We start from the raw sequence: 70,346 nt of genomic DNA, 5'->3' as shown, positions 1-70,346 counted from the left end.
GTAAAAATCTGTTTTCCTAGAGAACCATGACTAATACAAACATTTGGACCATGGTCTCTCATGAATCCTTTTCAAAACACCTGCAAATCAAAAGCAAAACAATTTTAAAAGGATAATACATCATGACCCAGAAAGTTTTATTTGTGATGGAAGTCGGGATGAATATATGAGAATTGATCTAATTTATCGTTTTAACAGAATAAAGGAGAATAACCATAGGATCATCTCCATGCAGAAAAAGCATTTAAAAATTCACCATCCTTTGATAATAATATTTTTCAGTAAACAAGGAATAGAAGGCAACTTCTTCAAGATGAGAAAGGGCACCTATGAAAATTCTACAGCTATGGTCATATTTTATGGTGAAAGACCAAATACTTTCTACCTAAGATCAACAATAAGGCAAGGATGTGGATTCTTGCATTTCTGTTACACAATGTACTGCCAAATAAACACAATAAAAGGTATGCAGATTGCAAAAGAGAAGTGAAAGTGTCTCATTTTGCAGGTGACATGAGCATGTGCGTAGAAAATCCTAAGGCAAAAAAAGTTCCTGGACTCTTAAGTGAATATAGCAAGATTGCAGGATACAAGGACAATATACAAAGTCAATGTCATTTCTACATACAACGTAAAATTAGGAAAATTAAAATTAAAAATTCAATTTACAATGGCATGAATATGACAAAATAATTAGGTATCAATTTAAAGAAAGTGTGCAAGATCGTCACACCAAAATCTACAAAGCACTGCTGAGAGTAAGTAATGACAATCTGTGCAAATGTCGAGAAACACCATGTCAAGGATTAGAATATTCATTGTTAAGGTATCAATTCTCCCAAAATTGGCTTATAGTTTAAATGTGATTCCAATCAAAATCATGGCAGGCTTTTAAAAACAAATTGACAAGCTGATTGTACAATGTATACACAAAGAATCTGAATAGCCAAAATGGTTTTAAGAAAATATTTGGAGGATCCGCAGAATCAGATTCCAAAACTTAAACAGCAAAGCTCCAGTAACCAACCTAAGGATAGTCATAGATCAATGGAATATAATGAAGAGTACATAAATAGAACCATATACATACAGACAGATAAATAGACAGACAGATATGGTTATATATATGCTCATGAAAATGGCCTCAATATAATTCAATGTGGGAAAACAGTCTTTTGAACAAATGGTTGAAAGTTTCCACAAACGGTTTTGAAACAAAGGCATGGCCTAGGAGGGTCTAGACAGCTTAGGTCCATGAAGAAAAGGCACAGGGTGCCGGGCTCCTGCACTCCCAGGCCTGCTGGGGAAGGTCCACCCTTGGTGTCCAGGGGGCTGATGGCCGCATGCCTGGGTCCCAGAGGTCTGGGGATGCAGAGAGGGGCAGCCCTCGGGCTCAGGAGGTACGTTAGACAGAAGCCTGGGCCAGTCTTATCACTTATCTCCCTGTCTGCCACTGTGGTCTCCAGCCTCCGTGCCCCATCCTGCCCTCTGCCCTCCAGAACCGCTGTCTCCAGGGAAGCCAGCAGCATGGCCAGCTCCCAGAACTGAGCCCCAGAGCTGCTCTTCTTGGCACAGCGGCCCAGATGTCTTAGGAGATGGAGAAGTGCCCTCTAGGTAGCCAAGGACTCTGACCTCAGGCTCAGGACAGGACTTGAAAGAAGCTGCAAGAGAATAAGACACTGAGAATCCCAGAAGGAGGGACCAGCTGGCCATCCAGGAGCTGCACAGGCCTTGCTCTCCCCTCCTCTCAGGTCATTGATGTCCCAGCCACCCAGTCTTAGCAAAGGCTGCTCTGGGTGAAGGGAAACCACATTAATCACTTCCATCCCTCATCCTCTTTCTCCCTTTTTTTCCTGTGTGTGTGTGTGTGCATATGTATGTTTGCATTATACCATACCTCTAAATACAGAAAAATATTTAACATTTAACATTTAATAGCTATACATCAAGTAAAGGACTAAGACCTGTGTAATTATCTTCCAGGCGAAAATAGAGACCTCTACCATCACCCTAACTAGAAGCTCCCTAAGCCCCTCACTAAAAAGGCCCCATCCCTCTCCTCACTGGTCCACTAAGTCATCCCCTCTTCCCCTCTGGCTCCTTCCCACCCACTTCTTCTCACCTCCATCCACCAAGTGTCCCTATTTTCCTCCCTTTGTTCACTTCACTGGGCACCTTCCCTTGGTCCTAGCCCAATGCCATGGGGGTCTCTCCTCCCCCTTCCCCCTGAAATCCTAGAGTTGGAGAATCATCACTGGTTGGTTCCTGAATGGTGCCTTCATCCCTGGAAGCAGCAGCAGGAATAAGTGTCAGGGACTTGGGAGTCCAGAGAGCTTCACAGGAGACTGAGGAATTGTTACTGGGGTACCTGGTACACTTGTGAGGTCCACCCTGGACCCGGGAACCAGATGGTGTGGTTTGCAGATCTTGCTCTGCCCAGAAGCCAAAGTCCATGGTGACTCCATAGGACGAAACATCTATATCAGCATAGACGCACCTGAACGTGCCCTGGAATAGGGGCATCCCTTTCTGTGCAGACACTTGTCCGGATGCTGGGAGCCCAGGGAGGCCTCGGGAAAGTCTTCACTGAGGAAAAAGGGACACTCGGGTTTTCTGAACTCCGCCCTGCGGCCACACCGGGGCGCAGCCGCTCCGCTTTCAGATTCTGACCTGACTCAGCTGCCTGGGAGGAGCCCGGGCTTGAGCGGGGCAGAGTTGGCTGACCTGGGGGTTGGGCATTAAGGGGGCGGGGTGGCTGGGAGGGGATGGCGGTGAGGGGAGAAGTTGCCTTCTGAGCATCCCTGGAATCCACCTGAGTCAGACTCCAGGTGGTGCAGGGAGTGGAGAGGAGAGAGCTCAGAAGCCCTTGTGCCATCGATGAGGTTTCCGTCTCTTCTCAGCACAGCCCCATCCCAGCTGTTTGATGGCAACACTGAGAACACTGAAAGATAGATAATATTTTTCATCTACTCTCTATTCCTTTGCAGAGTGCTGTGTGTGTGTGTGTGTGAATGTAAATGAATATTTATTTAAATTTGGAGCATTTATCAGAAATTATTTACTCAGACATCTTAACTTTGGCATGGATTTGAACATGGAGCAAGGAACATTATATGAAGTATTAATCTTTCCGTTACTCAAATGTTAATCAAAAGAAAGTTTTCATTTTGCATATTATTAATATTAAGCAAGGTAGATAAAGGAAAATTGTCTTAATACATTTGTGACTCATTCCTAAAAATTAAATATCAATGATAAGTATTTTGCCTATACTCTAAGATTGTCTCTTTTATAAGTTCAATTTTATTGAGATATATTCACATTCACATCATCCGTGGTGTACAATCAACTGTTCACAGTACCACCATACAGTTGTGCATTCATCACCCCAATCTATTTTTTGAACATTTTCCTTGTACCAGAAAAAGTAAAAATAAGAATAAAAAGTAAAACTAAAAAAGAACACCCAAATCATCCCCCACTCCCACCCTATTTTTCATTTAGTTTTTGTCCCCATTTTTCTATTCACTCATCCATACACTGGATAAAGGGAGTGTGATCCACGAGGCTTTCACAATCACACTGTCACCCTTGTAAGCTACATTGTTATACAATCGTCAAGAGTCAAGGCTACTGGGTTGCAGTTTGGTAGTTTCAAGTTTTACTTCTAGCTATTCCAATTGCACAGTGCTGTTTTTAAAAATAAAAAAATAAACTTTTAATCTCAGAGTAGTTTTAAATTACCAAAAAAATAAGGTGAAGGTATTCAGAGACTCACAGATAACCCGTTTCCCCTATTGTCACATCATACATTACTCTGGCCTATTTGCAACAGTTAATGAAGCAAAACTGATGCATTATTAGTAACTAATCTCTGAAATCAGGATTTCATTACTTTTACCCCCTGTCCTTTCCATTCCCAGGGTCCCATCCAGGACACCACATTCATTGGTCCCACCGGGTCTCCTTATGCTCCTCTGGCTGTGACAGTTTCTCAGACTTTCCTTGTTTTTGGTGACCTTGACAGTTGTGAGGAATCTTAGTCAGATCTGTAGAAGTCTCTCAATTTGAGTTTGGTTGATGTTTTTCTCATGATAAAAGGGGGCTGTGGGTTTTGGGGAAAAAGCCAGAGACACCATATATCCACAGCATAACGAGGACATGATGTGAACCTGATGCTTCACTGGAGACATTAGCCGCAACCTGGCTAAGGTGGAGTTTCCCAGGACTCTCCACGTGAAGCTACTGTTCACACCCTCCTTCCATACTGTTCTCTTAGGAAGTAAGTCACCTGCGCAGCCCCTTTCAAGAGTGGGGATTAGGGTCACTCATTGAGGTGGATTATCAATACGGATTATGGGGAATTCTTCTGTATGGGAAATTTGTCTTCTCCCCTGTTTAATTATTTGTCATTTATGGACTCATGGATATTGATTTATGCTTTGGGGAAATCCAATACTGTGTTATTTATTTTTGTTTTCAAATTATACCAGTTTTGCTTCTGGGAATTCTTCCAGTTGGCTCCTGAGTCATTTTGACATTTCCCCATGGTTTTATGTTTTATGAAATACTCACATTCTCGCACTACCAGATGCTCTGGACTCGTCTTGTATATTTCCTACCCCGGCCCTATATCACCCTTTTCTCCAAGGATCCTTATTCAATTTTTTGATAAAGGTATTAGAAACTGAGATCTCCACACTGGGTTTGCTCATTGCTATGGGGGTGTCATTGCTTCTAGGCCCTCTCAGTAGAGAGAACTAGGAAGTATGTGTGTATACTTATGCATGCACAAACACAACACACACATACACACATACATCAATACTTATATTAACTATATTAACTAAACATGAGTTAATGCTGATGTCTCAAACTCTAATCAGTATCACATATTTTATTCTGGCCTTCCCCTTGCTTCTTTGTAACCTCTCACATATACAGTGAGAAATTTGGTCTCACCACCCATCATATTTTTACTTATTGTTCAGTCCTCATACACATGGACAACGATTTCAGAATTATTACCCCCTACCTCCATGAGAAAGAACTTTACCACCTACAGGACAGTGCTTATGTATAGTTCTTTTGTCTTTACACTTACAGTTTCCAGCCATTTCCAAAGTTACTAGTCAGCAGCTCTTTCTCACTTCCTTCAGTGAGTTATCATGCACCTGTAATACAACTAGATCCTTTTGTTCCAGTCTGTGTACCATCCTGGGATTCCTCGCCTGCCTGGATGATTTTTTAAAATTTGCACACATCAGGGTTCGCTCTTTGTGCTATAAGGTTTATGGGTTTTGATAAATGGATAGTGTCATGTATCCACCCTACAGTACCATACACTGTAGTGTCAGGGCCCTAAATCCCTTGTGTTTCATGTAGACAACCTTCCCCCTCCCCAACCACATGACAACCATGGATCTGCTTTCAGTATCTGTGGTCTTGCCTGTCCAGGATTTCATGTAAATGGAACTATATAATACATATCCTTCTCAGACTGGCTTCCTTCACTGGCAATATGCATTTAAGATTCATCCATGTTGTTGCATGGATTAATAGCTTATTCCTTTTGAGCTGAGTAGTATTCTATACTATGGATAAATGTTACCACCATTTGTCTTCCCATTCACTATGGAAGGACAACTTGGTTGCTTCAAGTTTTTGATGATTATTAATTAAGCTACTAAATATTTGCAGAAAGTTTTTGCATAAATATCAATTTTTAAATTAGTTGTGTACAAACCTCAGAGAGAATTGCTGGATTGTATGTCAAACCCATGTTTAGCTTTTTAAGAATCCACCAAAAGCCTCCCATAGTGGCTGCACCCTTTGTCCTTCCTACCAGCAGTGAATAAGGGTTCTGTGGCTCCACGCCTTGCTGGTGTTGGTGTTATCAGTAGTGACAGACTGAAAAATGTCCCCACCCCAGCCAAATGTATCTCTGTTCTAATCCCTCGAACCTGTGAATATTATGTTATATGGCAAAAAGGGCCTTTGCGTATGTAATTAAGGATCTAATATGGGGACATTAGTAAAGATTATCCCCTGGTCCTTATAATAGGGAAGTAGGGGGAGATTTTTCTATACACAGAGAAGAAGGTGATATGCTGGTAGAGCAGAGAGAGATTTGACAATGTTGACCTTGAAGATTAGAGGATGCAGCCACAAGCCAAGGAAACCTGGCTCCACCAGAAACTGGAAGTATAAGGAACAGATCTCTTTCTGCTATAGCCTCTAGAGTGAGAGAGGTGGACAACACCTTGATTTCAACCTAGGGTTATTGATTTTGGATTTCTGTTCTCCAGAATCATGAGAAAATAAATGTCTGTTGTTTAAGCCACTGCATGTGTGACAACTGTTCACTGGCTATAGGAAACTAATGCACCATTTTTTGTCTTTGTTTTTAATTTAGCCACTCTTTAGGTTTGTACACTGGCTTCTCATTGTGGTTTTCATTTGCACTACCCTAATGACAAATGATGCTGGGAATGTTTTTATGTGCTTATTTTCCACATAAAACAGTAGGATTTCAGACTGCAACTCACCTTTAAGAAACTCCCACTTGTGTATTTTAGCACAGTTATCAAAACGAATGTCAACACTCACCTGAAAAGGCTTTAAAAATACTCCTCTCTTTTCCAATAACATATTTGTGCAAGGCAGACATTTTTGTTCAAACCAAAATAACAGATTGAATGTGATGTCAAAGTCCAAGTGTGCTCTATTGAGGCAGATAAGAAAGACTTGCAAAAATGTAAAACGATCCACTCTTCTCCTACATTGTTTTCTTTTAAAAATAGTTTCAATGTGTAATGGGTTTTAGTGTTAATATTATGCTAGGAATATTTTTAATTTTATTTTAATTTCTAATATGGTAAATATCAATAGAGGAGGACCAGGATTCACTGAGAGAATGAGACATAGAATGCTCGGTGCAGGGGGAGAGGGTCAGGGCCAGTCCCAGGACCCGGGTCTCGGCTCTCAGGGTCCCGGCCCCGAGGTTGGTGTGTGGGGTGGGGAGGCCGAGCGCTGGGGAGTCCCCGTCTCCCCGAGTTTCACTTCTCCCTCTCACAACCTGTGTCAGGTCCTTCTGCCCGGACACTCATGACGCGGCCCAGGGCTCACTCCCATTGCGGCTCCGGTTTCTGGAGAAGCCAATCAGCGTCCCCGCGGCTCCCGGTTCTAAAGTCCCCACGGAGCCGCCCGAACTCGGATTCTCCCCAGACCCGGGGATCCCGGCCATGGCGCCGCGAACCCTCCTCCTGCTGCTCTCGGGGGCCCTGGCCCTGACCCAGACCCGGGCGGGTGAGTGCGGGGCCGGGGGGGAAACTGTCCCCGCGGAGGGGGAGCGAGGGGAGCGCCCGGCGGGGAAGGACCCCGGGAAGCCGCGTCCCCGACCCCGACCCCGGACCTGGTCTCACCCCCTTCCCCGCCCCCAGGCTCCCACTCCCTGAGGTATATCCTCACCGCCGTGTCCCGGCCCGACCGCGGGGATTCCCGCTTCCTCGCCGTCGGCTACGTGGACGACACGCAGTTCGTGCGCTTCGACAGCGACGCCCCGAGTCCGAGGATGGAGCCGCGGGCGCCGTGGGTGGAGCAGGAGGGGCCGGAGTATTGGGGAGGAGACGCGGAACTCCAAGGGCAGCGCACAGATACCGAGGGACCTGCGGACCCTGCGCGGCTACTACAACCAGAGCGAGGCCGGTGAGCGGCGCGGGCCCGGGGCAAAGGTCATGATTCCCGGGGTTCCTCACGGACGAGCCTGGGTCGCCCCGAGTTTCGGGTCCGAGGTTCACCCCGAGGCCACACGACCCGCCAGACCCCACCCACCCGGGAAGAGCAGAGGGATTTTTACTCTTCCATTTTCAGTTTAGATAAAAACCAGCTCGGAGTAAATCACCGCGGGGGGGGGGGGGGCTAAGTGGGCGGGGCTGACCTTGGGGGCGGGGCCAGGGTCTCACACCTTCCAGATCATGTACGGCTGCGACGTGGGGCCGCACGGGCGCCTCCTCCGCGGGTACCGTCAGTACGCCTACGACGGCGCCGATTACATCGCCCTGAACGAGGACCTGCGCTCCTGGACGGCGGCGGACACGGCGGCTCAGATCACCCGGCGCAAGTGGGAGGCGGCCAGGTGGGCGGAGCAAGTCAGGGCCTACCTGGAGGGCAGGTGTGTGGAGTGGCTCCGACGGTACCTGGAGCACGGGAAGGAGACGCTGCAGCGCACAGGTACCAGGGCCGGGGGGCGTCTCCCGATTCCCTCGGGCTGGGCTGCTCCCCGATCTGGGGTCCCACAGGGAGGAGGAAATAGGATCGATGCCAGAGAGCTCTCCTGCCTTGGGTCCAGAGGGGGAGGAGCCGCCTGGGTTTCCAGACCCTGAACCAGAGAGGGATTCACCCAGAGGGTCCCAACTCTGTCAGGGACAATGAAGGGATCCAGCCTCTCCCGGATGGAGGGAGAAGGTCCCTGAAGTGACTGGTCAGCAGTTCCCTTGACCCTGTCAGCCTTGGGAACTGCCTGGACGTTCTCAGGCCGTGTTTCCTGCCCTACACCCACTGTCTTGGGAGGTCTGACTCCAGCTTTTCTGAGTCACTCGGCCTCCACTCAGGTCTGGTCTACAAGTCCCTGATGTCCCCTCAGATACCTGGAGCCTCCTACCCTCGGCTGCCTCACCCTAATCCTAGAATTACCAAGCAGTAGGATTTATCCCAATCCCTGAGTCAAGGCTGGTGTCTAGGGTTTGCACTGCCTCCCCCACTAAAACTGTTATTTTTTCAGATGGTTACATGAGCACTGTTCGAATGGCCCATGAGAGTTAATGGAAAGTTCTTGAAGCTTCTGACCTTCCCACAGATCCCCCAAAGACACACATGACCTACCACCCCGTCTCTGACCGTGAGGTCACGCTGAGGTGCTGGGCCCTGGGCTTCTACCCGGCGGAGATCACGCTGACCTGGCAGCGGGACGGGGAGGACCAGACCCAGGACACAGAGTTTGTGGAGACCAGGCCTGGGGAATGGAAAATTCCAGAAGTGGGCAGCCGTGGTGGTTCCCTCTGGAGAGGAGCAGAGATACATGCCATGTGCAGCACGAGGGGCTGTCTGAGCCCCTCACCCTGAGATGGGGTAAGGAGGGGGGTGAGGGTGGGGCCTCTTCTCAGGGAGAGCAGGAGCCATTCTGAGCTCCTCCAGCAGGGTCAGGGCCGAGGTCTGTGGTCAGGGCCCCTGACCTTCCCTTCCCTTCTCAGAGCCGCCTTCCCAGCCCAGCATCCCCATCGTGGGAATCGTGGCTGGTCTAATTCTCCTTGGAGCTGTCGTGCCTGTGGTTGCTGGAGTTCTGATCTGGAGGAAGAAGCGCTCAGGTAGGGAAGGGAGCAGGGTCTCAGGTTTCTTGTCCCACTGGGAGATTTCTGGCCCCGGGTATCATGTGCCTGTCCCCTTCCCTGATCTTGTGAAGCCCCTCCTCACACATGTGCTTATCCAGTCTGGGGCCTCTTAGCTAACACTTACTTTTATAAAACCTATGAGAGAATGAAGGATAATATTCCCACAGTGATGATTTTGAGGCACCTGTTCCAGTAGTCAGAGGGCAGACCCCCAGGAGAACAGATAGTCCAGTCCCCACACATCTTCTTTCCTCATGATTCCTGATCCTACCCTGGTTCTGCAGTCACAGTTCTGGAAACTTCCTTGGGGTCCAGGACTAGTTCTCTAGGACCTCAAGTCCTGCCTCTCACTAGTGTTTTCTCCCCACAGGTGGAAAAGGAGGGAGCTACACTCAGGCTACTCGTAAGTGGTGGGACAGAGTGGGAGGTGGTGTGGAGGGTGTGAATCTGATCCCTGAGACTTTGGGGAGTGTAGATGGCAGCCCATGGGGCAGCTCACCCACCCCATAATTCCCCCTTCACTCACATTTCCCCTGTGGGCTCTGACCAGATCCTGTTTTTGTTCCTCCCCAGGCAGTGACAGTGCCCAGGGCTCAGATGTGTCTCTCACGGCTTCTAAAGGTGAGACCCTGGAGGGGCTGAAATGGGAGAGGGGTTGGGGCAGAGAGAACACACCTGGGTCATAGGGATTCCTTAGATTCAGACATTTGTTTTTGTGGAGGGCTGTTCATCACTTACAGTGACAGACATGACTTTTTCTTGATTGTTTTCTTCTATAGCATGAGAAAGCTGCCTTGTGGGACTGAGTGATATAAATGTTGTTCACTCCCTGACTTGTGACTTCAAGAACCCCAGCCTTTGGGATATGAAGACTTTTGTTTCTGTGCTAGAATCTAAATGTGTCTGCATTCCCATTAGTATGATGTGAAGATGTGGGGAGATGGCTCACCCCTTCCCTCCACAACTTCCTCCCCACACTGACTTGCGTTCCCTGCCCTGATTGACTTTCCTTTTCCAGCAGAGTTGGCTATCAACATCTCCATCTCTGTGTTAATTTCATGTAGCCCTGAGCTGCCCCTTCTTACATCCCTTGAAAATGAAAATCTGGGTATGATTTTGTTTTTACAAATTCTTGCTATTAGGTGGGATTGATGAATCAATTGAGGGAAAGGAAGATTCTTAAAATTTGAGAGAGGAAATAAATTGACCTGAGAACCTTCCAGAATCTGGGTGTTTGCTTTGCTGAGTGTTACAGGTGGGGGCAGGAGACAGCTGTGGGGAGCCGAGGGTGGATGGGGCTTGTGTCCAGTCAGTGATGAGGACCTCGTGAGCTTTGTCTCAGTCACTTCTCAGCTGGGCCACGTTCTCTGTGTCCTTGTTCCTTCTGTGGCCGTTGTCCCACCAGAAACTGTGGTCACAGGGTCTCAGCTATCGTCCAGCCTCATCCTGTCTGCAGAACCATCGGCAGTGAGGGCTCCACATGGCCAGGTCAGCCGGAGCTCAGTACTGGTCTGGCCTTTGGTCCCCCTTCTTTGTGTGTTTATTTGATGATTCTGTGATTTCATAGAGGATTATGGTTTTCCTTGTTCTTGTGGACAGATTCTGGTCCCCTCCTCCTCTGGTGTCCCGGCTCTGCCCCAGCAGGAGGCTGTTGACCATCACTGTCCCCCCAGGCCCAGGGCGGCTCCTGCACGTGTGAGTCTCTGGTTCCAAGAGAATAATTTTCCAACTTGTCCAGCTCTTACCCTCCTTCTGGGCTGTTTCCTGGATTGTTCTTTCCTTCCTTTCCCCAGTCTTTTCTAAGGAATCAGATCCTGGAATTAGAGAGGAGGGATCTGATAGTTCCACTTTAATTCCTGGTGGTTTGTCCTTCTCTGCCCTCCTGCCTCCCTCTCTGCCCTTACCCAGCTCTAGTGACCCCAATGCCGGCTGCAGCCCCAGCCCATGGGTGTGTAGAGCAGCCCCTAGTTAGCTTCACAGGTGGGAAACAGGGCATAATACAGACAAGCCTGGATTGTTCTTGTCAGAAGAGGGAAATAAAATTGTGTGCTGTGGTCACAGGAGCGGGGATGGAGGGAAGGTGAGAGCAGCTCTTGTGAGGGGGTTTCAATGTCAAGGTGAGTGGAGGTTGTGGCGTAGCTGCTAGAATACACTTACTGATTTGCAGCTGCATTGGAAAAGGCACATAAAAGAGGGAGGTGGTCCTCACTGACTGTTCCTGTACCTGGTGTGTGTTGAGCAGTGGCTGTAGGACACACATTTTTGCTTTTGGGACACTTTCGTCAACTAAAAGCAGGCTGAAATACCTGCCCTTCTGGAGTATATGTTCTAGCAGTGAGAGACGGGGTGTATTCCATGACACAGTAACTAAGAAACTGTTAGTGGTAGAAGGAAGCAGGTGCTGTGGGGAAGGTGACCCAGAGTGTGGGTGTGGATGGGGGTTGTGGAAGGGAAGATGCTGTTTGAACTTGGGTGGTATGTGCAGGCCCCATAGAGGCTGTGGTCTTTGAGGAACGTCGTGAAGGACATGAAGGGGTTGTCCTCAGGGATGGCTGGGGAAGGTCTTCCCAGGCAGGGAACCGTGCGGCGCATTGTAGTGGGCAGGGCGGGTCTGTGGGTTCTGGGAAGAGCCAGGAGGCCGGTGTGGCTGCAGCAGGGAGTCACTGAGACAAAGTCAGAGGGACGGACAGAGCTTGTGGGCCTGGTGGATATTGGAAGACTTAATTTCTCTGAGTTAGATGGAACTTGACAAGACAGTTTTGAACAGGAGAGACATGTTCGGATTTCTCTTAAAAGACCACTCTAACTGCTATGCCGAGAACAGGAATGAGAAGTGAGGGGTGAGCAAGGGAGTAGATAAAACAATATAAATGTAATGCAGTGTTCCAACTAGAGATGTCAGTTGCTCAACTAGGATATGAGCAGTGAAAAAAGTAGGAAATAAAAGCCTATATTTTGAAATTTATAGGATTTTCTAAGGGATTAAATATGGGGTATGAGACAAAAAGGAATCAAGGAAGACATCAAAAATTTCCTCTGGCAAGGAAAGAAGAGTTGCAAATAGAAAGCTGGAGTTGTCATCAGTGAAGGTGGGAAAGACTCTGAAAGGAGGATATTTAAAAGGTTGTTATGGACATGCATTTTAGAAAAAGTTGAATCTGAGATGTTTATCAGAAAAGTAAGTGAATTTGTCCATTTGATTTATGAATCTGGAGTGTATGAGGAGTTTCTGGGCTGGAAAAATAGAGTTGGGAGGTGATGCCAGGAAAGTGATATTTCAAGCCTTGAAAATAGATGAGATCACCAAGGGTGTGATTAGCTACAGAAAGGAGAGGGAACAAGGACCAAACCCAGGACCATCCCAGAGCTCAGTGATCCATCAGACCACACACAAGACACTGCCCAGTTCTGGCACCGTGTCTGGAAAGCACATAGACCTGGGAGCCCCAAACTTTAGAGGAGTCACTTGGACATCCCCTGTGGATGCAGTAGGTCTGGGATACAGCATGAGGTTCTGTATTATAACAAGGGTGGCGCTGATGCTCCTGGTTTTCAGATCCCATTTTTAGTAGCAAGAACCCAGACCAGGTATCCCACATGTGTGTGCATCAGCCTCCCCTGTGGGGTTGGTGAATATGAGCCTTCTGGGCTCCGTGCCCATTATCCTGAGATGTGGGGTCTGGGGAGAAGCCTGAGCATTTCATAACAAGCCCCACAAGCAGTCCTGTGCTCAGCCAGGTTAGTGAAGAAAGTAGTGCCCAGAGTGGTGAGGGTCTTATAACCACATAAAGTTTCTTTAGGAAAAGAAAGGGGAAGACATATGTGCCGGTTTGGATAAAGTATGTCCTCCGAAGCCATGTTCTTTAATGCAATCATGTGAAGGCAGACATTGATCTTTTGATTCCTTGGAGAAGTGACTCAATCAACTGTGGGCTAGACCTTTGATTAAATTATTTCCATGGAGATATGGATCCTACCCATTCAGGGAAGGTCTTAATTAAATCACTGGAGTTCTATAAGAGAACTCACAGACAGAAGGAGAGCAGAGCAGCTAAGAGAGGACAAAGCATCCCAAGAGAAGCTGAGAGAGACTTTGGAGAGAACTTGGCTGCTGACACTGTTAGATGCTTGGAGACATTTGGAGATGCTAGCCCAGAGTTTGCTCCAAAGAAGCTGAGAGGACCCCTGATGCTTAGATGCACAGGAGCTGAAGAAACTAGGAGAGACAAGCCCAGAGAAATTTTGGAGAAAGCCATTTTGAAATGCAACCTGGAAGCAAGCAGACGCCAGCCACGTGCCTTCCCTGCTAAGAGAGGTTTTCCAGATGCCATTGGCCATCCTCCAGTGAAGGTACCCAATTGTCTGTGTGTTACCTTGGACACTTCATGACCTTAAGACTGTAACTGTGTAACCAAATAAACCCCCTTTTATAAAAGCCAATCCATTTCTGGTATTTTGCATAATGGGCAGCATTAGCAAACTGGAACACCATTGTTTAAGCTGACCCATTGTGTGATATTTGCTTACACAGCAAAGGAAACTAAAACACCTGCTATGAAATTCTATGCTTAACTTTCTGAGGAACCAGCAAACAGTTTTCCACAGTGGCTGAACCATTTTACACTCCCACCAATTATGAACAAATATCCCTATTTCTCCACTTCTGCTCCAGCACTTATCTTCCATTTTAAAAATAACAGCCATTCTAGTGGGTGTGAAGAGGTATTTCATTGTCATTTTGATTTGCATTTCCCTAATGGCTAATGAAATGGATGGAGCAACTTTTCATGTGCTGTTTGGCCATTTGTATATTTTCTTTGGAGAAATGTCTATTCAAGTCTTATGCCAATTTTATAATTGGGTAGTATTTTTATTGTTGTTGAGGTGTAAGATTTCTTTATATATTCTGGGTATTAAATTCTTATCAGATATGTGGTTTCAATTATTTCATCCCATTGAGGAGATTGTCCATTTCCTTTCATGATGAATCCCTTTGATCACAAAAGTTTTTAATTTGATGAATTCCCATTTTCAGTTTTTTTTTTATTGCTGGTGCTTTGGGTGTAAAGGCTTGGAAATCATTGCCTAACACAAGGTCCTGAAGAGGTTTCCCTATGTTTTTTAAAAAAAAATTCTATTTTATTGAGGCATGTTCACATACCATAAAATCATCCAAAGTGTACAATCGATTGTTCACAGTACAATCATATAGTTGTGCATTCATCACCCTAATCTATTTTTGAACATTTTCCTTGTACCAAGGAAAAGTAAAAATAAAAATAATAAATAAAAGTAAAAAAGAACACCCAAATCATCCCCCAACCCGATTTTTCATTTAGTTTCTTATCCCCATTTTTCTACTCATCCATCCATACAGTGGATAAAGGGAGTGTGATCCACGGGGCTTTCACAATCACACTGTCACCCCTTGTAAGCTACATCGCTATACAATCATCTTCAAGAGTTAAGGCTACTGGGTTGGAGTTTGATAGTTTCAGGTATTTACTTCTAGCTATTCTAATGCATTAAAACCTAAAAAGGGTTATCTATACAGTGCATAAGAATGCCCACCAGAGTGACCTCTTGACTCCATTTGGAATCTCTCAGCCACTGAAACTTTATTTCATTTTGCATCCCCCTTTTGGTCAAGAAGATGTTCTCAATCCCATGATGTCAGGTCCACAGTCATCCCTGGGAGTCATATCCTCCATTGTCTGGGAGATCTACACCCCTGGGATTCAGATCCTATGTAGGAAGGAGGGCAGTGAGTGCACCTGCCGAGTTGGCTTATCTAGAGAGAGAGGGCCTCATCTGAGCAACAAAGAGGTACTCGGGGGAGACGCTTAGACACAATTATAAGCAGGGTTAGCCTCTCCTTTGCAGGAATGAGCTTGATAAGAGCAAGTCCTGTGATAGAGGGCTCAGCACATCAAACTGCCAGTCCTCAGTCTGTGAGAACATCAGCAACAATCCAGGTGAGGAAGTCCAACACCTCTGCATTTTCCCCCAGCTCCTCAGGGGGGCTCTGCATATTTATTTTTATTCTCTGTCTAAATTACTTTGGGATGTGTCGCTATTTTGCACTAACATATGCAAACCTACCAGGTCTCACTTCCTATTAAAAGTTCCATGTAATTATGGTATTTGAACAAACTGTACAAGTTCAATTGTTTGGGAAATATAGATCTTGCACCAACTAAATATCTCTTCCCTTGGTCTCACATGGAATTTGAAGTTTTAAAATGCAGTCATTATTGTTCTTTTTGCTTTGGCCCAATTTGCCCTAGTCCTAACCACATCTGCTTCATTCATATCCCTAGTTGAAGTGTGGACTCTTTTTCAGCTTTTTAAACAGTTGCTATATGTGCTAATACTGGCATTCATATCTGCAGAGTTCTAGCTCTGAGTTTCAGGTGTCACACAGATACCCAAAGTCCCAGGGATTGATCAAGTTATACACAAGGGGATCAGCATCTCAGAATCTGGAGATAGCCATTACAGTTCAGGAATAGACGTGACTTCTCTAAGAGCTTACAATCTAGGGACCGTTACAATATGCATTCCCCTGATAAACTGTGCTCTAAGGTTCAATTCTGAGTTTACATATTGTAGTTAGTCCATATTGGTGAGGCATTATAGTGTTTGCCTTTGTTTCTGGCATAGTTCACTCAAAATGCTATCTACAAAATCCATTCACCTGGTTGGATTGTGTGTCTCACAGCTTCACTCCTTCTCGCAGTTGCTCAATATTCCATTGTATGCACACACAACAGTTCATCATTCTGTTCCTCAGTCGATGTACCCTTAGGCCACCTCCACCCATTGCAAATCATGCATACTGTCTCCATAAACACCAATGTGCAAATGTCCATTCATGTCCCTGCTCTCAGATCCTCCAATTAATTTTATCTAGGAATTTTAGTGTTCTGGTCTTTATTATTTAGGTCTTTGATAAATTTTGAGGTTTTTTTATTTGGTTTTAGGTAGAGGTTCACGTTTGTCTTTTGTATATGGAGATCCAGTTTTCCCAGCACAATTTGTTAGAGACAATTCTTTCTTGATTGGACTTGGAACATGTGCCAGTTTGTATATATTATGTCCCCCAGAAAAAGCCATATTCTTTGTTGCAGTCTTGTGGGGGCAGATATATTAGTGTTGATTAGGTTGGAACCTATTGGTTCAGTGTTTCCACAGAGATGTGACTCAATCAACTGTGGGCGAGAACTTTCATTGTATTATTTCCGTGGAGGTGTTGCCCCATCCATTCAGAGTGGGTCTTTATTGGATCACTGGAGTACTTTAAAAAGAGCCATACAGGCCCAGATGCAGAGCAGCCAAGCTAAAAGGGGACAAAATGCCCCAAGAGCAACACTTTGGAGAACACCATTTTGAAGCACAACCTGGGAGCAAGCAGACACCAGTCACGTGCTTTCCCAGCTAACAGAGGTTTTTCAGATGCCAATGGCCTTTCTCCAGTGAAGGTACCCTTTGTTGATGCCTTACCTTGGACACTTTATGGCCTTAAGACTATAACTTTGTAACCATATAAACCCGCTTTATAGAAGCCAATCCATTTCTGGTATTTTGCATTCTGGCAGCATTAGCAAACTGGAACAGAACCTTTGTGAAAAATCAATTGGCCGTAAATGTGAGGGTTTATTTCTGAAGTTGCAATTTGATTCCATTGGTCTGTATGTCTGTCCTTTGTCAGAACCATGGTGTTTTGATTATTTCAGTATTGTAATGAGTTGCAATATCAGATATGTGAGACTTCCTCCTTCATTTTTCTTTAACATGGCTTTGGCTATTTGGGGTTCCTTACCTTCTAAATAAATTTGATGTTTGACATGTCCATTTCTGCAAAGAAAGCTGTTGGAATTCTGTTTGGAATTGTGTTGAATCTGTAAATCTTTTTGGGTAGCATTGGCAACTTAACAATATTTAGTCTTCCACTCTATGAACACAAAATGTCCTTCCATTTATTTAGGTCTTCCCTGATTTCTTTTAGTAAAGTTTTATAATTTTCCATGTACAAATCATTTGCACCCCATAAGGTATGCAAAGGAAAAAAGTAATTCCTAAATAGTTTATTCTGTTAACTGCTACTGTAAATGCAATCTTTTTTTGTGATTTCCTTTTCTAATTGTTTATTACCAGTGTATAGAAACACTACTGATTTTTGTGCATTGATTTTATCCCCTGCCACTTTGCTAAGTTCACTTCTTAACTGAAGTAGCTTTGTTGTAGATATTTCAGTATTTTTTATATTGGGTTTCATGTCATCTGCAAATAGGGAAGTGTTAGTACTCCCTTTCCAATTTGTTTGCATTTTATTTCTTCTTCTGACCTAATCACCATATTGAGAACTTCCAGTACAATGTTGAATAACAGTGACAAAAGTGAACATCTTTGTGTTGTTCCAGATCTTAGAAGGAAAGCTTTCAGTCTTTCACCATTGAGTATGAAGTGAGCTATGGGTTCTTCAAATATGCCTTTTTATTATATTGAGGAAGTTTACTTCTCTTCCTAGTATTCTAAGTGTTTTTATCAAGAAGGAATGCTGGATTTTGTCAAATGTCTTTTCTATGTCAACTGAGATGACTGTTAGGTTTAGGCCCTGGGTCCTCAACCCTACTCCCATCCTTAGGAATTCTGCAAGTCTGCGATGAAGCCAACACCACCACCCCCGCCCTAGAAACCCTGCAAGTCCGCAATAAGCCACTGCCACTGCCCTCAGGAATCCTGCAAGTTTGCAATAAAGTTTAAAATTTTTAATTTTACCACTCCCCAAACCCCTACTCTCAAACAAGCTAATGAAAACCTGCCACCTACCCCCTTTCCCAAAAGTAGACATTGAAAGATTGCAAACCTAAACCTCCCAGCCTCCCTGTCCCTGGACAAAGAACTTCCTGCCAACCATCCTTTATAAGCGCTACTATTCCCTTGGCTTGGGGCTGTTGCCATTTTCTTAGGCTTCAGCCCACCTGTGCACTGCCAGACAGTAAAACTCCTTTTGATCGCGTTTTTGTCTCTTCTCTATTCAATTGAAAAACCTAACATTTCTGTGCCTATGCCAGTTTGTATATATTATGTCCCCCAGAAAAAGCCATATTCTTTACTGCATTCTTGTGGGGGCAGACGTATTAGTGTGGATTGGGTTGGAACCTATTGGTTCAGTGTCCGTGGAGATGTGACCCACCCAACTGCAGGTGATAACTCTGGATAATTTCCATGGATGTGTGGCCCTGCCCATTCAGCGTGGGCCTTGTTTAGTTTACAAGAGCACTATATAAGCTCAGACAGAAGGAGCTCACAGCTAGCTGTAGCTGACACAGACATTTTGAAGATGGCCATTGGAAGCTGATGAAGACATTTTGGAGAAAGCCATTTGGAAATGCAACCTGAGAGCAAGCAGAGACCAGCCATGTGCCTTCCCAGCTAACAGAGGTTTTACAGATGCCATTGGCCATCCTCCAGTGAGGGTACTCGATTATCAATGCATTACCTTGGACACTTTATAGCCTTAAGATGGTAACTGTGTAACCAAATAAACACCTTTATAAAAGCCAATCCATTTCTGGTGTTTTGCATTCTGGCAGCATTAGCAAACCAGAATAGTGCCAAAACCCAGGAATCAAGAAAAGAGATGAAATCTCCATCAGACAGGTCAGATCCCACTTGCCTGACTCCAACACCCACCACCAGCAAATCACCTCAGGTTAAGGAGAAAGTGCCTTTTCTCTCTCTGGCACTTTCTTTCTGTGTTGTCTGGGACAACATTCACAGGAATCCTAGTGCTAGGTGGGGGCTGCCACAACTGAGTCTGGGACCCTAAGGTTGAGTAGGACAGTGGGACACTACTATCCACTCCTCCATCACTGCACTGGAATTTGGGAACTCTCAAGGGGGGACACAATCTTGATTGTTCCCAAGCTTGAGAGCTGGAATTGCTCCTTACCCTATCCACCCTCATTCTAATCATGGGCCGCATAGCCACAATACAAATTAGATAATGGATACCCTTGATCCCCAAATTCTTTTTAACCTTGGCAATTATTGTCAGCATCTCAGCAAGTGGAGTGAAGTCCCATATGTCCAGGCCTTCTTCAACCTGAGGAGGTACCCCTCTTCTCTTCCCCTCTCTCTGCCAAACTTGTTCCACCCATCAAATCCTTCTCTTCCTCCTCCTTATGCAGCCCCTCCTGGCCAAGCTGAAACCACTGTTAAACCATGGCCAGTAAAACAACTCTCCCTCCATCTCCAGATTCCACTTCAGGGTCTCAACCCTCCTTTCCTTCCCTGCAAAAGACCCACTCCCCTTGACCTCAGCCTATCCTATCCTTGCAAGAAGTGTCTGGACCAGAGGAGCCCATCTATACCCATGTTCCCTTCTCTCTTTCTAAACTTTCCCAAATTGAACAGCACCTAGGCTCATACTTTAAAAACCTAACTTTCAAGGTGTTTAATAATAGAAACCTGGAGCGTGCTCAGTAGGAGGAGAAAACAAAAGCCAAGGCTAACTCTAAAAAAGCAGGCATGTCAATTACTAGCAAAAGCCTTAAAGAAAAAAAAATCCCTCAAGCCCTGTCTGCTGTGAAAACAGCGAAGCCACTGAAAGTCTGGCTGCTCTCAGGCCTCCCCAAGCCAGAGAACATCAAATTCCCAGAGCCAATCTGATCCACAGCTCAAGCTCCCCAATCTCCTGGGGCTTGCTATGGGCAATTGAAAATGCCTGGGTACTGAAAAGGCTCCAGTCACCACTATCACGCTGGTGGAAGCACAGTAACGGTCTCAGTCACAGGTAAAAACATTTCATTCCTTTTAAACATGGAAACCACTTACTCTGCTATGCCTACATTCTCCAGGCCACTGACCCACTTCTCAGTCTCTATTATGGGAATAGACAGAATAATCTCTAGGCCCCTGCAAGTCCCTCCACTGCCTTGTGACCCCCCTCCCCCACATAGTATACCTTTTTCTCATTCCTTCTTCATGATCCCAAAATGTCCCACTCCTATTCTGGGAATTCTTGTTAAAAAAAATTATGTATCTCTGTTTCAAAAATACATTAACTAAAGTGTTTTAAATATTTAGCATTATTCTAACAAGTTAAATTTTAATGGTAATAGTATGTTATGAAATGCTTGCTTAAGAGTAGTTTTATTGAAAAAAAATAAAGGAAAGTAGTTTTGTCCTTAATGACTGGTTATTTAAAAAAAAAAATGTGGAACAAAACCTAAAATGGATAAAAAAAAAAGTTGCAAAAAGTTTGCAGAAAGGGAAATTTATTTCTGTGGTAAAAGTTAGATAATGGTAAAAACTAGTGATATCACTGCTTAATAATTCCTGGCCATTCTTAAAAGCTGCATGTCATCACAGCCCAGAACACTCTTGTGCTCCTGTGTGTTTGGGCCACTGGACTGTGAGCTCAGTTAGGGCAAGGCAAGGACTGAGTCTGTCTGTTCACCCCAGTGCCCCCAGGGCCCAGAACACTGTCCAAAGCAGGGCCCCTAAACAAAACAAAACAAACAAAAAAAAAGCTGTGCGTGCAGCTACAGAGAAAGCCTTAATGGCTGGTGCAGCAGTCTACTGCTTAGAAGAAGAATGGAAGTTTAAAAGGGATATGCAATTAACCCAAGCAGAATTAAACACAATCTGGATAAAAATTTACAAATACACTGGAGTAAAAAGGCATAAGCTGCCCAAATATATCCTAGCTTCCCCTAACTGGGACCCTAAAATGTGAACCCTGTCTAACTAAAAAATTAAAACTGAAGAAAGCATGTTCAACCTCTGGTCCAAAAAAAGGGTTAAAACAGGAAATTCAACACCCTAATCCCCCAGGGAGGGAAGAGGGCAGAGCAGTTGCCACTGCCCTAGCAGTAGCTCCTAATCAAAAGCGCCTTCCCCCAAATATACTATAGAAATATATCGGAATAAACCACCAAGGCCATTTAATAGCCCTGTCTGGCCAATAAGAAAACCTAATGGTACCTCGCAAATTACTTAATTATAGCAAACTTAATATAGTAACTCCCCCTTTACCTAAAGCTGTGCCAAATATATTTACCTTGTTGCAGGATATGAGTACTCAATTAACAGCTTTTCTTGATTTATTAGGTTATTGGAAACTGTTTATAAGTTTTTCCACAGCACACTGTGAGCTGCATCCTTCATTGTAACAATGCTTAGCCCCAATACAAATTGAAAAAGAAGGAAAATAGTCTGAAATTCCATATGTCCAACTTTTTATAATCCTCTATCAGGACAGGACCATGAGGGGAGCTTATAAAGTATGTTATCTTAAAGGCAAAATAAGAAATAAATCTTTTTATCTCAGGAAAAAAAGGAAGCATATATTTTAAATAACCCATTGTTAGTCCGTCCTCCACAACCTGAGACAGCAAAAAGTCTCAGGAATAAAATCCCCTAAACCTAGCCTCCGAGCCCACCATACCTATAGCAAATGGAAACGTGGGAACTAAAAGGATCCATGTCCCTTTTTCTATGACAGGTTAAACAGTTGGAGAAATTTTCTGAGAATACCTCTGAATTTATGGAGGAGTTAAAAAATCTAGTCTTAACTTATGCGTTTACTTAGGGGGACATTCAAGTTATTCTTTCCTCCTGCTGCATTTCTGAAAAAAAAGTGGAGGATATGGGCAAAAGCCTAAGGACATGCAAATAAACTGCAAGGGAAACAGCCTACACAGTATAGGGCTGGGACTGAAGCTGTACCTAGCACAGACCCTGTCTAAAACTATCCAAGGGAACAATAAAATCTGGAGGCAAGGGACCATATGATTACTTGCCTAATAGAAGGTAAAAACAAGTCATATTAAAAACCTACTTTATAGGACAGTCAGCTTCAGACATAAGGAGAAACTGCAAAAATATCCTCAGGACCTCAAACACCTATAAATAAACTCATGAATACTGCCTTTTCTGTCTTTAATAATGAGGACCAGACTGCATAGGAGAAGAGAGCAAGGAGGGACCAGAATAAGGCAAGGCTCATAGCTTTAGCTGTAAACAGTAATCAGCCACCTCATGGTCACTCGAGGGCAGAAGCCACCAGTAACCTGTCATCAATGCAGAGAGAAAGGGAACTGGAAACGAGAGTGCCCCCAAGGATGAAAGGAGCCCTGATGATGGAGAGAGCCTCCAGGGTTCTGTCCACGGTGTGGGAAGCCAGGACACTGGGCCCAAGAGTGCATTGAGCCCCTACCGGGGAGCAAGTCCTCTCTAAAGCCCTGTTAGCTGCACCCAACCAGGACAGAAGGGGCCCAGGGCAAATGGCTCCCTGGATCTCACCAAAGAACATCAAGATCATCAAGCCCCAGGTGTCTCTTGACATGGCGAGTAAGATCGTTAATTTTTGTAACTAGTATGGGAGCCACCTATTCTGTCTTAACCTCTTACTCCAGCCCTTTACCCTCTAAAACCTGTCCCATAGTGGGAGTAGATAAAAAATCTCAAGCTCAAGCCTTTACCCCACATCTCCCTTGCCCAATTGGGAAAAACTTGTACTTTGCTTACTATAAAACTTGCTGTTTTTACATAAATACAACCAGCTAAATAATTGAGAGCTTAAAAACTTTAAAAGAGAATATAGACTTCATAAAATGAGCTAATGAAAATGCAGCTAACAACTCATCCTAGCTTAGCTCTCTCCTATTCTACTTCTTGATCTTCTCTGCATTCATTCTGGGACCTTGTTTCTTACAACTTCTAACCTGGTTTATTCACAGAATTGTTCAAGCCATGACAAACCAGGCTACTCCTCCAATGAAAACACCCATACCAGCCACTATCCCGCAATGGACCATAGGGACAATTCTATGCCCCATATCAGCCTGAAGTGGATACAGAAGGACAGACCTGTATCCCTCTACATCCCTAGCAAAATGAAAGAAAAAGTCTGGAATGTTAGATTTAGGCCGTGGACCCTCACCCTAGCCCCCACCCTTAGGAATTCTGCAAGTTTGTGATAAAGACACCACCACCACCCTGGCCTAGAAACCCTGCAGGTCAGCAATAAGTCACTTCCCCTGCCCTCAGGAATCCTGCAAGTTTGCAATAACATTTAAAATTTTAAACTTTCCCACTCCCCAAGTCCCCACTCTCAAACCAGCCAATGGAAACCTGCCAACTACCCCTTTTCCCAAAAGTAGCCGCTTAAAAAACTGCAAAACTAAACTTCCCAGCCTCCCTGACCCTGGACAAAGAACCTCCCACCAACCATCCTTTATAAGCCCTACTGTTCCCTTGGCTTGGGACTGTCACCATTTTCTTAGGCTTCAGCCTTCCTGCACAATGCCAGACAATAAACTCCTTTTGATTGAGCTTTCATCTCTTCTCAATTGAAAAACCCAATAATGACCATGTGGTGTTTTTCCTTCATTCAGATTATGTGAGTGAATTACATTTATTGATGTTCTTATGTTCAACAAACCTTGCAAATATTCTCTCTGCCCTTTTCCCTTCTCTTCTTCTTCTGGGACATCCATGATGCATATATTTTTGTGCTTCATGCTATCATTCAATTCACTAAGACCCAGCCTAATTTTTTCCATTATTTTCTCTATGTGTTCCCTTTTTAAAAACCCTTACTGTAATTCTTCATTTCTACACTCCCCTCCAAACCTCTGTCTCCTGACTTTTCCTTTCAGCCTGTAACAGTCCCTTTAGTATTTCTTGTAGGGCAGGTTTTTTGTTCATGAACTCTCTCCGTTTCTGTCTATCTGTGAATATTTTAAACTCTGCCTCATTTTTGAACGATCCTTTTGCCAGATAACAAATTCTTGGCTGGCAGTTTCCTCTTTCAGTGCCTTAAATATATTATACAGCTGCCTTCTTGCCTCCATGGTTTCTGATGAGAAATCAGGACTTAGTCTTATTGAGTGTCCCTTGTATGCCATGAATCACTTTTCTCTTGCTGCTTTCAGAATTACCTCTTTGTCTCTGGCATTTGACATTCTGATTAGTATGTGTCTTGGAGTAGGCTTATTAGGATTTATTCTGTTTGGTGCACTTGTGCTTCTTGCACTTGTGCATTTACATCTTTCATAAGTGTTGGGAAAATTTTTACCATCATTTCCTCAAATATTCTTTCAGCTCCTTTTCCTTTCTCTTCTCCATATGGGACACCCATGCTGCTTATATTTTTGTGATTCTTGCTGTCATTCAATTTCTGAGACCCTGCTCAATTTTTTGATTCTTTTCTCAATCACTTCTTTTGTCTGTAAGTGTTGGGTGTCCTAACTTTTAGTTTGCTGATCCTTTCTTTTGCCTCTTCAAATCTGCTGTTGTATGCCTCTAGTATATTGGTAATCACTTCTATTGTTCCTTTCATTCCAATAAGCTCTGTTCTATTTTTACCATGTTTTCAGATTTTTCTTTATGTTCACCAGTGTCTTCTTAATATCCTTTATCATTTTTGCCATATTTTCCTTCAACTCATTGAATTCAGTTAGGAGATTTGTTTGAACATCATTCAACACCAATCCTGTGTCTTTCTGAAGTTTAAGTTTGTTCCTTTGGACTATATCTTCCTGTTTCTTGGTATGGCTTGCAATTTTTTGCTGGTGTCTAGGCATCTGATTTTCTTCATGAATATATTCTGGAGGACAGTTTCTCTCTCTTGCCTATGATTGTCTTGTTGACTGGCTTTGTACTAATTTCAGCATGAACCCTTGGTTCAAATTATTGTATACCTTTAGAATAGCTTGTATTTAAGTGATCAGTTTTTGTTTTTTTTTTCCCAGTTCTTATTCATCTTTTTCTTGTCCTGGATATATAGCACAATTTTTGAGACTGCATTATTGGTGCAATTGTTTCACCACCTGGAGAAAGCTTCCTTTCCCTGTTCCTCCTCCAGAAATGTTGATCTGTTTGTTTTTTTATTTGCTTCTATATATTTTTAACACCCCTTTGATTATCTCTGACTGCTTTTACCTGAGAGCTGATGCTGGGAAGATGGTCCTCACTGAGAGGACTTTCCCAATCAGTTTTTCCCAGCTACAATAGGCCCAGGGACATACAAAGGCGGCATAGATCAGTTCCAAAGTGCCCTGGGGAGCAGACCCAGAAGGACACCAGTCTTCTCTTTGTTGGCTCCAAGGATCTTGCTTTCCTGGTCTGCACAGGAGATGACACTCTTCAGCCAATGTTCCCCATATTCCTAAGTTGGTAATGTGTGCTTGATTCTCAAATGACTCTGCACCTACTAGGGCATGATTGAGACTGGCTGCCAGCTGCTTTTGGCCAGGGTGTGTTGAAACTCTTGCTCAGATCCCAGACACTGCGATCTGAATTTGCTAATCAAAAACCACAGTCAGTGCCCACCCTAACACCTGCCCCCACCCCTTATTGGAGAAGGGCCACCTTTCAGCAAACTGTTCCCTGATGCCCCAAGAGGACACTGTGTCTGTAATTCAGCCCTGCTTTCTCCCCTGCTGTGGGCAGGGTTGAAACAGAGGCTGTGAGTTCTTTTCCATTTTTCCAACTATAGTTGTCCTAGCAGCTGGAACACAGCAATCTGGATTTGATAAACAAAAGCTGCAATCAGTACCCAGCATCCCCATGCCCACCATAATTCAAGAAGGAACGCTGACAAGAAATAGGGAGTAGAGTATGTGCTTCTACTATTCTGTTACCCTCAGGTTGCCATCAAGAGGCTGTAGAGGGACAGGGGAGAAAAGGTGGAGACCTCAGAGGCAGATCAGGGTCCCTGAGCTCCCCTGTTTTCCACTCCCGCCCCACCCCGAGCCTGGCCCCTGTGGAGCCCGGGGCTACTCAGATGCTTTTCCTACCTCTACTGACATCCAGCCTCTGGGTGAGCCTCCTCTGCAGGGCTCAGCACAGCCCAGCTCTCCTGGCAGAATCCAAAATCAGAGCGGGGGCACCCCCGTTTGGCCATGGGGCTGAGGACAGACGACTGACCTCCCCTTTCACTTCTCCAGCCTGGACCTCCCCAGGGTCTACCTCAGCTCCCAGCAGCCTGACAAGGTTAAGTGTGGGTTCTAAATTGTCTCCCCAAATCCACGCTGACAAAGGTATTTTCTCCCCATTGAGGGGTGGTGGACTTTGGCCTCAGGGCAGAGGGAGGTCTCCAGGCTACGACAGTCTGTTCCCAGGTCCTGTGTGGGCTACACACGTATGTTGGGTGCCCCTATATCCAGTCCCTTAGCCCCTGGGATCCCTGTTTCTGCAGCTGCTTCTGGGTTTGAGGCATCTCCTCCCAGGAACGCGTCCACTGAGTGTCCTACTTTTGGGCCTGAGGCGTTAGGTCCATGAAGGAGGGGAAGTTCCTGGGAAAATGAAAGATGGAGGAAACAGGGACATCAGGAGTTCCAAGCCAAAAGGAGAGGAAGATGCCAGGGAGGGTTTCTTGTGTGAATGTATATTTTCAATACCACCTAGGAGGGGAAATTCCAGGGCATGTGATAACCCTAGGCTTAAGTTTTTGAGGAACTGCCAAACTATTTTCCCAGCAGCTGCACCATTCCATATTCCCACCAGCAATGTAAGACGGTTCAATTCTTCCACATCCTTGCCTACAGGTGTCATTTCCATTTTTTTTTGTTTAAATTATAGCCACCTGAGGGAGTGAAGTGGTATCACCTTGTGGTTTTGATTTCCATTCCCATATAGACGAAGGATGTTGAGCAAATTTTCATAAACTATAGGTTTACCCCTTTTGGGGAAATGATTATTTTCTTTGGAGAAATGTCCATTCAAATAATCTGCCTGTGTGTAACTTGGTTATCTGTCTTTTTCTTGTTCAGTTGTAGTTCTTTATGTATTCTAAATACTAGATCCTTGTCATATATGATGTGCAATATTGCCCCACATATTGTGGATTGTCTTTTCACTTTTGGTGATGTCCTTTGATACACAAAAATTTAAAATTTGATGAAGTCCAAAATACCTATTTTTTCTTTGAATTTTGTGCTTTTGGTGTCATATAAAAGATTTACACCTATGTATCCTCCTAAGAACTTTACCATTTTAGTTCTTATATTTAGATTAATTAATTTTGAATTAATTTACATATGGTGTTAAGTATGGCTCCAACTTCATTTTATCTGCATGTGGATATACTGCTGTCCCAGCACAGTAGCCTATTTACTTTTATTTGTGTGATCTATTCGTTTCTGAAAGCAGGATGCCAGAACTGAGACCTAGAGAATGGGTTTGTCAGTTTTTCTTGTGATCCTACCCATATTTGTTTTTAAATTGTAGGCTCTGTTGTTCATTGCCTACAAGCTCAAGATGGTTTTGTTGCCTTGGAGGACCCTTCTTTTCACAGGAGGAAGTATCATCTTTGTCACTTTCAGTGACCCTTGTAAATTCTGTTTCTTAAATGTCATCACTATAACTATGCCAACTCTATTTTAGCTAGCACTAATTGGTATATCCTTCTCCAATATTTTATTTTGAAATATGTGTCTATTGTAAATGTATAATAGTTGGAGTGTTTGAAATTCTCTTCTGAAAATCTCTGTATGATATAGTGCGAATTAAAGGGTTCTGCATTTATTGTGACTGCTGCTATTTTGAACTTATTGATACTCTCATATTTTGTGTGTTTTTACTCTGTGTTTTCTTTTATTTTTTCCTTCTTTAATTATTTTGTTTTGATTAAATTTTGCTTATTCCCTGCTGATCAGTAAACAATGTATTAAGTTGGTGAAAAAAAGGCCAACTATAAATGGTATAAAGGAACTGGAGCTTGTTCAGAGCTAGGCGGCTCCTGGTGTTGGTTCAGCAGTTTGACGACATCAGGGTCAGTGTGCCTATGATTCTCTTGGCCTTTTCCCCCTGCCAGTCACCTCAAGAACACAGGATGGCTGCTGTCACTCCAGCCATCATGGCCCCATTCCAGGCAGGAAACAAGAGAGATGGGGAAAGGGCAAAAGACTCCGAGGTCTTTGGATGAATCAAATGCTTCCTCTTTAAAAGAATATGTTCCCCAGCATTGTCTGTGTATCTCTACTCCCATATCAGTGGCCAGAAGTAGATAAAGAAGGGGCCACCATCAATCAATGTGGTTAAGGAAAGGTGTTTTGAGGGTGGGGATAAAATACCCAAGTGGTGTCTACTAATATAATTTGATTTGGTTTTGTTGTGATACTGTTCTGGTTTGCTAATGCCGTTTTGCATTCCGGTTTGCAGAATGCAAAACACCAGAAATGGATTGGCTTTTATAAAAGGGGGTTTATTTGGTTACACAGTTAAAGTCTTAAAGCTATAAAGTGTCCAAGGTAACACATCAGCAATCGGGTACCTTCGCTGGAGGATGGCCAATGGTGTCTGGAAAACCTCTGTTAGCTGGGAAGGCACGTGGCTGGCATCTGCTCCAAAGTTCTAGTTTCAAAATGGCCTTCTCCCAGGATGTTCCTCTCTAGGCTTCAATTCCTCAAAAAATGTCACTCTTAGTTGCTCTTGGCGTGTTTGTCCTCTCTTAGCTTCTCTAGAGCAAGAGTCCACTTTCAATGGCTGTCTTCAAACTGTCTCTCATTTGCTGCTACTCTCTCAGCTTCTGTGCATTCTTCAAAGTGTCCCTTTTGGTTATAGCAAGCTCGCTTCTTCTGTCTGAGCTTATATAGTGCTCCAGTAAACTAATCAAGGCCCATGCTGAATGGGCAGGGCCACACCTCCATGGAAATTATCCAGAGTTATCACCCACAGTTGGGTGGGGCGCATTTCCATGGAAACAACCTAATCCAAACGTTCCAACTTAATTCTCACTAATATGTCTGCCCCCACAAGATTACATCAAAGATAGCAGCATTTTGGTGGACATAATATATTCAAACTGACACACTTTTCCAGAAAAGCAAATCAAAACAACGCAATCAATAGATTAAGGAGGCTACAGCTAGACATCAGAGCTACAGCTTCTCATATCTGTGCTAGAAAAGCCTATTCATCCAGAACAGACTAAAATTTCAGGACAAAACAGGGGCATTTTTAACAATCCTTACTTTACTTCACCCATTTTAAGTTCTTTGTTCCTTTTCACCTACACCCCATAACTTCACAGGATCCAGCAGAAAGACAATGGCTTTTAGAATTGACTGTTTTACTTTTCTTTCTGTGGCAAGACTGTCAAGGAGCCTGGATATTTCAGGCTCACGTGCATCCATGACCAGTGTCCACTGTGGTCAAAGAACTTAGCAAAGGACTTGGTGAATTCGGCCTCCTGCTGCTGCTTTGTTCTTCCACTGATAACGGCCTGCTTCAGGGTGTATTTGTCCTCGAACCTTTGAGACAGTTGCCAAATATCATCAGGATCCATCCTTGTAGGATCTTTTCTATGGGCCACAAGAAAAATGCTCTTCTCCTTATATGAGCTATAAATGGTCAGGATCCCCATCATCACAAAATAGGATGTGACACACAAAGCTACAAGGGTCTTGGACTCTGGAAGAGGGTGCATAGAATCCCAAATCAAAGCCACTATGGCAAAAAAAAAAAAAAATCATAAATGGAGAGGAGACCATCAATTAGACCAAAATTCTCCACATACTTGTACTTTTCCAGAAGAATCTTTTTGGCAGAATCATACAAAAAATTTTTCACAAGGGATCCATCCCACTTGTCAATTATTACAGGCCAATAATCAACAAGCCATTGCAGCTACGCATATCCGCTCCTGGGGCCAAAACCAGTCCCACCGCCAACTCCCCCACCACCACTTCTCTCGCACTGTGCAGTCACCATGGCAATCTTGTCCACCCCTGCTCTACCAATAAACTTTGAAATACAAACATTTTTTCTAATAAGTCTAAAGTTGATCAGAAGTATATTTTCCTCTTGAAGAAGAGAAGCAATTTAATATCATTTACCTTTCCACTGAATGACATTTCTCCAAAATCTAGTTCCCATACAGTGATCTAATTTTGGAGCAGAAATACACCATGTGAAATTGCAGCCATATTCAAGATACATGCTGTTTCATTGAGCATAGTGGAAGAGTCATGTGGTCCTTCTGGAGAGCTGTAGTGGAGATCCTGGCATCCTGGTCTAAGTATGTATGTACCAAGTCTATGCCAAGAGATGGAAAGTGTCAGCTGTGGTGTTTCTAATAGAACAGTCCCATGATTGAGTCACCTTTTTCCTGACTACATTTCATAAAGATGCATTGTCTTTGGACTTTGGCTTTTATGTCTGGTTCTCTGACATCTAAGAGGTTATGTGAGCCACCAAACAGCATTTAGTAAATCTCCTCTTGCTTCAGCTTACTAGAATGGCTTCTGTTTTCTGCAACAAAAATCCTTGACCAAAATGGTGATCACTACATATAGAGTTGCAGGCATTACTGGTTCATCAAAGAAAGAGGAATCTGGAATTGGTTCTATGGCTTGTTTGGACCAACACCAATGAGAATATGATTTCCACTAGAGAATCACATGGTGTTATTCCATGACTTACACCGGTATACTAGTTACAAAATTACTACATTGATGGTTAGATTTATGTGTGAACTTGACCAAGTGATGGTGCCCAGGTGTCTGGTCAAGCAAGCACTGTCCTAACCATCAATGGAAGGACATTTGTGGCTGATTAATAAACCAGAAGGCTGGTTTATTAAGTCATAAGTCAATTGACTGCAACTGTGACTGATTATATCAATGAAGGGTGTGTCTTCCACAATGAGAGAATTCAGTCAGCTGGATTTAATCCAATCAGTTGAAGACTTTTATGGAAGAAAGAGAGAGGACATTCACTTCTTTTTGGCTAGCCAAGCTCTAGCTCTGAGTTTCAGGTGTCATGCAGATACCCAAAGTTCCAGAGACCAACAAGGATATACACAAAGAACTCAGCATCTCAGAATTCAGAGGTAATCATTACAACTCAGGAATAGATGTGACTACTGTAAGAGCTTACAATCCAGGAACCATTACAATAAGCAGTCCCATGATAAGCTGTGCTCTAAGATTCAATTCTCAGAGTTTATACATTATAGTTAGTCCATATTAGTTGAGGCATTATAATGCTTATATTTTCATTTCTGGCATACTTGACTCAAAATGCTGTCCTCAAGATCCATTCACCTAGTTGCACGACTCACAGCTTCATTCTTTCTTGCAGCTGCTCAACAGAGTGACCTCTTGACTCCATTTGAAATCTCTCAGCCACTGAAACTTTATATTTTGGTTTTTTTCAAATACTCTTTGAATCAGGTCTCTTGTGTTTTTCCAGGTCCTTTATTAATGAAATGACTAACAAATAAATCTCTCTCAGAATTTGGCTCTCACAGTGGAAATGCTAGCACACTAGACTGGAGGCTCATCTCATGTCAATAAAGGCCCAAAACATGCACAGAACAGTCCTGAGAATGAAACCATAAACCTGCTCCTAGAGGATTTATTTGCTCTGCTGTTAGAAATGGGGCTTTATTGCAATCACTGGTGAAGACAGCTCCAAAGCCACTTCTGTAACAGGAACTCCGCCTCTTTACCACTGCTTCCCACAAAGTCAGTTTCTTCCTCTGTCACCCTTACTAGGGAAGTGAATGCAGGGTGGTTCTCCATTTCCTCCTGTTCTCACTTTTGAATTGAAGTCTCAGGTGGGCGAATCAGACTGATGGGACTTAGGTCCAATATTTGTGTCCTCACTTCAAAGAGGGTTAAGGGAGGTGAGTTTTCTGGTTTCTACTCTGGGGAAGCAGGGCTCCTAAGGTAGGGAAATCTTCATATTTCATGTTCAAATATGATGGGCAGCCAGAAAACATACCAATATCCATACACAGAATGTGAGGTGCTACATGAAGTGGCTGCAAAAAAATAAGTGCTTTGGTTCATAGGCCATATCGGTGGTTCTTTTTTTTTTAAATCATATTTTTTTATTGTAGAATATAATATATATGCATAGAAGTGATAACTTTCCAAGTACAATTTAACATGTAGTTAGAAAGCAAATTTCAAAGAATATTATAGGTTACATTTCCACAGTTTCAGTTATTTCCTTCTTGTGAAATATGACATATATACAAAAAGGTGATAGCTTTCAAACTACAATTTAGCAAGTAGCTATAGTACGAATTTCAAAGGATGCTATGAGTTACAGTTCCACCATTTTAGTTCTTTCCTTCTAGCTATTCTAATACTCTAGCAACTAACAAAAACAAAATTATATAGATTCCATATTGATAATACTTTGTTAAATTCCATCTTATCTGTTGCTATCTCTTCCTCTGGTTTAATTGCTTTCCCGATCTTCAGGGATTCTAGGCAGTGACCACCCTAACCTGTTCAAGTTGAAAAGGGGTGTCAACTTTATGAGAAAAGGGGACACATCTAGTTGATGTTCTTGAGGAGACTACTGCCTCTGGATTTGGGGACTTAGCTGGCATAGGAGTTCTCTGAGGATTTAAGTTTCTGAAAAATAAACTTAGTAAGTGAAACTTTTATAAAGTCTCAGATAGAGATCCGGGTATTCTTTAAAGTTTTGGGGACCACTGTTGACTTGGGCTTATCATACTGTGATCATTTGGTAAATCTAGGTAAAGCTTGCATAGGAGTAACCTCCAGTACAGCCTCTCGACTCCATTTGAATTCTCTTAGTCACTGAAACCTTATTTTGTTGACTTTCTTTCCCCCCTTTTGGTCAAAAAGTTATTCTCAATCCCTCAAAGCCAGGGTCAGGCTCATTCCCAAAATCCATGTCCCACATTGCCAGGAAGACTCATTCATCTGGGGGGCTGGTGAGAGGGTGATGAATTCATTTGCAGAGTTAGGCTTAGAGAGAGAAAGCCCACATCTGAGCAACAAAAGAGGTTATCTGCAGGTGACTCCTAGGCATAATTATAGGTGGACTTAGCCTCCCCTTTACAACCATAAATTTCACCCTAACAAGCCTCACATAGCATATGTTATGTCCATGATAATCCATCCATATATCACATTATCATCACTTAGTTGTACAATCCTCTTCACTCTCCATTTTAAACAATTCTCATGATCCAAAACACCTCATAGCTCTTGACAGCCCTTAATTATTCATCTCTAGTATTTTTGTAGTACTAGTATGGTATTCTTATTAATTATAGTCCCTAGTATTCAATAGGTAGATTTTTCACATATACCCGTTTGTTGTCAACTCTCTGTACTAGTGTCATACCTTAGAAGTATATGATGCAAGCACCTATCTATATTTGTGGTGATGATCTGTGGGATATATGCCTTTAAACAACCCCTTTCAATCATATTCATCTTCAATACTTACAATTCCATTAACAAGCAATTTTCATCCCTATCTATTCCCATGCCTTTGAATTCACCATCATTAACCAAGAACATATTAGCTTATCATTTCCCTTCACTAGCTTCTCTCTATCACTAGGTCCCTGATATTCTACATTATAAGACATTGATTTTACATTGTTCAGAGGGTTCACAGAAGTGATAACATACAATATCTCTCCTTTGTGTCTGACTTATTTCACTCTGTATTATTTCTTCAAGGTTCATCCATGTTGCCATGTCTCAGGACCTTGTCCCTTCTTACTGCTGCACAGTATTCTATAATACATATACACCACATTTTGTTTATCCATTCATCTGTTGAAGGACAGTTGGATTGTTTCCATCTCTTGGCAATTGTGAACAATGGTGTTATGAACATCAATGTAGAAATGTCTGTTCATGTCACTGCTTTCAAATCTTCTGAGTATCAGTAGTTCTTAAAGCCCAGTTGACCCACAGATTTGCAAGAGATAATGTGATGATTGCTTTGTTTTAAACCACTAAGTTTGGGTGTGGTTTGCTATATAGGAGTCGGTGACTGAAACATAACAGTATTCACTTTTTACATCTGGCTTCTTTATTCAAAATTGTTTCTGTGAGTGTCATACACATTGACTTTTGTTTTGTTTTAACCTCAGGGGCAAATGGTGGCATTAATCATATTCCTCAGTTCATGGTGCATTGTTATGATTTGTTACTATTTGTCCATATAAAATCCTCTTTTCTTGTTATTCTTTATTTCTTTTTTATCCACATTCTCCACTACCCACTTCCTTCCCCTTATTAAAAGAAACCATCCAATGAGTTTTATATGTATCTTTGTTATATGTTTACTTGTAAAATGTGTGTTGTTTTGTGCATATGTATTTTTTATTTTAAGTAAGTGGTTTTGTGCTTAATGATTCATTTGTTCACTTGTTTGTTCCCTTCAAACCTCTATTTTAAAGCTGTAACCATATTACTATGAGTGCACCTAATTCACTTCTTTTAACTTCTGCATGGTACTCCAGGGTGTGCATTCACAACATTTTTCCTACTCTCTCCCTCTGGTAGATGCCAATATTGCTTCTGTCTTCCTGCCTCCACAAATCATCTTACAAATGACATCCTCATCCAAGCTCCTTATTGTCCTATATGATATTTGGAGATGTGTGTATATTCCCAGAGGTAGAATTGTTGGATCATACAGTGATTGCAAAATTAATTTGATTAAGTATCAGAAAATTTTCTCTGGAATGTCTGTACCATCTACGTTTTCACAAGCAGTGCAGAAGGCAACCTTCCTTCCTATTTCCTCACCAACAGTTGGCCGTATCCAACTTTCTATCCAGTCTAATAGGCATAAAGTAATGTATCAGTATCTTTTAAATTTGTCTTACCATAAGAACAATTAAACATTCTAATTTTAAAAGTTTAAATCTCAGTTCCGTTCTCCAAGTCTTTACTGTGCTACTGAGGGTCTGCTGGCTCGCGGGTGACCTGGTACGTGGGAGGGTTCAGTCACGTTAACTAGGGGAATTCCCTTCTCCTGTTCTGTTCTCTCCTTTTGGAGATTCCCTTACACTCTCCTGCCTGCAGGGGCCTCTTTTCTCAGTTCCTCTGACCAGAAAGATGGTGCTTCTCCTGGACATTTCGTGTTTGTTCTACCCTGACTTAGAGGCAAAGTTGTGACAGCAAAAATGGAAAACTGAAAAACTGCCCCCCCACCTGCCCCTGGGAGGATAACCTTTCCAAGTTTTGCCTCTTTCAAACTCCACCTGATTTTACTTACTCTTCAGAGTGCTTGAGTAGTTGCTTTTTTGTAATTTGTTCAGAATTTTTAGGTCAGTGGGAGAGATAGGCCAGTTGGGCTCACTCTATCTTCTGATCTTTTGGGATGCTCATCTAGCCTATAACCTCAACTTTTAAAGGTTTTACAACAATTTGAAATTCATGCCTCTTTTTGAAAAAAACAGAAAAAAAAACAAAAAACTCCCAAACTACTATTTCAAAATTCAAAATAAATCAAATGTATCATAGATAGAAACAACTTGAAGCTTTAATAACTTTAGAATTTTGTCCATACCAAGCACACAAACCAAGGGCATATGATTGTTTTAAAGTACTTCGGATTTGTATGTTCAGCTGGAGACCTGGAAAGGAAAGCACAAAGAAGACTCCTGGGTGGCCTGCTAGGTATTTCTGCTCAATACACCTCTGACTGTTCATTTATAAGCAAAACGGCATTGAGTATCAGAGCTGTGAACCACATTAGAAATCACCCAACCCCTTCATTTAACAGAAGAGCAAAGGATGAGCCACAGAAGGGGAATAATTCATCTTATTCTTCACCAAATGCAAGACAAAGGACAAGAACTCGGCTTTAATACAGTTAGATACTCAGGCATCTGGTAGCACCGTCCTAAATGCCTGGGAATGTGCGGGGCATTATGGGAGCCTCTGAGGCCCACAATCTTGTCAGGAGACAAGACACACGCACATGAGAGTCAAGAGTGATATGGGGCAGGGCGTGTCATGGGCCTGGGTGTGGAGCACTCGTTTAAGTGCAGAACTGGTTTTCTTCAGGTCAGAGAAGACTGAGACTGGAGTGGACTGGGCTAACCAGTGCAGAGTTCAAGGAGAAGATGATAAAACCAGAGCTTGAGGGAATGTAAAGTTTATGTAGTGGTAGGGGAAGGACATATGATACAATTAAATCCCAGCTCCCAGCTTCGGAACTTGCTGTGTGGCCTTGGTCAAGTGACTTAATCTTTCTAAGCCTCCATCTGTCCTTAAACAAAAATAACAATAGTACAGGACCTTTTTAAATCAAAAGTACAGGTTCTTATTTGGGATGATGGAAATGGATGGTGGTGATGGTAGCACAACATTGTGAATGCAGTTAACAGCTCTGAAATATATATCTGAATATAAATATAAATGTTAGATTACATATATGTAACAGAATAAAAAGTTTTTAAAAATCCATGGAACTACACTATACAAGCAGCAGACTCTAAATTAAACCTTTGGCTTTAGTAAATAGGACAATTATTAAAATGTACTATCATCAATTGTAACAAATGTTCCACACCAATGCAAGGTGGTGGGGAGGTATATGGGAATCCTGTATTTTATGCATGACTGTTTTGTAAACTTCAACTTCTCTAATAAAGAAAATAATAGTAATAATAGTACCTATACAGGGTTTTTTGTTTGGATTCAAAGAGCTAATGTTTATAAAGTGCTTAGCTAATGCCTGGCTTAATAAACATAGCTCTTTTATTGTTATTGTTACTAGTTTTTGAAATTCCCAAGTGCCCCCCAAATATTCAAGATTTACCATGTATTGGTCTTTCATGTGAATTAATGTGTTATGAAGGGAATTATGCATGTGAATTTGCTGGTGCTCTTAGCTGATTCTCCTCTGTGTAGCTGTCTTGTCTACTCATCAGTCTTAGCCCTTAAAAGAATGAGTTCCAACTCTTCACTTGTACCCTCAGGCATCAGAAGGAGTTTTTATTGCTCCTAATATTTCAAAATCACTCAGTACCTGATGACCTGTCATGTACAGGTCATGTACAGGGCTCTTTCCAGTTCTTGTACTGTCCCCCATCCCATCCCCAACCCCCTTCTTCTGGATAGGATCTTTAGACTTGGGGACAAAAGAGCAAAAAGAGTACGCTGGCATCTGGGAGGGAAGACGCTCCCTCCTAACAAGCTTCATCTGGTTGACTACCCATTTCCTGTTGACCATTCCAGGTTCTGGTCTCAGAGTGTTTATTATAAAATAAGGAAGAAAAGTCTGAGTAGATTCACTCATCATAGAACTTCGGCAGCTCATTGCCCAAGATTACTCGATGGTCCACACCAGCAGCTGTGATAGTGACCAGGTAGATGACACCCCCACTGGAGCCATCCCGGCCCATGGCCAAAGCGATAGCTGCACAGGGTTTCAAGTTGGAGAGAGGGAGAGAGAATGGCTTAGCTTCAGAAATCTTTTCCTTCCCCTCCTACTCATGTGTCTTTCAGACCTCAAAACACTCTCCCAGAGGGGCATATTTAGTGGTGTGCTGGTGAACTGGCTGGGGAAGAAAAAGCCTTGATTTGCACCATCTGCTGATGTGCATGGTGTAAATACCCACACCATGATTAATTTCAGGTTATCATCAGTTTAACAACCAGCTTACAAAACACCTGAAGATCTAATAATCAGCTCTCATGAGCTGGTCCACACCAGCTCCAGCACACTATTGGTTCTTACCATGACCATACTTCATAATGTGGTTTACTCAGGACTGTCCTGGTTTATTCACATTGTCCTGAAGTTCCTTCTAGTTTAGCATTTGTCCTGCCCCTTTCACTCTCAAAAGTGTTCCAGTTTGGACATCAAATAAATGTTCACGCATGTATTCCTCTTCCTGATCATCATAATTCACTTCCTCCCCGTGTTTAAAAAACCCTTCCCAGGTTCCCTTCCACCTGTTGAGTTACCATCTGTAGTGAAGCGTCTGCACTCCTCAGGGGACATGCCTGGTTTATACGCTGCGTCCACATAACCGTAGATATAGGTGCTGCCAGAGCCACCAATGGCAAAGGGCTGTCGAATCAACATTCCTCCCAGGGTTCCATAAACCTAGGTGGGGGCATCCTCAGGTCAGACTAAAGAAGCTTCTCCTTCCCACTGAGACAAGCAGTTGGCTTCCTCACTCCACCCTGGTATCTCACACCCCAACAGTTGCTTTTAGGGGCAGTGCCTTGGAAACTCATTGCCAGAATGACAAATGACCACCGTCTCCTTCTACAGAGAAGGATGGAACCCTTGGGGAGGGGGTGGGTTAGGAGGAACTCACCTGTCCCCCTTCACGTTGGTCCCAGCCAGCTACCATGAGATGAGCAGACAGGTCCTCCCGGTATTTATAGGTGATGTTCTTCACCACATTCGCAGCAGCCAGAACGAGAGGAGATTCTTCCAGCTCCATCCTGAAGGAGATGTCAGGTGTAGGGTCAGCATAATTTCCCCAAGTCCCACTCTCTGGTGCCATTGCTGCCAAGTGACTCCTGATCCTGTGTTTATTAGTTCAAACTCCAGCTTCCCTTCCACAGGGAAAGCTGTACCGGGAAAGTAGGGTCACATGCCACCAACTGGTAAGAACCTTTCAGTTGTTCACCCTCTTCTCCCTGCCCCACCCCACCCCTAATTACATAATTGTCTTTTGTCTATAAGGACCCTGACCTTGTAGGGAAAGGCAGATAAGCTTTACTTCGGCCCAAATGGCCTTGATTTCTCATAAATTAACTTTGATTGAGATTATGGTGTGCCACATGATTGTTTTCTTCCTCATTATATATATTAATTTAGTTATATACAGCTTTCAAATTGTTTTCACATATATCATTTGATTATCAAAACAGCCATGAAATGAGGTAGGGTAGGCACTAGTATCCACGCTTCACAGATTCAGAAACCTGCTTACAGCAATTCAAGCACCAGTTCAAAGCTAATGAAAGCAGGAGCCAAAATAAGAATTTTCCATTTCCTAACTCAGTGCTCCTGGAACAGAAGTTCATGGGGTTAAGGGAGCTCTGGGAGGTGTGGAGCCAGGATCTCAGGGCCAGTGGTGATTCCTACCCATGGAGTTCCAGCTGGTAGGAGGCCATGTCTGCCACGGCCTGGGCATCAGCAGCTGAGCCAGAGAGTGCACAGTAGATGTGCTGGTGCAGGGGGGCCAGCTTGTCAAACACTCGGTTCACCACTGCCTCTCTGTCAGGAAGGAGAAGCAGTCATCAATGTCAGCATTGGCAGACATTTCTAGATTAATCACTGAGTGATTCTCAAATTTATTTAATAAGAGAACAGACAAGGAGTGCATGAAAATTAATGCTTGGATTAAAGCAGAAAGCAAGACAGTCTCATGGATAAATGCATCACCGCAAGTATTAGTCAGAATTTGATTTATTTTCAAGCTTAGATTTTGTTAAAAACAAAATCAGTAAGTTAAGAAAGTAAGAAAAATGTTCCTTTTAACAATTTTTTTTTGCTATTCATCATCTTGAGAAAAATTAGTGTTCTATGGAACACAATAGAAATAATATTGATCTAATCCCATATACTCATATTGCATGTGAAGAAACTCTGGCCAGGAAGTGAATGGGGAGACAAAATTAGCTTAACAGTTGATAAATGAGAAACCAAAATATTTGCTTGGCAAAACCATCTCTTCTATCCCTAAACATGGATGGAAGGAGGGACCCTCAAATCTCTAGCTCTTGTTTCCCTCTCAGACCCTATTCCTTTACACTCACCCCTGTATGCTACAGGGACAGACCACATACGCATTCAGATCCCAGATCTTCCTTTACGAATTGAGAGCAAGAACCCACCCGACATCTTACTACAGTAGCCTCTCCTCTCTGAGAGGTCTGTTCCATTCTCCCAAAGCTCTAGTTCATCAGTTTTTGTTCATGAACGAGAGAGAAAAATATGTATTTGGGCCATTAGCTTCTTTCCAAATCCATATACCTTCCTGATACTCACCCTGCAGACACCCGAGAATCAGAACCCACCACAACGCCCCCGTCAAACTCCACTGCCATGATGGTTGTCTGCAGAGACATAGGGGATGGATGTCAGAGCAGGAAGTCTTGATCCACACATTGTACAAGTGAGGAGACACTCCCGGAGAGGAGAGGAGACTGACTCAAGGTCACACAGTAATTCAGGCCAGAGCGGACGCCCAGTACAAGGTTTCTTCTGCATCTTTCCATTTTCTCTATAACCTTACTCTGCTGCAGGGGAATGTCACAGCACAGCCTTGATATAACACAGAAAGAACTGCATCCTAAGCCCCAACTTTCTGGGTGGAATCCTTTCTATTCTAAAGAGAGATGGGGAAAGTTTCCTTGAAGCAGAAGTGCTCCCTTTGAGGGAAGGGCTCAGGGGGCACATAAGCAGCCCCACAGGTGCATTTTCTCTACTGCACATGCATTGTTACATGCTCCAGTGTGTGCAGATGTGGCACAGACTGGACCCCAAACAATTTACTGTGAATCTGGGAAACAAGATCAGGCTTATTTGGGCCCAGAATCCTCCTGTCCCTGTTTAATCAGAAGTGAGCTTTCTCATTTACTGAACAACATAAAACACTGGTTAGTGTTTTACATTGTGGTTAAACACAGTGGTTAGCCGAGCCAGGTGTCAGGGCAGGAGGAAAACAAGCAAGGATCATGTAAGCACTTGAAAATAAGTTTTGCTTGAGGAGCTTCTGATCAAGAGATACAGTTTTCAGGTAGTGAGGATAAGATGTGTACCAAGAGAGGACTGGACTGGGTTGTCTGGGTTGATTTTTTCCAAGTCAAGAAAAGAACTAAGAAATAGTGATAAAAGATAAAGCTACACTTTCTCTACTCCTGTTGAGTTGGAAGGAATCTTAAAGATAGTTTGTTCCAATGAGGAAACTGAGTCATAAAGGAGGCAAGTGACACCCAAGATCACACAGACTTACTAGCAAAGCCAGAACTAAAACCCAGGTCTAACACTTATGGCTTGTTCTGGCTTCTACTTCCTATTTTCCAAAGCTCATCTGGCAGTGAGAGGAGATTTTTCAACTTGCAAATGGTTTTACCGTGACTTTTCTCACCATTCCATAGTTACTCTGGCATAACCGTTCACCATGAGTTTGCCCGGAGAACTGAGGCAATCCCATCCTAGAGATTATTCCTCTATAACAGAGCTGTCTCCAAACCAATAGTGGTGGCAGCAGTCTGGGAGCAGAGGCCAATCAGCCTTGGAGCTGCCATCTGTCCCAGGCACCCAACCTGGGCAAAGTCTCCCAGCATGCATGTGGGAGTGGGCAGGGTAGACTCAGGGACAGGAGCATGGCAGCACCTGGGCCAAGCAGGAACCTTCTTGAGCCAAGCTGGGGAAAGGCACCACAGCTCCCACAGCTCCCCCCTTAATCAGTGCTCCGACTATTATCATAGGTCTCTGCGATGAGTTGACCCTTCTCAATCAGTGTTCATATTCCCTTTTCCCGAGTGTTGTCCCACTAAACTCAGGGCACCGTTTCCTCACCTCTTTGCATAGACTCTAGCCCCCTTTTTTGATTTAACCACCCCCCTCATCCAGTCCAGAGTGAAAGCGAAAGCGTTTTAGAGCAGCTTCCCCTTGACGCTTCAAGGTAAGAACCAAACACCCCCTCCCCCACTCCACCACCTCGAGTGCCCCCCAGATGACCTTCTTCAAAATAGAGAAGCCTTAAATTCATTGCGGGAAGCAAGCAAGCACTAGCTGCTACAAGCCACTTCCCCACATTTCCGTTAGTCCCTGCACAAACACACTCCTCAGTGCTTCCAGTGTCTCCCCATCGTCCCACCTCCGCCGTCTCTCTGCTAACCCCCAAGCCCAGACCCATTACCCCGGTGTGGACTTCTCCGGCCCGGGGCAGGTCCCGGGTTGGTGCTCCCGCCCGCAGCATCCCGGCCTGGCGCCTGGCTCCTCGCTGCCTGGGGCTCTGGTTTCTGACCTGGGACAGCGCGCGGCGCGCAGCCTAGAGCCCCGCCCCTTCTCCGCGCCCGCCAGGGGGCGCCTGTGTCCTCTGGGTAAGGCTGGTGCCGGGACACCAGCCTGTCTGGGGCAAATCTGCCCAGCGACGTGTGACGAAAGAGCCCCGCCCTGAGACTAGGATGAGAAAGTTCTGGGAAGTGCATCCCGCAGGAGGAGGTAGGGAGAGGAGCGAAAGGTGTGCGCGATGGAGAAAATGGGGGCAACGGTGCTGCTCCCCAGAGTCTCAGAACTGGTATCAAGGTCAGGTCCCAAAATAGCCTGGCCGCCTCGTGTGGAAGCCGGCGGTTCCAGCGAGCTATCGACTGCTTTCGATTTCCCTTTCCCCTAAACGGCAGCACTTCTTGCTAGCGAGACTCCGGACTTTCGGAGGGCCCGCCCCGGCCCGCCTCGTCCCGCCCCTACTCCACCTTCCAGCCGTCAGCCCCTGCGCGGGCTCGGTCACAGACGCGCGTGGGACCCACAAGCTCCGGGAAGGAACCCCGGCCAGGGCCCGCGCGCCAATGGCCGGCTCAGGGTCCCCGGCTCTCGGCGGGTGCCTCTGCCTCTGTCGGGCCTCCTGCGCTTGGCTGCGGGTGACGCTGCTGCTTCTCGCCGACTGGCTGCTGCTCCGGCCCGCGCTGCCCGGGATATTCTCTCTGCTGTTTCCCACGGCGCTGCTGCGGGTCTGGGTGGTGGGCTTGAGCCGCTGGGCCGTTCTGTGGCTGGGGGCCCGCGGGGTCCTCAGGGCCACGGTCTCCACTAGCGGAAGTGCAGGAGTCCAGAGCTGGCTGGCAGCTTTGGAGCCACTGGCGGCGGCGCTGGGTTTGGCCCTGCCGGGACTTGCCTCGTGCCGAGCGCTGGGCTTGTGGGGAGTCCCCAGGGATGGTGGCAGCACCCGGCTGCTGCACTGGGCAGGTCGTGCGGACGCCTTCCTCATCAGCTACGCAGCGGCGCTGCCCGCGGCCGCCCTGTGGCACAAGCTTGGGAGCCTTTGGGTGTCCCGCGGCCGTAGCCGCTCTGGAAACGCCGTGCGCCGGCTTCTCGGCTGCATGGGCCCGGAGATACGGCGCTTCCCGCTGTTTCTGGTGTTTTTGATCTTCTCCTGCCTCGGTAAGGGAGAGAGAAGAGAGGGGAACCGGGAGGACGCAGGGGACTGGGCAGGAAGCAGGGGTCATGGTCATGAGATAGGATGGAAATGTGCATGCGGCGACCCAGGTGGGGTCCTGAGGTGACCACTCCAGTCTGGAGGAAAGAGCCTTAGACTGGATGGGCCTAAGCCCTGGTCTCCAGTCCTGTCCCAGGAGTCACTTCATTGGGCCACGTTGGGCAAGTCTCTTCTTGGGCAGCAGTGTCCTCACCTCTAACAGGGTATTTTACTCCATCTCTAGCCTTTCTATTTAAACCCTGAAAGGTGTGGTGGAGCCACCACAGGGCCGTGAGTTCCAGGGCAGCCCACTCAGGAGTGGGATTTGGGCCTGAGTGTCTTCTTTCTGCCTCCGACCTCAGGAATAATGCTAAAGAGTGGAAGAGGGGTGGAGTGGGGGTGGACTGGTTAGAGCTGACCTGCTTAGACTCAGTACTTGTGACTGACCACTCTTTCCTCTCCCACCCCAGGGGAGATGGCCGTCCCGTTCTTCACCGGTCGTCTCACTGACTGGATACTACAAAATAAAGCAGCTGCTGCCTTCACACGCAACATAACTCTTATGTCCGTTCTCACCGTAGCCAGGTCTGGGGGCTGAAGATGGAAGGCAGAGAATGGGGGATCCTGGAAGAGAGGGAGCTGGACGTTGGGGCTTGCTGTCCAAAGTGCACGGCACCTGTGGGGGATACCTGGGGCCTTCCTTCTGCATCCTCCCAACACCCACCCTGACCTTCCTTCTCCCCCTTCCCCTAGCGTGGTGCTGGAGTTCGCGGGTGACGGCATCTGTAACAGCACCATGGGTCGTGTGCATAGCCGCTTGCATGGAGAGGTGTTTCGGGCTGTCCTGCGCCAGAAGACAGAGTTCTTCCAACAGGACCAAACAGGTTTTTCACGAAACTCTTTCATTATATAACCATGTACTCTTTATTTTTTTTTTTTTTTAATCATCATTTTATTGAGATATATTCACATACCACGCAGTCATACAAAACAAATTGTACTTTCGATTGTTTACAGTACCATTACATAGTTGTACATTCATCACCTAAATCAATCCCTGACACCTTCATTAGTACACACACAAAAATAACAAGAATAATAATTAGAGTGAAAAAGAGCAATTGAAGTAAAAAAGAACACTAGGTACCTTTGTCTGTTTGTTTGCTTCCCCTACTTTTCTACACATCCATCCATAAACTAGACAAAGTGGAGTTTGGTCCTTATGGCATTCCCAATCCCACTGTCACCCCTCATAAGCTACATTTTTATACAACTGTCTTCGAGATTCATGGGTTCTGGGTTGTAGTTTAATAGTTTCAGGTATCCACCACCAGCTACCCCAATTCTTTAGAACCTAAAAAAGGTTGTCTAAAGTGTGCGTAAGAGTGCCCACCAGAGTGATCTCTCGGCTCGTTTTGGAATCTCTCTGCCACTGAAGCTTATTTCATTTCCTTTCACATCCCCCTTTTGGTCAAGAAGATGTTCTCCATCCCACGATGCCGGGTCTACATTCCTCCCCGGGAGTCATATTCCACGTTGCCAGGGAGATTCACTTCCCTGGGTGTCTGATCCCACGTAGGGGGGAGGGCAGTGATTTCACCTTTCAAGTTGGCTTAGCCAGAGAGAGAGGGCCACATCTGAGCAACAAAGAGGCATTCAGGAGGAGACTCTTAGGCACAAATACAGGGAGGCCTAGCCTCTCCTTTGCAGCAACCGTCTTCCCAAGGGTAAAACTTATGGTAGAGGGCTCAACCCATCAAACCACCAGTCCCCTATGTCTGTGGTCATGTTACCAACCATGGAGGTGGGGTAGGCGAATACCCCTGCATTCTCCACAGGCTCCTCAAGGGGGCACTACATCTTTTTTTTTTTTTTCCTTGTTTGTCTTTTTTCTTTTCTTTTTTTTTTTTTAACTTTCCCTTCTTTTTTCAAATCAACTGTATGAAAAAAAAAGTTAAAAAGAAAACAAACATACAATAAAAGAACATTTCAAAGAGACCATAGCAAGGGAGTAAGAAAAAGACAACTAACCTAAGATAACTGCTTAACTTCCAACATGTTCCTACTTTACCCCAAGAAAGTTACATACTATAGCAACATTTCAGTGAACTTGTTCCTACTACATCCATCAGAAATTAACAGACCATAGTCATTTCTGGGCATCCCCAGAACGTTAAATAGCTTATCTGTTCTTCTTGGATTATTGTTCCCCCTTCCTTAATTGCTCTCTACTGCTAGTTCCCCTACATTCTACATTATAAACCATTTGTTTTACATTTTTCAAAGTTCACATTAGTGGTAGCATATAATATTTCTCTTTTTGTGCCTGGCTTATTTCGCTCAGCATTATGTCTTCAAGGTTCATCCATGTTGTCATATGTTTCACCAGATCGTTCCTTCTTACTGCCGCGTAGTATTCCATCGTGTGTATATACCACATTTTATTTATCCACTCATCTGTTGAAGGACATTTGGGTTGTTTCCATCTCTTGGCAATTGTGAATAATGCTGCTATGAACATTGGCGTGCAGATATCTGTTCGTGTCACTGCTTTCCGATCTTCCGGGTATATACCGAGAAGTGCAATCGCTGGATCGAATGGTAGCTCTATATCTAGTTTTCTAAGGAACTGCCAGACTGACTTCCAGAGTGGCTGAACCATTATACAGTCCCACCAACAATGAATAAGAGTTCCAATTTCTCCACATCCCCTCCAGCATTTGTAGTTTCCTGTTTGTTTAATGGCAGCCATTCTAACCGGTGTTAGATGGTATCTCATTGTGGTCTTAATTTGCATCTCTCTAATAGCTAGTGAAGCTGAACATTTTTTCATGTGTTTCTTGGCCATTTGTATTTCCTCTTCAGAGAACTGTCTTTTCATATCTTTTGCCCATTTTATAATTGGGCTGTCTGTACTATTGTCATTGAGTTGTAGGATTTCTTTGTATATGCAAGATATCAGTCTTTTGTCAGATACATGGTTTCCAAAAATTTTTTCCCATTGAGTTGGCTGCCTCTTTACCTTTTTGAGAAATTCCTTTGAGGTGCAGAAACTTCTAAGCTTGAGGAGTTCCCATTTATCTATTTTCTCTTTTGTTGCTTGTGCTTTGGGTGTAAAGTCTAGGAAGTGGCCGCCTAATACAAGGTCTTGAAGATGTTTTCCTACATTATCTTCTAGGAGTTTTATGGTACTTTCTTTTATATTGAGATCTTTGGTCCATTTTGAGTTAATTTTTGTGTAGGGGGTGAGGTAGGGGTCCTCTTTCATTCTTTTGGATATGGATATCCAACTCTCCCAGCCCCATTTGTTGAAAAGACCATTATGGCTCAGTTCGGTGACTTTGGGGGCCTTATCAAAGATCAGTCGGCCATAGATCTGAGGGTCTATCTCTGAATTCTCAATTCGATTCCATTGATCTATATGTCTATCTTTGTGCCAGTACCATGCTGTTTTGGCAACTGTGGCTTTATAATAAGCTTCAAAGTCAGGGAGTGTAAGTCCTCCCACTTCGTTTTTCTTTTTTAGAGTGTCTTTAGCAATTCGAGGCATCTTCCCTTTCCAAATAAATTTGATAACTAGCTTTTCCAAGTCTGCAAAGTAGGTTGTTGGAATTTTGATTGGGATTGCATTGAATCTGTAGATGAGTTTGGGTAGAATTGACATCTTAATGACATTTAGCCTTCCTATCCATGAACATGGAATATTTTTCCATCTTTTAAGGTCCCCTTCTATTTCTTTTAGTAGAGTTATGTAGTTTTCTTTGTATAGGTCTTTTACATCTTTGGTTAAGTTTATTCCTAGGTACTTGATTTTTTTAGTTGCTATTGAAAATGGTATCTTTTTCTTGAGTGTCTCTTCAGTTTGTTCATTTCTAGCATATAGAAACATTACTGACTTATGTGCATTAATCTTGTATCCCGCTACTTTCCTAAATTTGTTTATTAGCTCTAGTAGGTGTATCGTTGATTTCTCAGGGTTTTCTAGATATAAGATCATATCATCTGCAAACAATGACAGTTTTACTTCTTCTTTTCCAATTTGGATGCCTTTTATTTCTTTGTCTTGCCGGATTGCCCTGGCTAGCACTTCCAGCACAATGTTGAATAACAGTGGTGACAGTGGGCATCCTTGTCTTGTTCCTGATCTTAGAGGGAAGGCTTTCAGTATCTCACCATTGAGTACTATGCTGGCTGTGGGTTTTTCATATATGCTCTTTATCATGTTGAGGAAGTTTCCTTCAATTCCTACCTTTTGAAGTGTTTTTATCAAAAAGGGATGTTGGATTTTGTCAAATGCTTTTTCAGCATCTATTGAGATGATCAATTGATTTTTCCCTTTCGAGTTTTTAATGTGTTGTAATACATTGATTGTTTTTCTTATGTTGAACCATCCTTGCATGCCTGGAATGAACCCCACTTGGTCATGGTGTATGATTTTTTTAATGTGTCTTTGGATTCGATTTGCAAGTATTTTGTTGAGGATTTTTGCATCTATATTCATTAGGGAGATTGGCCGGTAGTTTTCCTTTTTTGTAGCATCTTTGCCTGGTTTTGGTATTAGATTGATGTTAGCTTCATAAAATGAGTTAGGTAGTGTTCCGTTTTTTTCAATGTTTTGAAAGAGTTTGAGTAAGATTGGTGTCATTTCTTTCTGGAAAGTTTGGTAGAATTCCCCTGTGAAGCCATCTGGCCCTGGGCATTTATTTGTGGGAAGATTTTTGATGACTGATTGGATCTCTTTGCTTGTGATGGGTTGGTTGAGGTCTTCTATTTCTTCTCCGGTCAGTCTAGGTTGTTCATATGTTTCCAGGAAATTGTCCATTTCTTCTACATTATCCAGTTTGTTGCCATACAGTTGTTCATAGTATCCTGTTATAATTTTTTTAATTTCTTCAGGATCTGCAGTTATGTCAACTTTTTCATTCATTATTTTGTTTATATGGGTCTTCTCTCTTTTTGATTTTGTCAGTCTAGCTAGGGGCTTGTCAATCTTGTTGATCTTCTCAAAGAACCAACTTTTGGTGATATTTATCCTCTCTATTGTTTTTTTGTTCTCTATGTCATTTATTTCTGCTTTAATCCTTGTTATTTCTTTTCTTGTACTTGGTTTAGGATTGGTTTGCTGTTCATTTTCTAGCTTCTTCAGTTGATCCATTAGTTCTTTGATTTTGGCTCTTTCTTCCTTTTTAATATATGCGTTTAGTGCTATAAATTTCCCCCTGAGCACTGCTTTTGCTGCATCCCATAGGTTTTGGTATGTTGTGTTCTCATTTTCATTCGTCTCTATATATTTAGCAATTTCTCTTGCTATTTCTTCTTTAACCCACTGATTGTTTAGGAGTGTGTTGTTTAACCTCCAGGTATTTGTGAATTTTCTAAGTCTCTGATGGTTATTGACTTCTAATTGTATTCCATTGTGGTCAGAGAATGTGCTTTGAATAATTTCAATCTTTTTAAATTTATTGAGGCTTGTTTTATGTCCCAGCATATGATCTATTCTGGAGAAAGTTCCGTGAGCACTAGAAAAGTATGTGTATCCTGGTGATTTGGGATGTAATGTCCTGTAGATGTCTGTTAAATCTAATTCATTTATCAGATTGTTTAGGTTTTCAATTTCCTTATTGGTCTTCTGTCTGGTTGATCTATCTATAGGAGAGAGTGATGTGTTGAAGTCTCCCACAATTATTGTGGAAATATCAATTGCTTCCTTTAGTTTTGCCAATGTTTCTCTCATGTATTTTGTGGCACCTTGATTGGGTGCATAGACATTTACGATTGTTATTTCTTCTTGCTGAATTGCCCCTTTTATTAGTATGTAGTGGCCTTCTTTGTCTCTCAAAACATCCCTGCATTTGAAGTCTATTTTATCTGAGATTAATATTGCTACACCTGCTTTCTTTTGGCTGTAGCTTGCATGAAATATTTTTTTCCATCCTTTCACTTTCAGTTTCTTTGTGTCCCTGTGTCTAAGATGAGTCTCTTGTATGCAACATATTGATGGTTCATTTTTTTTGATCCATTCTGCGAATCGATATCTTTTAATTGGGGAGTTTAATCCATTTACATTCAACGTTAAAACCGTGAAGGCATTTCTTGAATCGGCCATCTTATCCTTTGGATTATGTTTGCCATATTTTTCCCTCTCTCTATTAATATCCTTTATTGTACCCATACCGAATCTCTTTAGTACTGAACCTTTCTCCAAGTCTCTCTGTCCTGTCCTTGTTTCTCTGTCTGTAGGGCTCCCTTTAGTATCTCCAGTAGGGCAGGTCTCTTGTTAGCAAATTCTCTCAGCATTTCTTTGTCTGTGAAAAATTTAAGCTCTCCCTCAAATTTGAAGGAGAGCTTTGCTGGATAAAGTATTCTTGGCTGGAAATTCCTCTCACTCAGAATTTTAAATATATCGTGCCACTGCCTTCTCGCCTCCATGGTGGCTGCTGAGTAGTCACTACTTAGTCTTATGCTGTTTCCTTTGTATGTGGTGAATTGCTTTTCTCTTGCTGCTTTCAGAACTTGCTCCTTCTCTTCTATGTTTGACAGTGTGATCAGTATATGTCTCGGAGTGGGTTTTTTTGGATTTATTCTATTTGGAGTTCGCTGAGCATTTATGATTTGTGTATTTATGTTGTTTAGAAGATTTGGGAAGTTTTCCCCAACAATTTCTTTGAATACTCTTCCTAGACCTTTACCCTTTTCTTCCCCTTCTGGGACACCAATGAGTCTTATATTTGGACGTTTCATATTATCTATCATATCCCTGAGGTCCATTTCGAGTTTTTCAATTTTTTTCCCCATTCTTTCTTTTATGCTTTCATTTTCCATTCTGTCATCTTCCAGGTCACTGATTCGTTGTTCAACTTCCTCTAGTCTTGTACTATGAGTGTCCAGAATCTTTTTAATTTGGTCAACAGTTTCTTTAATTTCCATAAGATCATCCATTTTTTTATTTAGTCTTGCAATGTCTTCTTTATGCTCTTCTAGGGTCTTCTTGATTTCCTTCATATCCCGTACTATGGTCTCATTGTTCATCTTTAGTTCTTTGAGTAGCTGCTCTAGGTGTGTCTCTTCTGGTCTTTTGATTTGGGTGCTTGGGCTTGGGTTATCCATATCGTCTGGTTTTTTTCATATGCTTTATAATTTTCTGTTGTTTTTGGCCTCGTGGCATTTGCTGAACTTGATAGGGTTCTTTTAGGGTTTGTAGACCAGTTGAAGTCCTTATCTCTAATTTATCAGATCTACAGCTTCGTGGAGTACACTTTCTCTAACTAACCAGCAGGTGGCATCCACGAGCCACCTGTTCTCCACAAGCCAGATCTCCCCTGCTTAGCCTTTTTGGTGAGTGGGGGAGTGAGTCTTGTGGGGCCCAATTGGTGTACCAAGCTTGCGTGTGTAGTTGGTGTTGCCTGCCCTGTATGTGGGGCATGTTTCTGGGCAGTCGGGGAGGGGGGGGTGGCCCTAACAATCAAATCTCCCTGATGATCCTAGAGTTTTAAAGCTACTGCAATAGTCTAATCCTTCAGTTCAGTCCTGCCACAGTTTGTCTCTGCTACTGACCCACAAGTCTTTGGTATTGGCGTATGGCTCCTGAGACTTGCAAGTGGGCCCCTCTTCCAGGCTGTGCACCCCGGGTCCTCTGTTGAGGGATGACTGTGCTATGTCACAGGTGAGTGCCGTCCCCCCAGGGCAGTTCTGGGCTGCTGGGCTGTGTTGGGAGGCTCCCAGTCTGCTCAAATGATGGCTGAATGGGGCTCTGTTAATTCACACTGCTCCCCCCTTCCCAGCTCTGGGACATTCAGCTGAGGTTGCAGGGAAGGCTAATGTCCACGCCCAGTTTTGTGGTGTGTGCCTGTTATTTGAAGCACTTCCGTCACACTGGGTTGTCTGGGGCAGCTCTGGGCTATGGGGCTGGCGATGGGCAGGAGTGTTTCCTGTCCACCAGGATGGTGGCTGTGAGCGGACACCCCCCTTTTCTTGGGAAGTTGTGTTGTTTAGTGAATTTTCTCAGCCACTGGATTATTGCCTTTTGTCTCAGAGCTCTCTTAGTTCTGCTCTTGACTTGACGTGCCCAAATTTCAATTCTTTGAAGCTTTCTGTATTGAGCTTCTTAGAGTAATTGTTTTAGAAAAAGCAAAAAGGATTTAAAAAAAAAAAAAAAAAAAAAAAAAAACGGCCCTCCTCAGAGATCTAATGGGTTATTGAAATGCTAATAGACAAAGCAACCAGGGCCATTAAGGAAAGGTGCACAGGGCAGAGAGATCAGCCTTGCTTCGGGATTTGCATATGCGCCTCAAGGCCTGATCTCCGCCCTTCCCCTTTCTGTGTTCACCAGAACTCCAAAAATCCTCTGCTTTTATTTTGGAGTTTTTCGTGTTGTTTTTTTTCTATGCCTGTCTCCTCTCTGCTGGGCTGGCTGCTCTCAGAGTCTCTGGTGTCTGGTCTCGGTCTATCTATGGTTGGAGTTTGAATCAGTAGAATGAGTTTCCGATAAGAGCAGCCACTGCAATTCTCCCTTCTCCTTCCTGGAGCTGACAGCCCCTCCTTCCCTGGGACTGAGCCTGGCAGGGAGGGGCGCGGGTCCCCTGGCCGCAAAAACTTACAGATTTCGCTGATCTCAGCAGTTCCACGTTTTCATGAGTGTTGTATGAAGTATGCCCAAAGACAGATTGCTCTGTGGTGTCCAGTCCACGCAGTTCCTGGCTTTTTACCTACTTTCCTGGAGGAGTAACTAAAACATACAGCTCACCAGTCTGCCATCTTGCCCCGCCTCCCCATGTACTCTTTATATCTCCATGCTTTGTCTTTTACTTAGAAGCTTGATATGTCCCTCGGTCTGTTTCATATGCATACATTGTCATTTCTTATTCTTGATATACCTCAACTCGGAGCAAAATATTCTCTTCTCTCCTATCTCTCTGCCTCTTCTCACCTTTAGTCTCCAACCAGGTAACTCAGATATAGTGAAACTTATTTCTTGCCAACCCTGAGTGATAACTCCTCTCCATGTCTCCACAGTTGCTGGCAGTACAGGTGCAGAAATCTATGGCAGAGTCCAGCCAGGTGGCCATTGAGGCCCTGTCAGCGATGCCTACAATTCGGAGCTTTGCTAGCGAGGAGGGTGAGGCCCGGAGGTTTCGACAAAAGCTGCAGGAAATGAAGAGATTTAACCAGCAGGAGGCACTGGCCTATGCACTTAACTTCGGGACCACCAATGTGAGCACCTGGAGAAGAATGCCCATTCTCCTGTCCCCGTCCCTGAGATGCCTTGACTCTGTTCCCTTTGCCATGACCTTCTACCAACTCTGCCTCCACCAGCAAATGGTTGGCTTAATATTCTCATCCTCACAACCCGAGGCTCAGTTTCCCTTCCCGGTTCCCTAAACCCTTCCTTCTTTTTTTAGTGATTCTAGATAGCTTTCTCTCATTACAGTACACAAAATTCTCCCAACCCCCTTTGTAGGGAGATTTCTAATTTAGGGCCATCTTTTTTTTTTTCCTCTTGGGGGAGGCTCAGGGAGCCATAAATCCCTGCACCTGAGCCCTCTTCGAGCTGGATCTGTGGGGATGTGCTAGTGAGAGCCATCAGAATAGGGGTAGCCAGTGACGAGGGGCATCTGTGATGTAATGTCAAGAGAACTAGACCAGGAGACAGAAGTTCCTGTCTTGATGCTGCCATTTACTAACTCTGTGATCATAGGCAAGTGATTTACTTTCTCTGAGATGTTTCCTCACTTAAAAAAAATGGGAGCAATAATGAACTTTGTAAGGAAGGGGTTTGATATGATTATAAAAGGTGTTTTGATATGATTATTAGATGACACATCACTTTCTTGAAAGTCTTTTGTGAAGAGTAAAATGTTACTGAAGTGAAGGTGATGATGATGATTATGACAATGACTTCTATGATGAGTATTTGAGTCAGACTCCATGGGGTCTCTTGGTTCACTCTTCTACCTATTGTGCCTGCTGCTGTTACCTGGGGGAAGGGGACTTTCTCCTTTGTGTCTGATCTTGCTCCCATAATCCCTTTTCTCTGTGGTTTATCCACAGATCTCCAGATGCTACTGAAGGTGGTAATCCTGTACATTGGAGGGCAGCTGGTAACGAGTGGGGCTGCAAGTAGTGGGGACCTTGTCACATTTGTTCTCTACCAGATCCAGTTCACCACAGCTGCTGAGGTGAGGTTCTTCCAGTTTCACTCCCCAATGCTTTTTCTCTCCCCATCCCATCACAATCTGTGTCCCTTTCCTTCCATTGTTTATCCTTCTCACATCACATGACCCTGGTAAGCAGATTAGGTCTCAACACTTCCCTCTCACTGTTCATTCCTCTCCTCCAGGTTCTGCTCTCCACCTATCCCAGTGTACAGAAGGCCATGGGCTCCTCAGAGAAAATATTTCAATACCTGGACCAGACCCCTCTCTGCCCAGCCAGTGGCCCTTTGACTTCCGTAGACTTGAAGGGCCTTTTCCAGTTCCAAGATGTCTCTTTTGCCTATGCAAACCAGCCAGATGTCCCAGTACTGCAGGTACTACCCACCAATGCCCATATGCCGCCAACCCCACCCTCAACTTTGCCATTGTAAATTTTCTTTCTGCTCTCAACCTACTTAACATTTGAGCACAGATTCTTTCTAACTCTTTGAAGGCAAAGATAAGCACCATCTGTTCCAGAAAGCTGCCCAAACTCAAGAAACAGTTTGGGCTTCCAAGGGGAATGGGAGAAGAGGTTCTCAGGGAGAAGGCTCTCACATCCCAAGGAATTGCTGCAGCAAAATCTGCATCTCCATTCCCTCATCATTCCTTTATCTTTACATGATGGAATGTGATTTCTCTATCTGAAATCAAGTGTGTGACACAGTGATGCTCAGTCTTTGCCCTTGTCTCTGCCTCATCTTCCATCTCAACTTCTTGGGGAGGTATCTTCCCTGGGAACAGAAGTCTGTAGTGTGGGGGAGAGTAGTAGTTATATCTCCCCATTTTTCTCCATTCTTTTTGTAACAAGACAATGGCAGTCCCAAGGGTAGGACCCTCAGTCTGCCTCTTATGGTGTCACTCTCTGGCCTCTAGGGGCTGATTTTTACCCTACATCCTGGTGAAGTGACCGCCTTGGTGGGGCCCAATGGATCTGGGAAGAGCACAATGGCTGCCCTGCTGCAGAAGCTATACTGGTCCATGGGGGGTCATTTGCTGCTGGATGGGGAGCCCCTTCCCCAGTATGAGCACCGCTACCTGCACAGACAGGTGAGCAAGAAGACAGCATGGGGGAGGATGGGGAGTATTGAGTAAGAGCATTCTCACTGAGCATTCTGAAAGGAGGGTTATTAAATGATTGAAGACCTTGGGTAGAGATGAGGGTGTGGTCAAGAGAGGGCGCATGACCTTGTGATATGCTCCCAATAAGCATTTTGAGTCTTCATCCCCAAGACAACCAACCTCCTGTGTTCCTTTTTCTATGAGTCTTCATCGTATTTCATCCCAGGTGGCTGCAGTGAGACAAGAGCCACTGCTATTTGGAAGAAATCTTCGAGAAAATATCGCCTATGGCATGATCCAGGAGCCAGACATGGAGGAAATCACAGCTGCCACAAGGGAGTCTGGAGCCCGTAGTTTCATCTCTGCATTCCCTCAGGGCTACAACACAGGTAGTCTCTCCACTCAGCTTACCTAGCAAACATCTTTACCTTTACTGAAACCCTAAAAGTTTTGCTTTTATTCTTCAGTTCTTCTTGCCCCATAAACATCAATTTGAAGTGATAAGATCATTCCCATGGCTCCTTCATCCTCAGAACTCTTTCCCAGACCCTCCTTGTGTGTGTGTGTGTGTGTGTGTGTACATATGCACATGTGGTATCCAGCTCTCACCTTGGCTCTTGCCTCTGCAGAGGTAGGTGAGGCTGGGGGCCAGTTGTCAGGGGACAGCGACAGGCAGTGGCCTTGGCATGGGCTTTGATCCGGAAACCACTTGTCTTCATTTTGGATGATGCCACCAGTGCCCTGGATACAGGTAGCCAGGTACGGGTGAGAGAGTCACCTTTGTAATGCCTCTATCCCACCCAATCCTGTTCCTTTATTTATCCCATGAAATTCATATTGATATTATAATTATCCAAGCCAGTTCTTGCAATTCTCTCAGCTTTATTAACTTCTCCAGATCACTCAGTTCCCATTAGCCTCTACCCAATACATCTAGAACCAGTTAAGAGACTATCTACAGACTCTGAATCTATGAAGCCAAACACAAAGGAAAGGTCATCCTAATCATGTTAACTAAAATTAATTGCTCTTTTAATATGTGCAGACATGGTACTAGGCCCTTTACGATGCTACCTCATTTATTCATCATAAATCCTTGTGATCTGGGGGGTTTTATCCTCATTCTACAGATGATAAAATGGAGGCTGAGAGAGGTTGAATAATCAAGGTCCTCCAGCTGTTGAGCAGCAGAGCCTGGAACAAAATTCAGATCTGCCTGACTGGAATGCTTGTGCTCTTTACCACTACGCTGTATTTCCTTAAAACGTCATCTAAAAACCCCTAGTCCATGGTAGAGAGGAGAGACTGTTCAATACCCTTCACTCTTCTCCTGTGGGTTTCACCATAGTACTCTTAGTCATATCCCACTTCTGCCACCTCATGTAAACGTGCCTTAGCAGGACAAAGGTTTGATAGAGAAGCCCTCAGAACGAGGCTCTTCAGTCTCCTTGGGGTTGTTTGTGGCAGTGATCTTGGTGAGGTCTGTCCTAGCCCTGGAAACATAGATGTCTCCTTGGGCTGAGTGGGCCCCTCCTCTGACAGGATCTATGTCTTGTTTTCAGGTGGAGCAGCTCCTGTATGAAAGCCCTGAGCAGGGCTCGTGATCTGTGCTTCTCATCACCCAGCACCTAAGCTTAGTGGAGCAGGCTGACCACATCCTCTTTCTGGAGGCAGGTAGCATCTGTGAGGCAAGAACCCACCAGCAGCTCTTGGAGAAGAGAGGATGCTACTGGACTATGGTGCAGACCCCTGGCGGGTCAGGTGCTCCGGAGAATTTGGGAGCAAATATCTTACCAGTTGCAGAGTAGTCAACTGCTTCTGGAAGGAGTTACATCCTAAAACATCCTAAAATTTAACTCCCTTGGTGATGCTTGAAATCCTACCATGAGTGTTCTCTTTTTTTTTTTTTTTTTTTCTGTGCCAGCTCCTCTTGATAATGGAGACTTCTGGAAGATGAACACAGGGTTTCCAACTCCTTGGTGCAACTGGGTTTAGAGCTAGGATTGATGATTTGGTGTGGATAGCACCCTGAAAATTTATAGAAATATTCAGAATGTACAGAAAGCTATTTTCCAACATAACCAAACAACACTATGCTGGCCCATAAATAACCTGTGGGTTCTTGGTATTTATAATAAAATTGGTATTTTGTACTGTGGCTTTCTATGTGTTTTTGGCATCTGGAATGGCCTATGGTCTTTCGCAGGGCACTTTTCAGGAGGCTGGGGGCTTCCTCCTTTAGCATCTTCAGTGTTTCCCAACCCTCAGTGCACCACCTTCTCCCTTAAGTTTTCTATTTTCTACGGTCTCCCCCTCCAACTTCTCTCACCGCCCCAACCCCTGCTCTCAGGATGAGCGTGATACAGCGCGTTCCAGGGCACCAGCGGCAGCAACCGCTTGGACTTCCTGAGGTGGAAGATGGAAGGAGAGCGAGGCCAGAGGAAGTGCAAGCACCGGCGGGGGAGGGGCTGGCAGCGCCTCGCGGGTTCTTGTCCCTTAGTGGAGAGAGGTACCACTGCACCTGCAGCGGTAATTTCAGGATAGGGGGCGTGGTTATCTCGTAAATCTCTTCATTCAAGGAGGGCCAGGATGGTGTGACGTTAACAGTTGCTGGGCAGATTAGGCCAGCATAGGTTGCAGTGAGAGGTGGGGCTTAGAGCAATTGAACTCGCCAGTGCTCAGCCAAGTAAGAATTATGCACGGAGGGGAGGGCAGAAAGGGCCTGTCTTTTGTGGGTGGCTACAGGTTAGGGAGACCGTTGAACGGGGGAGGCGCCCTGTGAGGCACCGCGTGGAAGGATTCGGAGACTAGCCCTCTTCCTTCCGTCTCCTGGTCCCATTCCCCTGCACACTGCGGGTTCAGTGTGTTACCGGTTGCCCAGGACCTGGCCTCAGGTCCCATCGTCTCCACGTACTCCCTCCCCTACTTTTATAACGTGATGCTCACACGAACCTCTCCCCAGCACCCCACGTGAAACTGCTCGGGCTCCTAGGCTGACTTCTAGCTTTCCGGTTGAGGCTACAGCTTTGGATGATACGGCCCCACCCACCCCTGCCAGAGCACGCCCCGGCGGCCGGGCCTCTCGCTGTAACCCCATCGCCAAGGGGCCTTCGAAGTCGCTCCTCCCGTTATTCCTTCCTCTGACAGCCCATTACGCCTCGTTTCTCCCACCTCAGTGAAGCCGGAGCGAAGAAGCCTGTCCACAACATGATATTCCTGGTCCCCGGACACCCACTGGCCTCTTCTCGGCAAGGGCAGGGGGATGTGGAAAAAATTCTGGTTCCCTCCCCTTCGGGCTACGGCTTTCGCTTTCACTTCCTCCGCCGAGAGCCGACAGATCTCCGGGTGCCGGGCGATCATGGCGCTTCTGGAGGTGTGCGGAGCCCCCCGAGAGCAGGAGGACGACTGGGCTTTCCCCGTCGCGGGAAGCAGGCACCGCTCGGACCCCGGACACTACAGTTTCTCTATGCGCTCTGCCGAGCTCGCCCTGCCCCGGGGAATGCAGGTCCGGGCTGAAAGGAAACCCCGAAGGGAAGCGGGAAAGAGGGCGCAGAGGAATAGAGGCTCCGCTTTGGGACTGTCCTCCCGCGGGGGTCCCGGAGGGGGGCATCCTTCAGGCCTGGAGAGCAGCGTCCGGGCCGGGACCCATGGAAGAAGCCACGTGGGGACGGGGTGGGGTGGGCGCGGCGGGGAAGGCATTTGGAAGTGTCAGGGGATGAGCAAAGAGTTCGAGGTGAGGTGGGGGCTCCCTCGGGAAGACAGAAGGCTTTCCTGCCTTTTCTCCACCACGCACACACAGATCAGGAAGCCTTTTTCATGAGGTTATCATGTGTTACAGGGCTGTGTAGTGTCTTGGAAAACCTTTGAACTTGGGCAGCTAGTCTCACCTCAGCAACTCAGTGTGGTGTGACTTGGGTCAAGTCACTTAGTCTAGTTCTCAGGCTCTTCCGCAACATGGAGATACTGTTAATGGAACGTATTTTGTGAGGATTAAATGAGTGGTGAATGGGAAAAGTATTAAATTCACCCTTAAAATTCATAGTTAGGGTAACAGTTGGTTTTCATGTCTATTGCACTGGAAAATGGGAAAGGTTGGTGTCGTGGTCATCTTTTCTTTTTGTCCAGCCATTTTCTTCCCCAGATTGTTTATTAGCTGTTCCATTGATTGATGGAGAATTTCTTCCCATCTCTTCACCGCCATACTCTCTAATACTTTTCCTGGCACCACCTGCCACAGAAGTTTTCATTGCCCCTTTCTCTATATCTTCTCCCTCATTAGCCCACTGAATTCTTCCAGTCCCTGGGTGGGAACGGCGAGAAGAACGTTCAGATTGAGATGGCCCACGGCACCACCACACTCGCCTTCAAGTTCCAGCATGGAGTGATTGTGGCGGTGGATTCTCGGGCCTCGGCTGGGAGTTACATTGGTGAGTGTGGCTGTCCTGGCAGGCAGATTCGGGGGAGCTGGGCTCTCCTCTTTGCAGGAGAAGAACATCTGCACCAAGAGGGAAGTAGGTATTGATTTAGGACACACAGGGAGAGCTGTGGGTCATCACTCCATCTTCTTCCAGCGACCATACGGGTGAACAAGGTGATTGAGATTAACCCTTACCTGCTTGGCACCATGTCTGGCTCTGCGGCTGACTGTCAGTATTGGGAGCGTCTGCTTGCCAAGGAGTGCAGGTAGGTGAGGCCTCTAAACCTGGTGGTCAACCCCTGGATCCCCCAGATCACTGCTCCTCATCCCCCACCCCTGCATGTTCCCCCTCAGTGCTAAGAGAGTATTTCAAAAAACGGCTTTTCAGTGAGAAAAACCTCCTCCCAAATCTCAGTCCACTCTCCTGCCAGTGGGGCAGATGATTTGTTCCATTATTTGACACTGACACCATCAGCCCTGGTGGGAGGGTATCACACACTAGGATTGTTTTTTGTGTTTTTGATACTTTAAATTCCAAGTCTCTTCCTGATCCTTAGATCTTACAAAATAACTCCTTCCAAATGCTTATCTCTCTAATCATTTCTTGCCCCATTAAGTGGGCAGCTCAGAGAGCTAAACTCGCCCTGCCCTTCTAAGTCATCCATTCTCCCCCACGGTCCCTGCCCAGGCTGTACTATCTGCGGAACGGGGAGCGCATCTCAGTGTCAGCAGCCTCCAAACTGCTCTCCAACATGATGTACCAGTACCGGGGCATGGGCCTCTCCATGCACAGCATGATCTGTGGCTGGGACAAGAAGGTGGGTGCTCTCCATTCCCCAAGTTCCCCCACATATTCATGAAAGGTCTGTTTTCCCATGGTCCACCCCCTCTCCTTCCCCTACAGGATCCATGGCGTGTTATGTGATGGTTCCAGTGTATCCATGGGCTATTTCTTGGTCTAGATGTGGACCAAGCCCGTATGAGTTTTGTAAACTTATCGCCTTTGGTAAAACAGCTGATTCCAAGTTTGTTTTTCCTTTTTATTTCCAAAGTTCTATGATTGTTACCAAAGTACTGTCCTGGTTCACATGTTCCTGTGGTAATTCTCATTCTTCTGTCCACTTTTTATGGGTCACACTTGAACCTCTATGTTACCAATACCTTCCTCTTCAATTGCAACCTGGAATCTTCTTTCATCCTATAGGGTCCTGGCCTCTACTATGTGGATGAAAATGGGACTCGGCTCTCAGGAAATATGTTCTCCACTGGTAGTGGGAACACTTATGCCTACGGAGTCATGGACAGTGGCTACCGACACAATCTTAGCCCTGAAGAGGCCTATGACCTTGGCCGCAGGGCTATAGTTCATGCCACACACCGAGACAGCTATTCTGGAGGCGTTGTCAATAGTGAGAGACCAATGCTACCAAGCCCAGGGTGGTGGTGGTGGTGGGAGTGATGGTCACGAATGGGAGATTCAGGAGAAGCAGAGTGGCAGGGAGGAGGTTTTCAGAGTCAGAAGAGGGGCCTTGAAGTCCCAGTAATAAGGGCTTGAGTGTGTGTGTGTGCGCATTGTTGATGCCTTCAAGATAACATTTTTAACAGGAACTTCCCGAAGTGAAAGGTGACTCCGTGTTCTTTTCTCAATTGCCCACAGTGTACCACATGAAGGAAGATGGTTGGGTGAAAGTGGAAAGCACGGACGTCAGTGACCTGATGTACGAGTACCGGGAGGTCAATCAGTAATGGTGGCAGCGCTTTGCCTGGCCTCCTCTTGGGGTGCCTGGCAGACTCAGGGAACTGGACCAGCTTAAGCTCCAGGAGATGGAAGGGCCTAACCTGAGCCCAGAGGAGAGTGACTAGGCTCGGTGGTTAGTCTGGGGGAGGCAGAATTCATCCTTTTGTGTTTTCTCTATTTCAAAGAGCAAACATGCCACACACCCCCTTCCTGGCACCTTCTGGGTGCCCTAATAAGTACAATAAAGGAAAACGGTTATAAACGGCTGTGTATTTTGGTTGAGTGGGATTGGGACTGTGGTTGTTAGGAGGGGTTGGGGGAAGAGCAGATTTTTTTTCTGGAGAAGGGACTGGAACCCCCTACCAAAGCTTTACTTTTCTAAGAAATGGGGCCTCATGAAATATGTCTCTTGGGTTTTCCTTCTCAATTGCCTCTCCAGGACCTCAGGAAGATGGACAACTGTTACCTGTGGACACTTATTTGCAATCCCATTTAGGTTAGGGTCCTTCTGGTAGTGTTACATCTGGAGGGGGGGGGATCTTGTGTTAATGGTTTGGGTGTTTGGGGAAAGGGAACCTAGAAAAAAGTCTTTGATGTTGTAAAGTGGGATGAAAAAATTTCCACCTCAACAGGTGTGTGGTAATTGCAAACACTTTACCATTTGCTCCAAGTAGCCCTTCAGAGTTATTGGATATAGAATGTAAAGAAGGACATTAGAGGTTCAGTTTCATGATCGGTCACGCTTGGTTGCAAGATGACAGGCCCATGACTGAAGAGGAAGAGGAGATAGGGAGGACTCCCGGAAACGGACACTATGAGGAAAAGTTAAACAACCAGGTTAGAAAAATGGAGAAGGACGTAAGGTTCTTTCCTGAATCAGGCTGGAGCTACAGAAAGGAGCACAGAAGACGCCACTTCTCAGAGGAGAGTTAGTCAAGGTAAAAGGGAGAAAGAAGGAAGCAGCTGAGTGTGGAGGTTTTTTTCCACAAGGGAGAGATCCTTATAACCCCAGAATGGAAAGGGTTGGAGAAAGTTTGATAATTCTCTACTTTAGATCCCCTCCCCCTTATTTTAAACTTTGAGTGACTCATTGGTAGTCACACCAATAACATTTTAAAAGGTGGTTTGGAATTCTAGTGATCCTCCCTTTGAGGATTTTTTGACTTTGGAAGATACAGTTTCAACCTGAAGAGTTATTTCTGGAAGAAACACATCGGCATGTTCCATAGTTAGGCTCTGGCCAGGCAGGAACCAAGGACCTGCGTGACTGCACTTTTAACCAGTGTTAAAATAGACCAAGAAACAAAGTCCACTACCTGGGATCTCCCTCAAAAAAGCTGAAGGTCCTCCCAACATAATTTGGAATGTTAATTTAGAGGCGTCTGAACATGTGCCCTGTTCAAGGTGCCCTGCTGAGGAGGACAAATGAAGATAATGGTTCACTGCCTCATGAACTGGAAAACTGTAGGTGCAAACTCCCAGGGTCCCCATGAGACTGGCTAAAACCTTCTATTTAGGAGAGACCCTTCGTGCTTCTTCTCCCTCGGGGTCCAGATTTTTGTATCCCAAGACCCTAAAATTGGAGCTTGGACTGGGAAAATGGTTCGGAGCTTGAGGTAATAACGTTGACGAAAATCCAGTGGTTCTCCAATTACAACCCATCCCAATCCTTGAAACAGATTTATTTTACTTCATGACAATTCTAAAATAATCGCAGTCAGTTTTATATCACAGAGTAACTGCTGCTAAGGGTGTGAGTTTCACTTGGGGGCTGGCAAGCGCGAACCCGAGTTCGGGATCCGGGTTCCTTGGTCTGTAGGTCTCGCGCGCCCCCACCTGGCCGCCTCGCGCAGAGCGAGCGCATTGGCTGGGGAAGAGAAAGCGAAAGCGAAAGCGGCGAAGCCCTCTCGTCCTCCCGAGGAGAGCGTCGCTAACTGATGAAAGGGGGAAACGACGTTTGAGGCGGAGGCAGTGGAAGATTTCTCCACCACCCAACGGAAGGCCTCCCGAAGCCGCCTGTAGGGACGCGTCCCAACCCATCACCCACTCCACGCTCCCTGCGTCGGGTCCCTCTGGACCTCGCGGCGTGGAAGGAGCCGAGCAGGACCGCCTCGCTGTTTGGGACTCGGCGGAGCAGGCGCAGGTTGGGGCAGGGGGAGGGTGTCGGGATTTTGTTTGTTTGTTTGTTTAAAGAATGAGGCTCCTGATGGGGAGGTCCCTCTCCACCTCTCACGGGTAGACTGACCCCTGTAGTTGTACAGACTGGCACGGGGTAGCCAGAGGGTCTCTCCGGGTAGGACTGGGTAAAATGAGAAACCCACGGGTTGGGTGGGGTGAGGGACAGGAAAGGATTGGGATTCACTTCCATAATTTCTCACCCTCTCCCCACAGATAGCACCATGCGGCTCGCTGACCTGAGTCCCTGGGCTTTCCTGCTGCTGGTGGACTCGACCCTCCTCTGGCTGCTTCGGGGCACCCTGGGGGCTTTGCTCCCGGGAGGGCTTCCAGGCCTGTGGCTGGAGGGGACCCTGCGACTTGGAGGGCTGTGGGGGCTGCTAAAGCTGGGGGGGCTGCTGGGCTATGTGGGGACCCTGTTGCCCTTGCTCTGCCTGGTGGCCCCGCTGTTTCTCTCCCTGAGGGCCCTGGTCCCAGGGGTCTTGAGCGCTCCCCCCGTCAGAATGGCTTCAGCCCCCTGGAGCTGGCTGCTGGCGGCCTATGGGGCTGCCGGGCTAAGCTGGGCAGTGTGGGCTGTGCTGAGCCCCCCAGGAGCCCCCGCTTCAGCCCAGAAGACGGAGCAGGGCCAGGAGAACAGATCCTTGGTGTGGAGATTGCTGAGGCTTTCCATTCCAGACCTGCCTTTCCTCATTGCCGCCTTCTTCTTCTTGGTTGTTGCCGTTTTGGGTGAGTCGGGGAGAAGCTTGTGAGTTGGAGGTGGGAAGAGGCCTTTGACACCAGCACATTCACCTGTTCTCCATCACGCTTCCTTCAGGTGAGACGTTACTCCCTCACTACTCTGGTCGTGTGATTGACATCCTGGGAGGTGACTTCGATCCTGATGCCTTTGCCAGCGCCATCTTTTTCATGTGCCTCTTTTCCTTTGGAAGGTAGGGGATGGGGGCAGGTGGGTCCATTTGCTAGCCCCAGATTTTCACAGGCGCCCTCACTTTCCTAACTCCAGTTTCAGACTCTTTTGTGCACAAAGCACATGTAGTTTAAAAATACCTAATCTAAAATGTGCATGTATTTATTTATTCACCATTCTGTTCCATTCATTCTTCATTCCTTCCTTCCTTCACCGTATTTATCCAACATCTTCAAAGTTTATATTATTTATAGATACAAGTACAAGTGAACTTAGCACAAAGGAGTTTTTTTCCCCCCAAAACTCTGCTATTTATTTTTATTTTATTTTATTAGGGAAGTTGTAGGTTTACAGAAAAATCATGCAGAAAATAGTTTTCATATTTGCCCCCATGGGTACCTTTGTTGCAATTAAGAAAATATATTATAATAATATTAGTATAATTTATTATAGTCCATAGTTTACGTAGGGTTCACTGCTTGTGTTGCACAGTCCCGTGGTACACAATGTTTCTCAATTGCCTCTCAGCGTTTCTATCTCTGTGAATCCGTTTTTCTTTTCTGTGTCCTACCTCTCGCCCCTAAACCTGTTTCCAAAATATCTCTCCAGGATTTCCTCTTGTCGGGGGTGGGGGGTTTCTTCCTCTTGACCCTTCTTTCCTAACTCATTTCAACAATTCCTGAAGATCTTCTCTCCGGCATCTTTACCCTTTCCCTCTTTATTTGCTTTTTCCTCTTTTAGATATACTCAGGAGTGTGTTGTCCCAAACAAACAAATACGACTAGACGGGGCCAGGACTGGTGGAAGGCAGGGGAGGTGCCTGGATGCACTCTCGGAGCTGTGCACCTGCCTCCCTTGCCCCGCCCTGGTCCTGGCTCTCCTGCTTGACATTGCTCCTTTTTTACTGCCAGACTTCGTTTAGAGTGCGCTCAAAACCGATTCGTCATTATGCCTTCATCCTACACCTGCAACTCTGCTGAAACCAGTGGCTCAGAAGGGGATAACTAACTGCTTATTGATGGGTCCAGTACCTTTTTAAAAATCAGCCCTCAATTCTCCAGGCTTCTCTGTAGCATTTGGCACTAGAATAACCTCTTATTACTGACCTTTTTTCTGAAGTTAGCTTTTTAAAAATAAAATTGTGGTTATATATATATATATGTAACATAAAGTTTGCTGTTTAAGCCATCTTTATGTATATAATTCAGTGAATTAATAATATTCACAATGTTGTATTGCCATCACCACCATCCATTACCAAAACTTTTTCATCTCCTTAAACAGAAACTCCACATCCTTTAAATATTAACTCCCCATTCTCCCCTTCCCCTAGCCCCTGTAATCTACCTTCTGTCTCTATGAATTTGCTTATTCTAGATATTATAAGTGGAATCATACCATATTTGTCCATTTGTGTCTTGCTTATTTCCCTTTAAGGCTCATCTATGCTTATCATGGAGCAGAACTTCATTTCTATTTACAGCTGAGTAATATTCCATTGTCGGTGTGTACCACATTGTGTTGTACGGTCTTTATATAGATAGTCATGAGTGGCAAGGACGAGATGTATGAAAGAAAGGTTTGTTAGTATTTACACGTCCTAGAACAGGGAGGAGTGTCAGGCCTTGCAGGGCCACGTGGGGAACATGCCAGGAAGGCAGGTTCACACAAGCCGGCCAGGAGCAAGAGGTGTACAGTGGACCTGGGACTGCCGTCATGGTGTTCTGACCCGGGTAGGAGGTGCAGCAATTGGTCAAGCAAGAGTGAGGATTAGGGAGTCTATATTTGACCTTCATAGGGGCATGAACCCAGGTAGGATGGGAGGAGAGGGAGAAGCTGTTTATCTTGAATAAGCAGGTGTCAGGGGAGACCCCTGAGGGATCTAATGACAGGGTCTCAGATGCTGAGGCTGCATGTCAGCGCAAAATCCTTTTGTTAACACTGACCTTGGACATGCTGAGGCAGCACATTGGTGTGACAAAAGTCCGTACTTTATCTTTATTCACTGCACACATTTTGTTTACCCATTCATTATTTTGAATAATGCCGCTACTAATATTGGTGTACAGGTATCTGTTTGAGACTCTGTTTTCAGTTCCTTTAAATATATACTTAGGAGTAGAATTGCTGAGTCATATGGTGATTTTATGTTTAACTTTTTGAGGAACTGCCAAACTGCTTTCCACAGTGACTGTACCATTTCACATTCTCATGAACATTGTGTGAGGGTTCCAATTTCTCTGCATCCTCTCAAACACTTATTTTCCTTTTTTTATCCTAATAATAGACATCCTTGTAGGTATGAAGATGTATCTTATTGTGATTTTGATTTGTATTTCCCTAATGGCTAATGATGTTGAGAATCTTTTCATGTGCTTGGTGACATTTGTATATCTTCTTTGGCAAAATGTTCAAGTCCTCTGCCCATTTTAAATTGGGTTTTTTTTTTTTTTTGTTATTGAGTTAGAGTAGTTCCTTGTATTTTCAGATAGATTATTTGCAACTGTTTTCTCCCATTCTATAGTTGTCTTTACACTTTCTTGATAAGGTCCTTTGGTGAACAAAAATTTTTAATTTGGATGAAGTCCAGTTTATTTTATTGTTTGCTGCTCATACTTTTGGTATCTTATCTAAGAATCCACTGTCAAATCCAAGGTCATGAATATTTCTCCCTATGTTATCTTCTAAGAGTTTCATGGTTTTAGTTCTTGTATTTAGGTCATTGCTCCATTTTAATTTTTTTTGTATATAGTGTGAGGTAGGGATCCAGATTCCTTCTATTGCATGTAGAAATCTGGTTTTCTTAGCACTGTCGGTTGAAGAGACTATTCTTTTCCCATTTCAGTCTCAATTAGCTTTTATGAATTCCCTTTCTACCTTCCATTCCACTCTACCTTTTTTGGAGACCTCTCCTCCTCTAGATCCTTAAATGTGGGCTTTTCTCATGACATAGTTCTATGATCTTTAAAAAAATTTTTCCTGTTGCTCTAACTCAGTACAATTCTCAGGTGATTCCCAGACCCATACCTCCAGTGCAGAGCTCTAGTCTTGTAAATCCTGTTGTCTCCTTGGTGTTCCCATTGGATAGTCTAATCTCACACTCCTCATACCTTGATCTCCAAATGCATCATATTCCCTCCCAGTCCTCTTGAAAATGGATCCCTCTTCTTAGTCCCATTCACAAAATCATTAGTAACCTAGCCCCAAACATTGGTGCTGGTGCTTTCCTCGTATTCAAATACTAGCCCTGTCATTTATTACTTTCAGAACTTTTCTTCTGTGGCTCCTTCCTCTCTACTCTCGCTGCCATCGCCAAAGTCCAAACGCTCATCATTTCCTATCCAGACCACCCCAACAGTCTCGTAACTACGTTAACTAAATTTATATTAAAAACTGGTATGTTGTAAAATACCTGCTTCTATGCCATCTTTTTTTTTTTTTTTTTTTTTTTTTAACTTTTATTGTAAATATTTGTTTGATCTAAGAGGAGTTCTCCAACTTTAAGGTTGAAAAGAGATGGGGAATAGTGAGACTCCAAGCCTCTGGAGTGGGAGGGCAGTTAGTTCCATTGATCCAGTTCCTGTAATGAAGTGTCTGGGACTGGGGAGAAGGACTTCGGGGGCAGGAAAGGAAAAGGCAAGTCAGAGGAGAAACCTGGAGGGGAAGGAAACACTGAGGCCAGGTCAGAAGCAAGGCCCAGGCTATTTCTTTTCAGAATTTCTTTTCACTTCTGGCGTATCCTTCTCTTGTGTCTAGCACAGAATGAACTCCATAAATGCTCGTGAGTTTGAACATGTCATGATTTTGTCCTACATCTAGCTCACCATATTCCCTTTCTGCTTCCTGCTTATTCCCACCCCTCTTGCCCCCTCCCCTTGTTTCCTTCTCTTTTGCCTCTCATGGGATGCTTTCCCCAACTCTATTTTTTTTTTCCATTCTGGACTTTCTGCTCCACTTTCCCCACCGCTCCCCTCCTGCTCTGCGTCTCCCTCTCCCTCCATCCTCCTGTTGTCTCCCCACCCAGCTCACTGTCTGCAGGCTGCCGAGGAGGCTTCTTCACCTTCATCATGTCCAGAATCAACCTGCGGATCCGGGATCTGCTCTTCTGTTCCCTGCTGCGCCAGGACCTCAGTTTCTTCCAGGAGACGAAGACAGGTGGGGCCTGGAGTCCAGGTCTGGCATTTCCCTGGACATTTCTTGCCCCTCAGTTACCTTCCACCCCCAGTCTCTCCTGCCTTTGTCAGGGCACTGGGCCCGGGGCTGCTTCGTGCTCTCTGGGGACAGGGTGGGGAGGCAGCTTCCAGCCGTCTCTCTGTGAGTCGGGGTGGGGGTATTTAGAGGAGGGAACTGTGTCGGTGGGGAGGTCAGGGAGGAGTTCCTGGGTGTATTGCGTTATGCATGGTTTCCTCACTTGCTTTGTCCTCCTCAGGGGAGCTGAATTCACGGCTGAGCTCAGATACCACCTTGATGAGTAACTGGCTTCCTCTTAATGCCAACGTACTCTTGCGGAGCCTGGTGAAGGTGGTGGGACTGTATAGCTTCATGCTCAGCCTGTCACCTCGACTCACCCTCCTCGCTCTGGTCAAAGTGCCCCTCTCAGTAGCAGCTGAGAAGGTGTACAGTGCCCGCCATCAGGTACATGTGCGTGTTAGGGGGCCCTGAGGGAGATGAAGAGGATCCCCCCCTTGGGAGCGAGAGGCTGTCCTAGAGCTCTCCTCTTCTCAGACCTTGGGGCAGAAGTTCTAAGTGGAGGGTCCATGGATGGGCTTCAGAACATCTGCGATCCCTTGGGACTGTGTGTAAAATCATGTTTGTGTGTGTGTGCGCTTGCGCGTGTGTGCTGTTTTCTGGGGAGACCATAGCTTTCATCAGCTTCTCAAAGGAGTCTGTACTTCCCTCCCCTACAGAAGATTGAAAATGCTGTCTTACAGAGTTTTGGGTGGAGAGTGTTTCCCTTTATAATCAGTAGGAGCAATTTGGACGGAGTGTAGAGAAAATAGAAAGTGCAGGCAGGAAGTCCCGAGTCTGAACATCAGCTCCGCCATCTCTAATTGGCTGTGGCTCCTTGGACACACTACTCCCCCTTTCCTCATTCAGACCCTGCTGCACTACCTAGCATTGAGAGCTGAACGATACATGGTTTTGTTCCTCCTCTACACTTCTGGAAGGAAATGTCAGGAAGGGAGGAAGAGGACAGATTGATATTTTTAGATAGATTGGGGAAGCATCCTAAGGGCTGGAATGAGACATGGGTGCCTGCTGCCTTCTCCCTCATCAACCCTGCTATCCCCCTGCCCCACTTTTCCAGGCTGTGCTTCGGGAGATCCAGGATGCAGTGGCGGGGGCAGGGCAGGTGGTGCGGGAAGCAGTTGGCGGGCTGCAGACCGTGCGGAGTTTTGGGGCTGAGGAGCATGAGGTCTGTCGGTATAAGAAGGCCCTTGAACGATGCCGCCAGCTGTGGTGGCGACGAGATCTGGAACGCGCCCTGTACCTGCTCTTACGGAGGGTGAGACAGCTGAGCAGCTGGGAGGAGCCAGGGAGGCAGCCTGGAAAGGCGTGAGGCTGGTCCTGGGGCTACCTGCTGCTCAACATCCTAGGGGCAGGGAGGAGAGAAAGAATGAAGACTGTTTTCCCCTTGCAGATGCTGGACTTGGGAATGCAGGTGCTGATGCTGAGCTGTGGGCTGCAGCAAATACTGGCCGGGGAGCTCACGCAGGGTGGACTGCTCTCCTTTCTGCTCTACCAGGAGGACGTGGGGCATTATGTGAATGTGAGTGAGCAGCCTGCACGGATGGTTACTCTCTTCTTTCTCCTCTGTTTTTCTCTCTAACCTTCTGGCCCGAGCTTTATTTGTTTCTCTTAAAAAACAAAAAAACCCAACTCACTCTAAGAATTTCAAACATGTTAAAAAAAAAAAAAAAAGACAAGATAATGAAATGAATTCCCATGTACCCATCACCCGCTTTAACAGTTATCAACTCTTGGCCAGTCTTGCTTCATCTTCCTCCTGCCCATATTGTCATGAAGCAAATCTCAGATAAAATATTTCATCTGTAAATATTTCATTTTGTATTTCTAAGACATAAACACTGTTTAAAAAATATAACCACCAAACTATTTTTGCATCTAAAAAACTAACAGTAATTCCTCAAATTCATCAAGTATCCATTCAGTGGTCAAAATTCTACTTTTCTCATACATGTAATATGTATATTATTTGCTTGATCTAGGATCCAGATACTGTCCATGTGCTGTGAGTGGTTGGTATGTCTCTCTCTGTACCACTCTCCCCCCACTCCCACTGCCTTGCAGTTTTGTAGATTATTTGTTTAAGAAACAGGTTGTTTGACTTACAGAGTTTTTTATAGTCTGGATTTTGCTCGAATCCCTGTGGTATTTAATATATTTCTGTGCCTCTGCACTTCATGGTGATCGGTAGATAAACCTAGAGGCTTTTCAGATCCAGGTTTGTTTGCTTGTTTTGACAACTGTACTTCCTAGGTGGTGGCGTGACCGCCCTGTGACTCACCAGGTGTTGATGTT

General features: G+C 44.9%; 4 protein-coding genes and 2 pseudogenes across 5 annotated transcripts in view; 4 read left to right on the top strand and 2 right to left on the bottom strand.

The window, feature by feature from the left end:
* Positions 1 to 7,147: 7,147 nt before the first annotated feature.
* Positions 7,148 to 10,614, top strand: LOC119539476 (annotated as a pseudogene).
* A 15,421-nt stretch (positions 10,615 to 26,035) lies between these two features.
* On the bottom strand, positions 26,036 to 30,262 carry LOC119540722 (annotated as a pseudogene).
* Positions 30,263 to 35,625: 5,363 nt separating this feature from the next.
* On the bottom strand, positions 35,626 to 42,373 carry LOC119539645 (proteasome subunit beta type-9). 2 transcript variants are annotated; one of them, XM_037843316.1, is made up of 6 exons: positions 42,043 to 42,373; positions 40,164 to 40,231; positions 39,258 to 39,389; positions 38,479 to 38,608; positions 38,120 to 38,261; positions 35,626 to 35,778 (listed from the first exon to the last, which is right to left on the bottom strand). In XM_037843316.1, exons 1-6 carry the CDS (start codon positions 42,100 to 42,102, stop codon positions 35,660 to 35,662), a joined length of 651 nt encoding a protein of 216 aa, XP_037699244.1. In that variant the 5' UTR covers positions 42,103 to 42,373; the 3' UTR covers positions 35,626 to 35,659. The 2 variants fall into 2 exon arrangements, with proteins under 2 accessions (XP_037699244.1, XP_037699243.1); XM_037843315.1 differs by having other exon boundaries at positions 35,667 to 37,568; positions 42,043 to 42,344.
* A 6-nt stretch (positions 42,374 to 42,379) lies between these two features.
* LOC119540721 (antigen peptide transporter 1-like) lies at positions 42,380 to 56,170 on the top strand. The gene is given in 12 exon segments (XM_037844695.1): positions 42,380 to 43,280; positions 43,785 to 43,899; positions 44,068 to 44,224; positions 52,327 to 52,429; positions 52,510 to 52,524; positions 53,362 to 53,489; positions 53,651 to 53,839; positions 54,381 to 54,554; positions 54,793 to 54,955; positions 55,196 to 55,222; positions 55,225 to 55,325; positions 56,129 to 56,170. Coding segments are annotated over 12 exon segments (1,803 nt in total). The 5' UTR covers positions 42,380 to 42,691.
* A 1,523-nt stretch (positions 56,171 to 57,693) lies between these two features.
* LOC119539644 (proteasome subunit beta type-8) lies at positions 57,694 to 60,983 on the top strand. The gene is made up of 6 exons (XM_037843314.1): positions 57,694 to 58,071; positions 58,846 to 58,993; positions 59,138 to 59,249; positions 59,672 to 59,801; positions 60,188 to 60,392; positions 60,641 to 60,983. Exons 1-6 carry the CDS (start codon positions 57,829 to 57,831, stop codon positions 60,727 to 60,729), a joined length of 927 nt encoding a protein of 308 aa, XP_037699242.1. The 5' UTR covers positions 57,694 to 57,828; the 3' UTR covers positions 60,730 to 60,983.
* A 1,645-nt stretch (positions 60,984 to 62,628) lies between these two features.
* Positions 62,629 to 70,346, top strand: part of LOC119539386 (antigen peptide transporter 2-like) — an 18,375-nt gene continuing 10,657 nt past the window's right edge. Inside the window, 7 exon segments of the mRNA XM_037842920.1 lie at positions 62,629 to 62,864; positions 63,113 to 63,622; positions 63,711 to 63,825; positions 67,828 to 67,958; positions 68,233 to 68,438; positions 69,112 to 69,309; positions 69,445 to 69,573. Of these exon segments, the coding sequence (XP_037698848.1) occupies positions 63,121 to 63,622; positions 63,711 to 63,825; positions 67,828 to 67,958; positions 68,233 to 68,438; positions 69,112 to 69,309; positions 69,445 to 69,573 (1,281 nt within the window). The 5' untranslated portion in view covers positions 62,629 to 62,864; positions 63,113 to 63,120.

Source organism: Choloepus didactylus, chromosome 7 (assembly GCF_015220235.1).
Source record: "Choloepus didactylus isolate mChoDid1 chromosome 7, mChoDid1.pri, whole genome shotgun sequence".
In the NCBI taxonomy this organism is placed as follows: Eukaryota; Metazoa; Chordata; class Mammalia; order Pilosa; family Megalonychidae; genus Choloepus; species Choloepus didactylus.
This window is presented reverse-complemented; position numbering and strand designations above follow the sequence as displayed.

Coding starts and splice junctions, on each gene's coding strand:
- LOC119539645 (XM_037843315.1), bottom strand. CDS start 42,102: ATGCTGCGGGCGGGAGCACCAACCCGGGACCTGCCCCGGGCCGGAGAA. Junction 40,232..42,042: donor CCGGAGAAGTCCACACCGGG/GTAATGGGTCTG, acceptor ATGTCTCTGCAG/ACAACCATCATGGCAGTGGA. Junction 38,609..39,257: donor TACCAGCTGGAACTCCATGG/GTAGGAATCACC, acceptor CATCTCCTTCAG/GATGGAGCTGGAAGAATCTC.
- LOC119539644 (XM_037843314.1), top strand. CDS start 57,829: ATGTGGAAAAAATTCTGGTTCCCTCCCCTTCGGGCTACGGCTTTCGCT. Junction 58,072..58,845: donor CCCTGCCCCGGGGAATGCAG/GTCCGGGCTGAA, acceptor CTCCCTCATTAG/CCCACTGAATTCTTCCAGTC. Junction 59,250..59,671: donor CTGCTTGCCAAGGAGTGCAG/GTAGGTGAGGCC, acceptor GTCCCTGCCCAG/GCTGTACTATCTGCGGAACG.